At 37.9% G+C, this 63,437-nt stretch overlaps 5 protein-coding genes across 5 annotated transcripts; all 5 read right to left on the reverse strand.

Annotated features, from left to right (window-relative positions):
- Positions 1 to 534: 534 nt before the first annotated feature.
- On the reverse strand, positions 535 to 3,192 carry cyba (cytochrome b-245, alpha polypeptide). The gene is made up of 6 exons (XM_030131266.1): positions 3,038 to 3,192; positions 2,493 to 2,562; positions 1,950 to 2,024; positions 1,777 to 1,860; positions 1,589 to 1,670; positions 535 to 1,237 (listed from the first exon to the last, which is right to left on the reverse strand). The coding sequence occupies exons 1-6, from the start codon at positions 3,093 to 3,095 to the stop codon at positions 1,040 to 1,042; spliced, it is 567 nt and encodes a 188-aa protein (XP_029987126.1). The 5' UTR covers positions 3,096 to 3,192; the 3' UTR covers positions 535 to 1,039.
- A 1,088-nt stretch (positions 3,193 to 4,280) lies between these two features.
- Positions 4,281 to 9,045, reverse strand: mvda (mevalonate (diphospho) decarboxylase a). Its single transcript, XM_030131263.1, has 10 exons — positions 8,838 to 9,045; positions 8,560 to 8,630; positions 8,044 to 8,158; positions 7,798 to 7,944; positions 7,224 to 7,423; positions 7,032 to 7,106; positions 6,720 to 6,938; positions 5,578 to 5,693; positions 5,371 to 5,479; positions 4,281 to 4,638 (listed from the first exon to the last, which is right to left on the reverse strand). Exons 1-10 carry the CDS (start codon positions 8,911 to 8,913, stop codon positions 4,558 to 4,560), a joined length of 1,209 nt encoding a protein of 402 aa, XP_029987123.1. The 5' UTR covers positions 8,914 to 9,045; the 3' UTR covers positions 4,281 to 4,557.
- A 2,400-nt stretch (positions 9,046 to 11,445) lies between these two features.
- pdcd5 (programmed cell death 5) lies at positions 11,446 to 14,849 on the reverse strand. Its single transcript, XM_030131269.1, has 6 exons — positions 14,665 to 14,849; positions 12,972 to 13,012; positions 12,731 to 12,792; positions 12,529 to 12,620; positions 12,363 to 12,434; positions 11,446 to 12,281 (listed from the first exon to the last, which is right to left on the reverse strand). Exons 1-6 carry the CDS (start codon positions 14,728 to 14,730, stop codon positions 12,234 to 12,236), a joined length of 381 nt encoding a protein of 126 aa, XP_029987129.1. The 5' UTR covers positions 14,731 to 14,849; the 3' UTR covers positions 11,446 to 12,233.
- A 747-nt stretch (positions 14,850 to 15,596) lies between these two features.
- On the reverse strand, positions 15,597 to 18,811 carry uraha (urate (5-hydroxyiso-) hydrolase a). The gene is made up of 4 exons (XM_030131268.1): positions 17,744 to 18,811; positions 16,646 to 16,785; positions 16,370 to 16,505; positions 15,597 to 16,186 (listed from the first exon to the last, which is right to left on the reverse strand). The coding sequence occupies exons 1-4, from the start codon at positions 17,795 to 17,797 to the stop codon at positions 16,097 to 16,099; spliced, it is 420 nt and encodes a 139-aa protein (XP_029987128.1). The 5' UTR covers positions 17,798 to 18,811; the 3' UTR covers positions 15,597 to 16,096.
- Positions 18,812 to 19,986: 1,175 nt separating this feature from the next.
- Positions 19,987 to 60,599, reverse strand: LOC115417244 (RNA-binding Raly-like protein). The gene is made up of 7 exons (XM_030131265.1): positions 60,417 to 60,599; positions 54,788 to 54,863; positions 29,193 to 29,243; positions 24,022 to 24,191; positions 22,643 to 22,756; positions 21,327 to 21,478; positions 19,987 to 20,467 (listed from the first exon to the last, which is right to left on the reverse strand). Exons 1-7 carry the CDS (start codon positions 60,436 to 60,438, stop codon positions 20,429 to 20,431), a joined length of 624 nt encoding a protein of 207 aa, XP_029987125.1. The 5' UTR covers positions 60,439 to 60,599; the 3' UTR covers positions 19,987 to 20,428.
- Between the last annotated feature and the right edge of the window lie 2,838 nt (positions 60,600 to 63,437).

The following is a 63,437-nucleotide window of genomic DNA, read 5'->3' on the forward strand; positions in this document are numbered from 1 at the left end:
ACTTTGGATACAACTGCCTGAAAATGCACACTTTCAGGAAATTTTCTTCACAACTAAAAGATGAAAAACATATGAAGAAAACATTATCCTCTCATGTTAATTCCTGGGAACAAATTGAACTCTGTAGAAAACAAAATAAACAACAGCCAGAGGCTTAATGTATCCACTATATACAAATTATTTTAAGAGTTGCACATCTGTGTCTCACACTAAAATGAGGAAGTACTGGTGTACCCTGTAGTTTCCACACCTACTTCAGATGCCTTACAGGTCAGCTGTAGCCAACAAAAAGACAACTTGAGAGACTTAACGGACAAATTGACACCATTGTGTAGAACTTGTCTGACAACTATGAGGAGGTTCACATAAATAACTCTCATTGCCTCAACCACGGGCTAACAATGGATGTCTCTGTAACAAACAATGCAGAAGAAGACAGGAAATTTTGATGTAATGAAAGAGAGCTTATGAAAGAGGGAAGTTAAAAGTGAATTTCAACACAGCACTTATTCAAAAGTTCAGACTAAAGTCAAATAATGATTCAAGTAATATGGCATTTATTTACAAGACAACAAAAGTTCAGAAAAAAAGTCATGTGATATCTAATTTCTGATAAATGGTTAAAATCTGCATGAGGTTTAAGGACAAAATGTAAATACATACAGAATATAATAAATTTTAAGATATTTGGATTCAGTACAATACAGCTGATGAGACAGATAAAAAAAATAGTGGGTGTAATATAAAACAAGAGTTTGTTCACATGTTCATTAAAGTTAATAACATAATATTTGGTTGTTACTTAGCAGCTACAGCATGGACCTTACACCCCTGTATGTTTCCCACAAATTAAACATGACAATAATTTTACCAAATCTTCATTTTTACTGGTGTAAATACATAAAGTTGGATGGTGACAGTGTGTAGCAATCACTATCTTCAATTAATTTTGTCCAGAATAACAGAACCTGACATGATCTCACAGTGACTGGTCCTGGTGGGTTTGGTAACAGAGGGGAGGTTAGGGGTACCTAACCGGTTAATACTCGTTGGCAGTAACAGGAATGGGGTTGTCATAGGCTGCTCCCTCGAGGTCATCTACCCGTTTCCGACGCATCTCTGGGGGAGGTCTCGGTGGGGGATTCGATGGAGGATTCTTGATGCTCGGTGGTACTGGTTTTCTCTGGGTCTCAGTTCGTGGAAGAATGGGCTCCCAGTGTTCACCCCGGATTGCTGCCTAGAAAGTAACACAGAACACAAAGGATTTACAACTCACTGTGGTGTGTTATGTTGGCTAATCAGTTTACAGTAATTCCCTTTATTACTGACCTTTATCTTGTCTACAGTGGTAAATAATTGAGCTATAATTAGATAAGCAACACAGTATTGAAGTGTTGAGTCACACCCATGAGTGTTCACATTTCTTCACTTGTGGGGCCATGTCTCAACTGAGGTACCGGTAATGAAATAGTCTCTTCCTAGTTATCATTTCCTTGTTTTCATAACCAATCCACTTCCCGGCTTAAATAACAGCTTAATCTAGTTGACAAGGTTTAACGATTGATGGGGAAAAAAACCACAAACTTACTGCAAGATAGATGAGGCTGGCAATTCCAAGGCAGACACACCCAAGGACAGTAGCAAGCATAAAACCTCCAGGAACACAGATTCTGAAAGATAAAGTGAATATGATTTTGAGGTGAGTTTATGTTTCCTTAAGGAGTGTAAATGAGGGAAATGTCAGACAAAAGAAGGTGTGAGACATAATAAACTTACGCAGCATGTAAAAAGGCTCTGACATAGTAGTTCCTTGTCAACGGCCCAAAAGCTTTTACACACACAGTGAAGCAGTACTGGCCCCTGAAGGACAACGACAACAAAAATGAGTGACAATCTACTCCGTCTTCACTGAACATCACAGAACATGAACACAATGTAAAATCACTTACGTTCTTGCCACACTTGTGCCTTTAGACCTCTTGCCTCTTGGATATTCAAGTAGACACACAAAAACTCCAGCAGCACTAAGATATATGTCAAGGCTTTAAAGTCAATGCATTTACTCATTAAAGGATGTTAAAAACACATCAGTGAAGAGGTTTAGCAGTGACAGATGACAGATTGAAAAGATGGTGTGAGAAACATATTACAAGAAAAGGAAATGTACACTAAATGGAAAACCCACGTTTATGTAATTAGCCAAACAAAACCACATTGTTTTGATAATGTTACTAAATTCAACACACCTAGTAGTCCTGTCATTGTTATTTCATCTTTTGGAAATGATTCAAGTATGATACTAAGCCTGCAAAGCAACCTTTATGAAATGCTGCCAACGTGCATGTCAATTTACCCATCTCTTCATCATCTAAATCCCAGTGAATTTATTGTATAATAGCACTTTAATTAAATATCTTCCACACGAAACAGATTTCAGGAGAGCTTAAACATATTATTTATAACATTTTGCTTATTTCATGCGTAAAGGATACACTCCATAGGCTGCAAACTGCCAGCCTCTGAACTGTCCAGCCACCCCCACTATACCACCGGTGAGGAGAACTGAAAGGAGGAAGCAGGAAGGTTCATTTAAAACAAATTTAGCACACTACAAACCAGCCCTTGTTAGTATATGCATGATTTCACATTGATAACATATTTCATTTAACTATAACATGACTGAAAAGCAAATACAATGATCTGACAACATGACATGTTACAATTGAAGGTATTTTCCTATGAAGTTTTGATTAGATTCAAATTGCCTTGAATTCACTTAATCATTCTGCTGTATTTGTTTGTAGCTGTAGTCAGTGTAAATCAGGGGCGCCCAACCCTGGTCCTAGAGATCTACTATCCTGCATGTTTTAGATGTTTCCCTCTTCCAGCACACCTGAGGGTCGTTATCAGGCTTCTGTAGAACTTCATGATAGGCTTATCATTTGAATCAGGTGTGTTGGAAGAGGAATACACCTAAAACATGCAGGATAGTAGCTGTCGAGGACCAGGACTGAACACCCCTGGTGTAAATACTCACTGAGTCCCGAGGCCAGAGCCTGTTCATTGGCCCACATCGCCCACTCTATCTTCCCCATAGTAAACAGTCCCTCTGGAGGCAGCTGGAGGTCTCGACGACTGAAAAGTTTTGATTGAGACTACAAGGAAGAAAGCGTCTTTTACCAGACCGAAGGTGTGTTTACGTCCAAAAAGGGGCGGGACGTAGCTATCTTATCCAATCACAAGTTTTGTCGCCATTTCCTAAATGTGCGCAAGTGCACCGAGGAGGAGTCAAATAAACAGGTAGAGAACCGATCCAGGTGAAACTTATAAAGTTCCACGAAGTGACCAAATGTGAGTCATCAGTGAGGACGTTTTCCGTCAGTATATAATCTAATGTCAAGAAGCGGAACTGTTCCTTATTACCTTCAACAAAGAATGACCACTCCCACAGTGAGACGGAAAAATCTATCATGGGTTGGATTTTTTCCACATTATTTGACTCAAAATGAAGAGATTACACCAAAACAACAAAAACGGTTTAATAAAATGTATTATTATTATTATTATTACATTGGTCTGTAAGTAAAATGCCTCCAGAATAAAAGACATTAAAGTTTTAGTTCCCAAGTTACAATCTTGGGTCAAAATGTGGAATTGTGAGAATGAGAATGGGTTTTGTTCTAAAGGAATGTTTGTATACCAGATCTACTTAAAAACACTGTCTGCACATTGCAGTACAGTCAATTTACAGGTTCTTTTTAGTGGAACATTTTTAATTCTATTGAATAAATAAATGTGTAATAACTGTATCATATACACTGAAAACAACTGACCTGCACTTTTCTCATTTGTATTCCAATTACACATATTAAAATATGTAAGAGTTGGCACATTTAATCTCCGAGGCAGATCTAGCTTCCCAAACACTCATTTTCAGAGTCACCAACTTACCCGAAATACCATCCAAGCCATTTCCTTGATTAAAATTGAACTTTTTTTTTTTTGGTCTATGTTGTCTTGCAAACCTGGACCTGAAAACATGAGGAAATACCGGAATATTGCATAAGTTTATATGCAGGGAGGAGCTCAGCAACAACAGCTTAAAACTCTGTTACAATTGTTTCTCAGTATCAAAAGAATCTTTTATGAGGAAAGAGGAGGTCTGATTTGAAAAAGTACATCAGTGATGTGTTCATTTGTATATGTGTTTGAATTGTCTGCTTTGTGGGAAACATTTTAAATACCTAAACAAAAACAAAATGAAAAGATTTTGTCTATAATACTTAAAATATATTTTATTTTACTGAACAATATTGACATTTCCAAAATAAACTGAAGAAGGCAGAGAAGTCTGAAATCAAACCAATCATCAGAGTGTTAGAACTGCTCCTTAAACACCAAGAAACTCAACTGTTCACAGAGGATTTGAGCCACTGAATGTACACTGAAAAACACAATGTGACATACAGTTTAACCAATGAACAAATGACTTATGCAGATAACATGACTGACAAATGAGATTCATTGTTTGTTCGATGGACTTTTGTCTGCAGGTCATCATACAGTTTTCTTGGGTAGTCCATCAGATCCAAGCAGGTGCTGAGCAGGATCCTCCACAACACAGGGGCCTGGTCCAGCCTTACACAGAAATCAGGAGATTAGGCCCGTGACTTGTTTCAAACAATAGATAAATCCTCGATGAAGCATATCTTTAAGTTTACATCTATATTAAACAGCCATTTAACGAAATCTAAACAAAAATTAAAACTAGCGCTGGAATAATTTAACTCAAGTTACATGTTAAACGAAAGGCAGATGCCAGTCTAAGCAGTGTCACAACTACAGTATCACATCATTTCTATATGGAATCATATAAGAATAGGCACTAAATAAATACAATACACTTTATTTATCAATTCAAGGAAAATTCAATTGAATAATAGTTTGATGAAGTAAAATGAAATCTAAAAAAAGTCATTAATTATTTATGTAAAGTACTTGTATGAAGTAGTAATAACTTAAACATGTCTCACTAGTAGTACTAGTTCATAAAGCATTAAAGTCCAATTCAGTTGCTTTGTCTGTCTACTACAAACACATCTGTTGTACAGATTGATTGTATACAATTACACTATACACTACTATAAATGCATGCCCACAGGTACAACAGGTTACATCTGAAAACAACAAGAAGCATCACACTGCCTCACTTCTTTAACCTTAAACACAAGCTTTGCACATACCTGAAAAAAGTCAGACAGACCGAAATGTATTAAAGTTTCTACAAGTAAGATTGAGTGCCAGAGCTTTTTCTTGTTGTTCTCACAATACACTCATACAGTAGATAGATCTCAATATTGGTATGTTTACCTTTGTACTAATAATGTAGTTGATTCCTTTTGGCATGGGCTCTAAACCGACAGCCTGCTTCAGCTCCTCAGAAAGAGGTGCTTGGTCAACTGAAAGACCCTTAATAAACCTGTAAAAAAAGGACAGATATTCATTAAACCATTTCAAGTGAGTCTAGAGTAAAGGACATCTCAGCATACAATGAAGTCAAAGTGCTTATCAACTCACTGCCCTCCGTTGATCTCTGGAGGAAAGAAATATTGAACCATCTGGACAAACTCAGGAATGTGCTGCTGCAGAGTGAAGATCACAGCATTGGGACCAGCATCAAAAGTGTAGGCCACCTAAAGGAGAACAAATAGACAGTGACGGTCATTCTAAGAGGGAGGGACTCTTTTCCCCACAGAATTCAAATTTACACAAGTTTCACATCTTCATTACACCATCTCAGAAACTCAGCTGTGAGAACTGAGGCCCAGGTGGAAACAGAAACACTAGCCCTGATGCAAAATTAAGTGCAATACCTAAAAACGAAGTATATGCACATTGTAAAAAACGTAGAATACAACAAAAAAATTATAGGAAGTGCAAGTTTAATAAGATAAATCCACTATCCTTGCATCATAATCTGTTTATGTATTGCAATTACTTCAAGCTAAAAACATTTTTTGTGATGTCAGTGACATTTGGCCTTTTGTTACCAAAGTTTTGTCAGTTCATCCTTGAGTTTTAGTGATTGTTTGTGCCAAATATGAAGACATTCTGTCAGGCAATTCCATAAATTTTGTCATTTAAACAGAATGGAGGCCAACCATAGGGCAGACACAGATACATGGTCTAAAAAGATCTACAACAACATGTGGTTTTTGTACTTTAGCTCTATGACATATTTTATAATTAAGATTATAGGAAAGAATAATTTTTTTCATTGACAAGACAGCCATAAAAAAAGTTAAATATCCTAATCAGTCACAGTACTTATAATTGCCAGCATTATGTTCAAAAAAATCATGGGAAGGAATGCTTCTAGAACCCAAAAAAATTGTCTGTTAGAGGTGCTCTTTGGAAAAAGGATTCATAAAGTAGATAACAAACAGGAAGAAAACTCCAAGGCACTCTCTTTAAGCATTAAAATGCCTTTATTCTCACTGCATGGTCATGCGTAGACCTAAAAGACTATTCAACTCGTGTGCCAGCATTATGTTGTTACTGAAAAGCAGCAACTAAGTGGTGCCCTTGAAAAGGTTAATACTGTATACAGCTGTGCAAATGAATTAATCATACCCATTAAGATTTTAAATAGTTTGTACTAATATTTCTCATGATATTTTATTCTTTCAGTAGGAGAACTGCTCAGTAGACCGACTCACCCTCGTCTCCCCATAGTGCCTGTTATACCGATGAACCATACTGATGATTCGATGAGACACATTGTTGAGGTAGAATATGGGGGGGTACGTGTCAAGGCAGGTGGCATGGAACTGGTTACTGTCCTTCATTGTTAGTTCAGCGAATGCAGCAAAGTCTTTTCTGCGCACTGCTTCAGTCATCTCTACCATCCTGCCAGGGACTACAGACTCGGCTCGATGCTGCAGAAAATAATCAGGTGCGTTTAAAGATGTAAGACAATAAAAGGTATATTCAAAGTGCAAGTACAGCCTGTTGGAGTATGGATAATGTACCTTTAACAGACTGCTGGTTTGTACACTGGTTTGCATCCCAGAGGTGCTGCCTACAGGTTTTCTCTCAGCACTGGCCTGAAACAAAGTTTTGAAACCATCCAAATAAGGGCATTTATTGCCAAAGCTAATATGTTGCATGAGAAACTATGCAATATCTTTCACACATTTCTCTCTCAGTCACACTTGACTCACCACCAGTACAAGGATTCTGAGCTCAGGCCAATGAGACTCTGGCTCCACCTGCTGGGCAAGACTATCCTTGCCATCTTCTTGTTGTCCCATGATCCACTGCACAAATCCCCCATACATACTCCGACATGCACTGCCTGAGCCTTGTCGAGCAATTCCAGACAACTCTCCTTCTACACCAAACACCCGAGCCAGTGTGTAAACTGTACAAAACGGAGAGAATTAGACAAAAGAAGGCTGCACCCAAACATAGTTTCAAAACCTAATGTGATTCAGTTGGTACTGATATTACTGTACCCTCTCATATTCAAGAGTAGGTTATGACAACAATCATAAAATATCAACAGCTATACTGCCTTTAATAAATGTGGTCCCCTAAGGCAGTGGTTCCATACAATACTGTCTTATGTATGTGTATATGCATGATTTGTAAGTTTTGCCAGTGTCTCCAATTATTAAGTTTTATATGCTTGCAGAGTTAAAACTATCTTGTAGCACATCAGATTCATTATTTCAATGTATGTAACAATTTAACATTCTTAGTACATACACTGTACATGAAAAGAAGGACACTAACCCAAACAAGCAAAGCCAGCAGCTGAGGAGGCGAGTCCAGCAGCTGTGGGAAAATTGTTGATGGAGCAGATGTGAACTTTATGAGACAAAGCAGTGGCATCAAACCCAGGGCCTGCATTATTACGTCTCTTCCTTGCCAGTCGTCGAACTAAATTGCAGAAAACAAAAAGCATAGTGACTCTATTGACTTCCACAGCGTTTAATCTTTTCTTGCAAAAAAAAAAAAAAAAAGCCAGAAAGGACTTACTCTCTCTAAGACATGACTGCAGTCTTGGATGGCTAATATCCTCCTCTTTGCCATTTAGCCATATCCGATCCTCCTGAAATGATCTGCTGGTTGCAACTGTTGTGGTTGTTTTCAGCTTTAGAAGAGAGAGGCAAAGGCAAATATTATTATGTAGATGGGGTTTTTACAGGAACTGATCCTCTAAACTTAAGTACAATTGCCAACAATTCTGTATTTCAATGTTCTAAAACAAACCTTGAGAACCATTTAACAATGATCAGTACACTAATATTAATTATAATGTAGCAGGACTGACTTGGTGAACATACACTCCTTTAATCTGCAGTGAAAAACAGCCCAGCAAATGAAGTATAACTGAATGTTTGGATTCTACAGGTGATACTAAAGATGTGTCAGTCAATAGTACTTAGAAATATCAACAGTGCTATGAAACTAATTATCGAGTTTAACCGAACAAGTGCGAATCATATTCTAGTCTGATTTACGAATATGTAAATGTTTGTAAAAAATAAATACCTGGTCTTGATGTAGTGTGACACTCAAAGAGGAGTTGATGGGTAGGATTAAGTCTTCATTTCTTTTCCCCCCTGAATCGTTTCATGCACAGTGGAAAATTTGTTATTTTTTAGATCGACACAATAATACTGAATATGGTGGAATACTGACTCCACCATATTACTGCTTAATGTTTAACGAAACACGGTACACTATCCCTTACAAAGGTGAATGTTATTTTGTCTCATTCAACTTCGTAGTAACAGCTACAGTAAAAGGCTTAACACAACTATACTCACAGTATTTGATCACAGCTATATTCACAGGAGCTGTGCATGTTATCATGTTTTCCTTGTCGACACTGTCCCCAGGCATAGCTGAATATAAAAATATAATCCTCGTAGTATTTAAAACGAAGCAGAATATGTAAAAACTGTATTTCTCAGCTCGTCCTTCGCCTGTTAGCGTTGCAGTTTTGCTAACACTACTAACTGTAGCGCTTCCTAGAGGTCAATCCGTATTGGTTAGTCTCAAACATGTGGGTACATTCTCTACCAATCAGAGTAAGGAGTTTTCTACCAAACGTACAGAACAGCCAATGAGAAATTATCTGACCACGCTCGTGCGAAAATAAGGCAATGACACCAGACCCGCCCACGGCAGAGAGGGGAATTAGTGAGGAAGTTTACTCACGCTGTCCAATTGGAAAATCAATACTTGTTTCTTGTTAGGCATTTGACTTATCGTTTCTTTCATTAATGCTTTGAAAATGCAGGTTAGTGAATCACAATCGTGTTTATTGCCATGTAAGTAAATAGGGTTCACATTACTAGGAATTTGCTTCAGTGGTTTGGTGCACACATAGAACATGTACTAAGTAAGGAGCATGCAGTAAAAAAATAAAATAAAGTAACTGATGAAGTAAGAGAATAAACAAGTAAGATAAAGTTTAAAAAGTACAATATACAGTGTGGACAAAACCAATGGGCTGAGTGAGACCATAGGTCAGTGAAAAAGCAAATCAACCATAAATTGGAGTATGAACAGACATAATGAAACATTTTGCTAAACACCTTCAAATTTCCACCGCTTTATCATTTAAAGTAAAAGGAAACCAGAATGTGACCACAAATTTAACCTGAAATCCATCAGTGACAATTATTGAGCTTTTTCGTATAAAAATATTGTATAACAAAATTTAGAAATGGGATGACACTTAATACAGCTGGCATTCATTTATAGTATATACACTGTACTTCTATTGTAGGGGTGGACAACTCCGGTCCTCGAGGGCCGGTATCCTGCATGTTTTAGATATTTCCCTCTTCCAGCACAACTGGAAGCCATTCTGTTGTTATCAGGCTTCTGCAGAGCTTGATGATGAGCTGATCATTAATTGAACCAGGTGTGCTGGAAGAGCGCTGCAAAAATCTAAATCTGACCAAGTGTATTTTTCTCATTTCTTGTCAAAATATCTCATCACACTTAAAATAAGACAGAATCGCCTAAAAAATAACTTTTCAGTGAGATATAAGAACTGATTTTTAGACAATAGATCTGGAAAATCCAATTTCAAGAAATCTTACCAAGATAATATTCACTTGTTCCATTTGCAGATTTTTTTTCACTTAATTTAAGATTTTTTTTTTTTTTTGTGCTAAATTCATGCAAAAAAAAAAAAAAATCTGCCAATGGAACAAATGAAAATTATTTTGGTAAGATTTCTTGAAATAATATTTTCAAGATCTATTGTTGAAAAATAAGTTCTTATATGTCAAAGAAAAATTATTAAAGTTACAGTACAACTAAAGATATTTTGACTAGAAATGGGAAAAATACACTTGGTAAGATTTAGATTTTTTTTTTCCAGTGAGGGAAATATTTAAAACATGCAGGATACTGGCCCTCGAGGACCGGAGTTGCCCACCCCTGTTCTATTAGAAAATTCCTGCAATGATGAATATTTTTCAGCTGCAACAAGTTCTTCACCCTATGATGTATTTCAACAGGAAAAAGGTCATGTTGTCTGAAGATTCCAGATTGATTCTGTCCCAGAGTACGGACTCTTCAGAATGAGAAGAAGTGGGTGAGGTGATTACCAATGATGCCTAGTGCCACTCCCTACAGTACAAGCCTTTTGGGGCAATGTTATGATCTGGGGTTGGTCAGGTCTAGCATCAGCAACCTTATGTGTCCATGAAAGGAGGTCAGCTGACCAGGACTGAACATTGATGGGATTTTTACATCCCTAAAGATACAGACATGTTCATCAGGCTCAAATTGTTAAAGAATGGTTCTGGGAGCATGAGAAATCATTTTCACACCTGAACCCAACCAAGAATCATTGGGATGTGCTGGAAAGCACTTTTAGTAGTCCAGCTCTCTATCAACACAAAATCTTGGCCAAAAATGAACGGACCTCTGGGTGGAAATAAACTTTGTGACATTCATTGTGGTATTTCATAACGTACATGGTATAAATGATGAAATGGTAAATGCATCCCATTGTCAGAGCTGAAGGTGGTCTAGTGCAATATTGTATGTCATTTTTGTGGGACTGGCATTGCAGGAGTCAGCTCAGAAAGATGAAACAAATGTTACAGTGGTTGAGAACAGATACAAAATCCAGAAGCTCCTCTATTGTAAATGATTACCATTCTTTCCCCAAACCTTAATAAAACTTTAGTAACATTTTAATAAACCTCAGTAAAGGTTTAAAATTGAGTACTTTTCAATCTGGAAACCTAAAGAGTTAGCCTAATGTGTTAATGTACAAAAACTTTGTGTCAATCACAAACAAAATGTGTTTATTAGTAACGTACGTTGGGTGTATTGGAGGCACATTTTAGCACACATTCATAAACTACACAGTACATCTTTAACGTTAAAGAAAAAAAATGGAAGGTCACCTTTTTTAACGGCTTTTATTTTTTTTTTTTTTTTTACAATTGTGTACATTTGGCAACCTGTTAACTTGAACCTAAGAGATTAATTCTAAAATGTAATGATAAAAGAAATATTTGATCCAAATGTTAAATTCCCATATAATAAATGACTTCTCTGTAGTGAGCAGTGTTTGTGTATTCAGCAGTCACAAACCCAAACTACAAGTCTAGGGTCATTGTAGTACATTTTTTGTGAGAATCTAAAATGGAAATAGTTAGGTGGTTTGATAGAGAATCATACACTGGAATTTAAGGCTTTTTTATTTTTTTGTGTAAACTATTGATGATGCACATTAACAAAAACAAAATACCCAAATGCAACATGATAAAGAGGATAGTCACAAAAAACCTAGATAAAATACATCAGCAGCAGTATGTTTTGCATTTTTCTAGTTTCTTGTGTTTGAAAAAAACAGAACCATGGTGGAAAAAAGTAGAAGAGTAACCTCTTAGGAGGACTACAGAAGTCAAGTGCCAGGAGCTGTCAGGAGTACAACACTAACAGTGCAAATCTGTAGCAAACTGATTGAAAAGAGAAAAGAACACTTGACACTGTCTGTATTGTACCCCCTTATTATTTCTACCAACACCACTTTGATGTTCCTCTTGGTTTTGCCACTGGCACAGAGAAGCTACTGTGGCATCCCTGGATTCAGCTCACAGGACCAAGCCACTCAAAGATGCTATAAGAGTCCCAGTAAAGCAAGTCATTCCCTATTTCTTGGCTCATTCCAGGGTTCCTGTGGGGAGTTAGTAATCGTCTTCATCATCTGAGTCCATCACCCTCCGTCTGTTGAACTGAAATGTAGACGGCATTAAACACTGTAGGTTGGAACAGTGAAAAAAGAATCAAAATATCTGTGGCATTGAGGAACTTACTGTGACAGTTGTCTTTTTCTCTGTTTGCTGACTGACTTTTTCTAGGATCTCAATCAAACCAGACTCTGTAATCTGTAAGAATAGTGAAAACACATGTCTTACACTGTTACGATGCGAAAGAATAGCAGCATTCAGGGCCTTAGTGCATCACCGTACATTCTCTTACCTTTCCTCCTAACTTTCCAAAACGAGCCATTTGGATGAGATAGTTCTCAACTGCATTGGCCTTCTCCGGTTTCACCAAAGCAAGATTGCTCACTAAAAAATACCAAAACAAAAACAGCAAAACACCAGTGTCATGACCACATGTTCAGACCTGAGTGGTACTTGGTATACAAAAATGATGTTGTATATTAGAGTGCACTTACATCTGGCACGAGCAGACTGGTCTAGAACTTGGGCCAGTATAGAATTTCTCATCTCTGATTCTCTGAATGAGAATAATCACAACAATATCAAGTCTCTCAGTTACAATGAAACTCTGGCTTGTAATAAAGCAAAACAGAAAAGAATTTGGAAAATTTCAGCCATAAACAGTTTGTCTATAATAAGTTGAAAACCTTGAAAGCATCACATAAAAGTGATGTCTTTACAAATAACACATCTTACCTCTGTTTGGCCTCCTCTCCTTGCTGATTGTTAGAAGCATCCTGAAAGAACATGTGAGATATTAATGCATGTATGTATGTGTGCTTAAGTGGAAAACAATTTACCTAACAAATAAAAGGATTTTGTACTGACATTCATATCATAAATTATATTTGGAGAAAAAAAAAAGATAAATCAGCAAAGATTTTTCCAAACTATAAGCACTGACAGAAGTTGGCTCCAACTCTGGTTAATTTTAAGTTTCAAAACTGGATAAGAGGGAAAATAATAGATTTTTTTTACAGATTAATTTGATGTTAATTTCCACATTCACTGATGATGACGGTTATGATAGCCTTTACAAATCCACTCTGTAGACATCTAGGTAGATGATAGTCTTACAAATTCAACATCAAAATTTGATAATGAACAATATTAAAATAAACTGTGTTTGCACTAAAATGGTGTTGGGTTTTGGTTTTAAAATGCTAAAATCTAAAATACTGCTGAAGTACTTAAACACACTTTGATTAGACCGACTTCAATAAAAATAGATACATAGAGCATTTTAAAAACTGTTGGTATTAGTGCTGGAAGACCTCAACTGAAATTATTGGTTTTGAGGGAAAATAACAGCTTAAAAATAAAAAACATACACCTAGAATTAACTAGAGTTTTAACAGCATAAGGTTCAGTTCAACATCATTTTTTCAGTATTTATTTTTTTGACTTAAATATTCTGTTATGTAGATTGCAGTACAGTCAAAAGCAGTACATTCCTACAAATATTTATAGTTGGCTGTAGTATCTGTTACTGGCTCTCTCCTGCTATAAACCATTGTTATTATATCAGCCTTTAAAACCTATTAACAGTCTACATCTGGACTTTAGATACAGGTAGAAGCAATGTGAAACAAAGACACAAGAGCTCAAACAGTGACACTATATTTATTTTTCACTGATTTCATCTCATTGTGTTTCATGAGTTTCCCTTGCAATGTATTCGTCAATGCCTCACCATTTGGTCTGACAATTTTTGTATCTTTAAAAAGACACACAATACTGTGAGTATTTCTTTGTATCTTTAGAAAAGATTTGTCCATTAGAGAAAAAACATCAATTGTGGAACTATCAACAGGGTTTTCGTTTGGGGTCCTACAGCAATAAAACACAGTTATTAGTCAAGATTATTTCCATTTCTGTGTACAATGATTTGGAGACGCTAGAGCAAATCCACACTGATTTGCAATAATATGACTTTAGCCTTGTAGTGGTGGGGGAAACCTCGACCAAGATAATAGCAATGAATATCAAAACCACTTACATATGTATCTAAAGTTGATTACAGTGTATTCTAAGAACATCCCACATCTCTGTTTGTTTACAATGTACGTAAAAAAAATAAATAAATCTAAAAGATTTAAATGTATCCGATTCAGGTGATGATGACTCAAAGGAGTGTGTGCTTAACTAATGGTGACATATGAGTTATTATTTGACAAATCTAAGAGCAAAGACAGTTAAACTTAAGTAACACTAGGTATCAATGATGGAGCTGGTAGTTTCTCACCACACCAGTCATTTCTAACAGGGAGTATCTTGTTACAGTGACTGTTTTAGCTACATTAGCTAGCATCTAGCTACAGGCTACTGAGCTCAGCATCTCCTTATACGGCTCCACAAACACGTTCTCAGGCTCATGTTCTGTCCTCACCCCGTGCTTTGCTTGTAGCTCCGCCATTCTCTGCCGCCTAATCGCCTCTAGTTCGTCGTCGGCCATCGTTAAAAATAAATGGTTAACAGAATAAAGGGTGAAATGAGTGCTATCGTGGAATAATGTGCACAAAACTCCCGTCAGAGGCAAGGCCCTTCCAAGCTCAGGTAAGAGGAATCAACATCAGAGAACGTCAGACAGACCTGCAGACTAAAGCAGTCGAGTTCAGAGTGATGATCACGGAGACCGGAGACAGAGAAAACAGGGAAATATGGGCTTTATAAACAATCTTATCGCATTTGGTCTTTTTTTTTTTTGGGTTAATTTATTGATTTTTTTTTTTTTAGATTGTGTTGCAGATTGAGTTTCACAAAAACTGAAAGACTTTTCTTTCAACGGACAAATTAGGTTAAATGTAGAGAAAACTGCCCTATATTTACATTGTCCTAAATGATTTTAATTAGCATTATCTTATACAACTGACTTAAATAACTACTAAAATACAAAATAATGGATTTGGAAAAACCTGAATAGTCAGGTACTTAACTGGGGGTCAGCAGCTCTTCCAAATTAGGAGCCATTTTTGACCCAGATAAATATTTAATCCCCTCTTTGTTATGTACCATCACTGTGCAGTAGTAAGTTTATGCTTTTTTGGCAATCTTGCATTTCCATTTCAATAACTTTATAACAGAATCTTTGTTGCATTGTGAAATTGGACGACTGAAAAGAAAAGAAACACTTTACATTTTTCAACAACACTACTGATTCATTGTGTAGGCTAATGGAGAAAATCCTTTGGCATGTTTGGAGTTATTTAGAAACAGGATAACTATGAGCAAATGCAAACTGAGTTTATGCAGTTGAGTTGTTGACTTTGGTAAAGAAGACGTTCCATGCCTTAATGTAGCGTGTAACACAGATTTGGGTTGATGAAACATTAAAAAAAGGTTTTTATTGTGTTTATTCTCAGTGCATTTTTACAGATGGGCAATGTACAAATGGTTTTAGGGCTATAACAATGACAGCAAAATGTTAAAACAATATATGTTCTTCATTTCATATGTTTGTCAGGGTTTATTGGTTCAGGAGCCTGAATTATGAGCCACATCTTACTCAGGAGCTGCAGATCCCTGCACTAAACAGTGAACAGATGATATGGTAATCCTATATAATACTGTAAATGTTCATAACTGCTGAAAATCATTTTGGAACCCTAATATTGTATCAGCAGGGTAACACTGCAATTCATTACAAAGACAGTTCTTTTGATGATCATTCTAGAATATGCAGACTACCTCATCAAATGCAGCTTATATTTCTTCTACAGGTGTGAAAGTGTACAAGACCGCTGATGTTGATTTACATCTGCTGTGATTTGTTAGTAGTTGATGAATAAAAGATGTGTCATGAAGTTCATTACTCTTGATTTCTAACTCCCCCTATAAGTACTGTAGGAGAAGCGACTCAGGAGCAGAGGGACATGATATCTTTGTCCGGGGTCTTTTATAATGAAGACAATCTGCAACAAAATAACATGGAAAAGATCAGCTATTTTAGCTACACCCACTGACCTTTAAGGTGATTATAGCATAATATAGATTGACAGTGGAATTCATTTATCAGAGAAATGTGGGAAAGAAATTATGATTGTTATTTTAAAATATAAAACATGATAGTTGAAGATCACAAAATATTTTTTCACCTCCACATATGGGTAAAAGCTGGACTCGCCGATAGTTTCCCAGTACTGTCCAGTCTCAAATCGCATTTTGTAAACACCAGGTACAAACATTTGTTTTGAGATCAGTCCTGGGCAGCGTCCATCTTCATTAGTTGTCCTGTTAAGAAAAAACACTGCATGATTTTATGTAAATCTATTATTGAAAGTGTTCCATTTTGAGTAATGGTGTTTGTTGTATTATGATGTTTTATTTTGCTGGTGGTTGGTATTTGGCAGGTGGTTGTCATCTTTTTTTACCCTGTTGTAATCAAACTCCAGGCTTCAGTAGATGGGTCCTGTCGATGAAGGCTGAGGGACATGTTTGACCCAGGGACACCCATCGCAGTGTTCAGTACATGGGTGGACAGTGGACTAACAGGGCCTGCCATCGCTGACATCTATAGAACAAGGAGTTAGGACCTCGGATGAATGAGGTGACAAAATCAACTGTAACATGAGTCAACAGTATAAAATATTTCTTTTTAAGTTAACCATTTCACTGCAAAAACATATATATTCTTACATTATTTAAAAGGCTGCACATAATATATGTTGTCACTGGTTTTTGTTTCGAATACTGAAAAAGCTATACCTATTGAGACTCTGACAATTGAGCGTTTGCACCAGATTTTTCAGATATGAAATCTTTTTTGAAACACCAAAACACTTAACAGTGTTTCCTCCTATCTGACCACTTCATTTGGGAAGCAACAATAAAAAAAGGCTAATCCTGCTGGAATATCACCACGTTTTCTAATAAACCTGCAACCAAGTCAAAATATGACACATTTTTCTGAGTAGTTGTACATATATGTGATGTTTAAGAACTTTGCTAGTTTGTTGACAAAGACACATTTAGAGAGAACATCATTTCATAGTTTTCTCTCATCTATTGAAGTATGTATTTTGCTTAGCTTGATCCTGTGACAAATAATTAAATCGACAAAACAGGACTGAATAGGAAAATAAACAATACTTTCTCAAGACATAAATATATATCCATATCTGTAGCATTAGAGAATGTCTGGTTAGGAAAATGTATAAAATTAAAAGGTCCAAGCTTTTATAAACCCTTGCCACAATAGAAAAACCTGTAAAACACTTCATGGTATTATTTTGATCAAATCTGTCTATGTGATTTTATATTGAATGTTTTGTTAATGTCCCACATAGATTTAAAATCATAACCTCAAATTTTATTAGATTACAATTAATGCATTTCAGAAACTGCAACGTTACCATAATAGCTCTACCTGTAATATCTAAAAGCTTTATCCTCATATACAGCTGCTACAAAGTGTATCCATTACACTACATTCCATCAGAAATATCCTGTTTTGGAAAATTTGTCCTTACCTTATTATCATGCAAAAGATGACCCTTGAGCTGCTGCAGCCTTTGAGCACTCATGTGTGCCAATGTACAAAATCCAAACTGGGCCAAAGATTCTAACTGGAAAAAAGTATTTTTAGGGCTTATTTAACTGCATCAGATTTTTATCACATTACCCTCATGATATCTTGCACTCATACAGCATGCGACGTACATGTGCTTATCTCTTTGTCAACAGAAGATCAGTTGTGCAAGAGCCCCTTTTTGTCACAGTTCATTTTTAGCACTTTGAACCTAAAAGAGATGTATGATCAAAGTAGTCTGCTGTTCGGGCAAAAACTAATGCAAATGAACAGATTAAATTGAACCAGAAAGAACAAAGTCTTTCTTTCCTTCTGAAACTGTTTGACTACAGAGTTAATGAACTAACAATCTCCAGCCTACAGCTGCACAAACTGACACTGCTGGTTTGGAATTCCACCCAAAAATATAAACAATGGTTGATTGATTGAAAAGTCACAGTGTTCAGTATAGCATCTTATCACTGGGCAGGTTGGTTTTTGTTTTTAGAATAAACAATAACTCTATTCAGCTGTTTTATGGTGATATGTGCAGACAGTCACACAGGATTTCACATGTGAATGCACAATGAACTTTTCAAACAATAATCCAGATGTGAGCGTTAATTTTTCTGCCTGCATTTATAGTGACAGCAGATCAAATTATACTTATGCTTTCATTATTACTGTAAAAATGGAGAAACTAAAGAAACTCTTAACATCACCATTTTGTTTGGCCTGATTATTACTTTAACAACCAGCTTTTGTTCTTTGTCTGTGTTTCTTGGCAAGAGGTGGTGGTTGAGGTGCTACAGATGACAGCTTTTCTGCCTTATGGAAAACATGGCTGAAGTAAATGCATCCCTTAACCCTTTTTCTGACACGTTTTAACAAACTATAATGTGGCCAGTACTGTGTCACATCCCATGGAAAACACTAACATCAGTGGTCCACAGAGCTCATACTAATATCTTCGGTTGTTTCATGGTAGTGTAGGTCACTAATTAACGATAGCTCCTGCACCTTCACATTGTTCAGTTTTTTTTTAGTGAAGGCATAAAAGACTGACATCATTTGGGTCCCTTTGACTAATACTTTCTTCAACTTATTTAGTTTTTTCCCCTAATAAAAAAACACACTTCAGTGCACTGCATTTATAGTCATTATGAAAATACTTTTACTACTGTTACAATGAGTATTTCCACTTTGCTTATATTAAGAATGCAAACAAAAACATGTAACACCATAGGAATTATAATAACATCATTGATTTTTTTTTAAAAAACATATGAGAAGTCCTAAAGTAAGATTAAAAGACAGCTAAACGATTACAGTAAAGTTTACATTAATACACAATATTACACTGACCTGGGCCTTTACATGATAAAGTGCCAAATACAAAGTGGAAGAGAGTTCACATTCCTGCAACAGGCTCGAAGTAGTGAAGTACTTGTAGTTCTTCCAAGGGTGACATAACAGGATCATTTGTTTACATTTCTTACACTCAAGTAGCTAACAGAACAATACTTACATAAAACAATGTGTTTCTCCAGTGAATAATCACAGTGTGACTGAACAATCTCTCAAGGATTCATTTACCTTTCATAGTAATTTTCTAACACATTACAATTGCATTTTGCTATAGATGTTTGTTCTCTCCATGACAGTAAATTTACAGTATGACAGGTACAGACAGGCACTGCATGGGTGTGGACGTGTATGTGAAAAGGTGTGTGTTGGGTTTAGATCTTCTGCAGGTGATTGGCTGCTTTGGGTTTCAGAGTATTACATACTTGTTGTTTTCATCATTCTGCAGTTGGTAGGTATTGGCTGCTAGTGTTGCAAGATTAGTGTGGATTTCCAAGAGGTTATGTTTTGGCACCACAATCCACCCTCATGGCCAAAATGCCTAATTTGGCCTGTCCAATGGTAATTCATCTTAACAATTTTCAGTATATGAATGCATTTTCAATAACAGCAATAGTAAAGCATTTAGATAATTTATGGTAGCCTATGCTTCATTGTTACTCACATATTGTTTGTTTAAACTATGTTAAAACAGAGTGCTTATTTACTATCTTTTTATTGGCACTCGTTTTCCCACAAGAATCTAGTGAAGCAACAGTAACATAGCCACAATTTGCAAACAAACCTCATGAGAAAACATGATTATTTACAGATGGATACTGATATTTTATCTCTTTTTTAAGACAATGACTTCACTGTAATTAAGATTAATTATAAAATGTTAATGGGATTTTTACTTTGAGACCTGTTCTGTCTTATTTTCTGATATTTAGGGTGATTCTAGAATACTGGTGTTAATGTACCCACACACATACATTACAACAGGAATGCCTCCACCTTGATTCAAGCAGTCTTTCACAACTGTTTTTCTGGAAAAGGGTTTGCTGATGGAGAAGCCAACCTAATTCTTCTGTTCTCAGCTACATTTGCTATGTACGTGTCAGGCAGGTCAGGATTTCATTTTATTTCTGAGAACAGTCACAGAAACAGACATGACTGAACATCTTGTGTTTTTTGATATGTAATACAGCCTGTGATACGGGTGTTAGTTTGATGGTTGTAGTTCTCTTCCTCAGTGTTTGGCACTTGATTCATGTCCTCCACGTCTTCTCATTTTCCTCCCTCATATTTCCTCTTCAGCATCAGAGCTGTGGTTGTTCATCTGAGACAAACACAAGAGTAAAAACAAAGAGACATTTCAGCAAAGCACATGCTCAGAATGACTAGGTAAAATTTCATCATACCAACAAAAACTAAATAAATTCAACAGATGTCCCATGTCACAATTCAGATATCATGCCTAGGCACTTAATTATTTAATTTGGCCTCTTAATACAAACATTTTACTCTGAAAAAAGATATTTTTTTGAAGCAGTTGTGATCACTTTCATGCTGTTCTCCATACCTGCCTGAGGGAGGTGCTGTTGACCCCGTGCTATGTTTTCCAGTATGTTGTTTTGCAGGATTGAATGGAGACCGATAGAGACCCATCAGACCATGTGCATTTGTTTTAACCAGAATGCCATCATTGTGTAAGTGGCATTAGATACACTGTGAATGTATATGAATACTTCAAATCCTTTTTTTTTTTAGCTTTGTTACTTTTTATGGGAAGCAGACAGGGTTTTAGTTTGTTTTTCCTCTACGTTAGGTAGTTGTCAGGCCTTGTTAAAATGATAATGTTTCGACTCTAAATCTATGGAAAGTAAAGAGGAGATTTTTATGTTATGCAGAGGTTTTGTTACAGGCCAGGCTAAATAAAAATGATGCAGCCTCTGACCTTTCCAAAGAAAATGACATAAAAATGTCATCATCTTAAGACAGACAGACAGACAGACAGACAGACAGACAGACAGACAGACAGACAGACAGACAGACAGAAAGAAAGAAAGAAAGAAAGAAAGAAGAAAGAAAGAAAGAAAGAAAGAAAGAAAGAAAGAAAGAAAGACTATGGGACAGAGGACTGTCCTGGTGCACTTTCAGGTCAATCTTGAAAAAGTGAAGCCTTGAGGTGCATTTACCGTGTGATCATCAGGCTCCTGAAGTTCAGGGCTCTCCCTGTGGATTCGATGGCGGGAACTGGGTGGGGAGAGGGATGAGAGGGAATGCTCAGGGCTGCTGCCTGACAGAGCGTATGGTGAGCCAGCTGGACTGTCCTCTCTCAGGGGAGACCCTACGACAGAGCAGTAAACAGATGTGCACATACAGTTAAGGAAAAGCAGCCTGGCATGAATTCTAAACATTTGAGGTAAACACATGTTTACTGGGAGTAAAGAACTAAAAATGTCTGAGCACATCTTGCTGATTCTGCAACAGATGACTGATGAGGCAGAAAGAGAGAGGGAGTGACAGAATGAATGAAGGACAGATGAGGAGATAGCAAAAGGGAGGCGAGAGACAGCAGACTTATATGGTGAGGGACAAGGGAATCAAGCAGAGCCTGAGATAAATTAATATGAAGATGAGAGCTATCAATCGCCCAAGGTCATTCAAAATAGATTGAGGAACACGCACATGCACATGCACACTTCTCTGAAAGAAAACCATAAGGGACGTGGACGCCTTTTCCCAAGTACACTGTCTATTTGCATATTCAATGTGATGTTATGTACACTAAATTGCTTCCAGTTTTGAGGTTAAATGACTGTTTAGTTGTATTTTACAAGAACATTCTAGTGTAACAGAGATGGAACATCCTGCTCAGAGACCGTAATGGGTACACTGTATTGTTCACTGCATTTCAGTTTATGAACTGTCCTCAAAAAGGACAATACAGCTTTGTCTTGTTCATCCCTTGTACTATTGCTGTGACTTGCAGGTGCAGTACACGTACTGTGCTCAGACTTCCACATGAGGGCAGCAACAATAAGTTAATTTACAGCTCTGAGCTTTTCTTTCTTCATCTGCTATTGTTCTCGATCCCCAAAAGTTGTCCTTTCACAGAAGCTTTATCAGTCCCCAACTTGAACTACATGGTTTATTCAGCACAATCCATAATTTGCTCACAACCATAAATCTGTACACCCACACTCCTGCAGATTTTGTCTTGATTCAATTTTTTTTTTTTTTAAAACCTGACTAGGAGGAAATAATTCATTTGTCAGGTAACACAGGAGTGGCTCCAGCAGTGCAATGCATTCCCTCCTCTAGTTTCCCTGCAGCACAAAACCTGAATCAATTTGATTGGGGTTGTGAGTGCTAGAGCTAATCAAGCAGAAATCTCAAAGTGGCATTTCACTGGAGTCTATCTTAAAATGTTTTTGATGTGGAGATAGATTATCTATCATCTGATCTCACAGCTACCAGTCTCCACTGTCTCTGTGAATGAGTGTCTCACCTTTGTGGTCATTCCTCTGTGTGTCCATCCTGTCAAGACTGTCAAGCAGCCCATCGATTTGTGTCTTTATCAGAGTCAGCTCCTTTTTAATCACCTGCAACTCCTCCATGCCCACTGTAGGGACAGAAACGGTGAGAATGTAGTGGACAACAGAAAAAAAAAAAACCTTTGCATTTATCCATATTTTCCATCCATTGCAAAACATATGTGCAAGTAGTGAAACAAAATTAATGCCCGCTGTTGTTTCTGTACTAATGCTGTTAGAGGAATTCATATTAACTGTAATAGCTGTATACAAAGGCACATTTAGAGCACATAATTATATAACTGTAATCATAACACATCAAGTACCCAAAACATCAGAAGGACTACTCTAGGATGAACATTATTTAAACTACAAAACTTAGAAATTCTGTGATTTCAGTTAACTACCCACTGCTGATGAGCAACATTAGACAAATCATTTAACATCTGACAAAGATTAGATTGACTGATCCACACAAAGTCTGTAATACACACAACTTGGCCAATGACATGAAGCTCCAGCTTACGAAAGAGGATTATGGACACACTAAAGAATGTAAAAATATGATATTCTAAGAACTGAGTCATAATATTACGAGAATGAAGTTGTGGTATTTCGAGAAGAGAGGTAATAATGTAAGACTTAGAAAAGCCATGATATACAAGAATAAACTCATATGACTCAGTATGAGTGTGCTTTTCTGTTGACTGGCAGGTGAACCACACACCTCTGATTAGGGAGTGTGAACGTTCTTTTTTTTTTATCGTTTTTTGTTGGTGTAGTGTACTCCACATCAGCATTTCAAAGTTCCGAATGATTTCTGAAACGGGATGGTGTGCTGAGACACTTTCACCATGAAAAGCAGTTTTTTCTAAAGATGCTGATTTTTGGAAATATTAACCCTAGTGCTGATGTGCTTTATCATAGTAGAATCAATTAAATTCATTGGTGTAATCTGGTGGTAATTTTAAGTTTAATTTGTTTATCACAAATTCATAATGTATATTATGTTTTTTTTTATATTTTGCAAGCCTACTATTGCACTGTTCATATTATTTTACAGCGATAATGAATGGAAAAAAGATCTACTGACCCTTCTGTGAATGGCACAGTACATGTCCTTTTTCCATCCGCTGTATTTATTATAAGTATTTAATTATTCATGCTGAGGCTCATTGTTTTGTTTCCCAGCATTTAGGCAAACCATGCATTTCTACAGCCTCCAACACACAGCATCTTTTCTTGAGGCTCTTTGGATGAAAATTAAGACAGATATGTGTGCAGATATGTGTTGAACATCTGGAATATCTTCAGTGAAGTCAAATCTGAATTACTGCCAATTTATAATACTCACACTTGGCTGTGGTTGAACTGGTGGAGTGGGCTCTGGAGCTTTTGGAGTGGGTTCTGTCTCGACTGCGTCTGTGCCCAGAGGAATAGGAGGAGGAACGGGGCCGCTTGGCCAGACTGGGTCCCAGTGGAAGAGGAGATAAGGATGCCGGCACACGCTGGTAATCATAGACCCTAGAAATTCAGTAGATACAGTCTTAAATACCATGTCTGGAACTGTGTTCAAGCAGCAAGTTGTGGTTTTAATAGTTATCTGGGAAGCTGCTCAGAGACTTTATACAAGCAAGAGTAAGAGGGCTGTGCATGTGAATGGAGTTGAATGCAACATAATTAGCTAATGTATAACTACACATGGAGATAGCCGTAGAGAAGGTGATAATTCTGTGGGTAGTTTGAGCAGACTAATCATCTTTCCTACTATAATCATCTACCTCTCTACTCTATTTCTTCATGACAGAAGACAGCACAAAGCTCTTAAAACCATAAGCTGTGCACACATGAGATGAATGTTTAATACTGAGATCACTTTAACCATCATCCAGGTAGCACACTGTTGAAAAATATAGTAACATTCTCAATATATTGGAAAGACACAAGAAGAAAAAAGGCAGCTGTCCAAGTAACACATACATAGATATGGATATTTATAGTATTCTTTTGTCTTCTGTATTTCTTCTATCCCTATTTCATTTTCTCTCTGTTTGGCATTGCCTCCTCCCTGTGGACAGCTCCATGTCTCTATCTGTCACTGAATGTAATTGGTTCTGTCAGGGCCAATCAATAGCTCCCCACCAGGCTAGTAGTGGTGGTGACAGGGGGTGTATCACAGTCAAACTCTATAGTGGTTACAGAAATGACACCAGGTCTTTGTGCATGAGTGTCTATGTGCATGTTTCAAAGAGTAAGAGTTGATGTTGTGATTGAAACAGAAAGTCATTTGACTTCACTGACCCCTTGACCCAACGAAGCTACTGTCACAGTATCAAACCCAGCCTTTGATGTTTTTATTTTCTAACTTGTGTCTTTCCTGTGCCGCACAACAGGAACCTGCTGTAAACATGGTTTAAGTGAATCAAGCCAGTTTAAATGAACATATTTTAAGGTTATGTCAAATGTTTTGTGGTATAAATTAAATTAAACTATTCATCACTATTCAAAGCTGGTGCAAAACCTGGAATTGGGGATTGGTACTGGCAAAAAAATTTGACAAAAAAAGTGATACTATCATATTGTTTCGACAGATATTGTAATTGTGAGTCATGATGTTCTGGACCACACCCATGTCTGGTGCTTATGATTAGTTTGCCAAACCATCACTGTGACAACATAAGGCTTTGTTTTATCAGATGTTTTACCTTGGGAATACTTCAGTTGCAGTTTGGATAGTGTTTCATTTCTTTTTCATACCAAATGGCATTAAAAGAAGCACATTCTGATCACAAGTGGTCAAAATAATTTATAACGCATTACAATGCACTGCAGGAATGGCAAACCTTCTTAGCTGAATATAAACACAATCTGGATATATCTGGATGGAAGACAGTTTGAGCAAAGCCTAAATGGTTTCTGCAAAGCCAGTAGAGCTTCGCTGCTGTATATCACCAGCCAACAACAGGGATGCAAGCTGTCAGCTGCAAGGACTTGGAGTCAGGCAGTAATGTAGATTTACTGATCGAACCGTTAGCCAGTCGGCCTGGCATCCTGACGTTTTCTCTGTTGTTTTCCATTTTGCTATGTTTGCCGAGGCCTTCCTGCACTACACCAACTGTGTGCATAACATATTCACCGTCCACACTCAAACACACAGGCATCACAATGTCACGAAGGATGAAGTGTATTAGGCCACCATAAGTGTGTGAGATTAGAGGCTTTGAGCATTGTCCATGTGTTGAGACACAGAGACCAAAGACTTATGGGAGTTTAAACTCCTTTAGAGCAGTTTGCAGGGGCAGATAGACAATGTGTTGTTACACCGGCTTTGAAGTGTCATCTCAGAAAATAGAAGCTCAGACAATGAGAGACTGTAGACGAGTGAGGATTACAGGGAAAGTGTGTGAGTGTGTGTGAGGGAGAGTGTTTGTCTCTATGGATTAGACCCCACACAGAAAGCAGCTTTGTCAGCTCGAGCTGTTATCGGTGTGTTGAGAGACACTTTTCTTTCACGTTCACGAAAGAGGACAGCAGACAAAAACAGTCGCTTTTCTCTTCCCCACATGTTGACACACAAACATCCAACACAGAAACGAAAATGCTCACACATATAGTCCACACATCTACAGACACAAACAGAAACACAAAGTACCCATATAAATATACACTGATACGCACACACAAAGCTGTCAGTAGCGCTAGCCAACAGCATGCTGAATAATCATGCACTGTGCTAAAAACAAATTGAAAAGCAGTGGTGAGTGTTCCCCCCCTGAGCAAAGACAGAAAAATTCCTAGCAAGGCAACCAAAAAACAAAAAATGAAAGGAAAGATGACAGTTAATACTCTAAGCAACAGAGCATCGATATGTGTGAAGGAGAAAATAGAGTGAGATGTATATTCTATTTGTGAGTGCAGAGTGGACACATTTCAGACTGTCCTCACAATTTAAGTGGCTTTTTGAGGATTAACACTTAATTTTAGGGTTAGGGTTAGAGCAAAGGGTTTAAGAATGATTATGTATGTGTCCAGTATGTGTATGTGTCCAGTGGATATAAAAAGTCTACACACCCCTGTTTAGTGATGGAAGCCAAGGTGGATGCCAAGGTTTAGTGATGGAAATTAATGAGACCAAGATAAATCATTTCAAAACTTTTTCCACCATTAATGAGACCTAAAACCTGTACAAGTCATTTGAAAAACACACTGAAATCTTTTAAGAGAAAAACAAAAAAACACTTACATTAACCTGGTTGCATAAATATGCACACCCTTTAACTAATACTTTATTGCAGCACCTTTGGCTTTTTATTACTGCACTGGGTAGGAGTCTATCAGTGTGGCACATCTTCAAGTGGCCATATTTGCCCACTCTTCTTTATAAAAATGCTCCAAATCTGTCAGACTGCGAGGGCATCTCCTGTGCACAGCCCTCTTCAGATCACCCCACAGATGTTCGATCGGACTCAGGTCTGGACTGTGGCAGGGCCATTCAAAAACCTTCATCTTCTTCCAGTGAAGCCATTCTTTTGTTGATTTGGATGTGGGCTTTGGGTCACTGTCGTGCTAAAAGATGAAGTTCCTCTTCATGTTCATCTTTCTAGCAGAGGCCTGAAGGTTTTGCACCGACACTGACTAGTATTTGGAACTGTTCAGAATTCCCTCCCTCCACCCTCCCCAGTTCCAGCTGAAGAAAAACAGCCCCAAAGCATGATGCTGCCACCACAGTGCTTCACTGTAGGCATGGCGTTCTTTTGGTGATGAGCAGTGTTGTGTTTGAGCCAAATATACCTTTTGGAATTATGGCCAAAAAATTCAACCTTGGTTTCATCTGACCATAACACATATTCACACGTGTTTGGGAGATTTAAATGTGTTTTTAAAAAATGTATCCAGGCTTGGGTACTTTTCTCCGAAGGATAAGGCTTTGGTATTGCTCCCCTACCCCATACCCCAGACATGTGAGATTATTGTCTTATGTACTGTACAGTACTACATCGCAAGTATTTGCTAGAAATTGTTGCATCTCTTTCAATGTTTCTGTCGGCCTCTTGACAGCCTCCCTGACCAGTTTTCTTCTCATCTTTTCATCAGTTTTGGAAGGATGTCCAGTTCTTGTAATGTCACTGTTGGGCCATATTTTCTCCACTTTGGTGGAGGTGATGATGACTGTCTTCACTGTGTTCCATGGTATATTTAATGTCTTGGAAATTCTTTTGTAGCCTTCTCCTGACTGATTCCTTTGAACAATGAGATCCCTCTGATGCTTTGGAAGCTCTCTGCGGACCATGGCTTGTACTGTATGATGTGATTACAAAAATGTCAGGAAAAGCCTATTAAAACAGTTCAACTTAATTTGGGCTTAATGAGAGGCACTTAAAATGGTGGCAGGTGTGTGCTGACTACCATTTAACATGAGTTTAAATGTGATTGGTTTATTCTGAACACAGCAGCATCCCCAGTTATAAGAGGGTGTGCATATTTGTGCAACCACATTATCTCAGTTGTTTATTTTTTACTTCACCTCCCTAAAAGACTTCAGTTTGTTTTTCAATTGAGTTGTAGAGGCTATAGGTTACAATAATGGTGGAAAAAGTTTTGAAATGATTTATCTTGGTCTAATTTTTTTTTTACATCACAAACACCTGGCATTTTAACAAGGGTGTGTAGGCTTTTTATATCAACTGTATGTGTGTGTGTGTGTGTGTGTGTGTATATGTGTGTGTGTGTGTGTGTATGTACTGATGGTATTAGGTCCAACAATTTTGTGGCGACTAAAATGTTGGATCCCATAACATAAATCTTTCAATTTCATGGTGAAGACTTTCCTTAAAGCAAAGGTTAGGATGAGAGAAAATCTCATGGAAAAGAATGTAAGTCCCCACAAATAATGGGGACAACAGTGAGTGTGTTTGTGTTTGGAATGTGACAACCTTTTTTATTCAGATATGCTGAGCTCAGTGTTTGTAAGTGAAGCCTGGGAGTGGAAGGTCCCTGAACAATTTCAATAGAGGACCACTTTGAAGGGAGGTCTATACAACTACATCAGTTACACAACTGCAACACTTACCCTTAAAATGCACAGCAATCTACTGTGCATCACTTTTAGTTAGTCATAATGAATGACATTTAGTTAAAATACAGTTAACTACTAGAGAAGAGCTCTAGCTTTGATTGCAGTCCTGTATTCATTATAAAAATGACAAGAGTGGCTTTGAAGATAGATTCTTGACTCTTTACTTCAACGGGTAACAATGAATGTAAAGTGTACAATATTATGGCTGAAACAATGTGAAATGAACTGAATATTTTGTCAAGCGATCACTGGATATTTTTCACAGCTGAACATCTACTGCATGTATTTTTGTGTGCCTTGCTGTCGAGCCTGAGAGAAGACAGGATGACTGGCAGGTGTGTGGGAGAATGCAAGGATAAAAACTGCTTGTGCCTCTTCTTTTTGCCTCATGTGACACACAGACAAGCAATAAGGTGTGTGAGCTGCCAAGTGTAGCTTTCTGATGATACCTGTCATAGTAATCGTCGTGATAGCTGTCGTAGTCCAGGTCATACTCAGATCTGTGGGCGAGAAAGGGAAAAAGACAGAGGCACTGGTTAGTAAAGTATTTGTCAAACCCCTATGTACTTTTACTGAGATGTTATCACAAAATTTCACTCTGCTGACAGAAATCGGTGTGTCAATGTGTAAGTGTGTGTAGAGTCTCAACAGAGTTATACGGTAGAATCTTTTCATCTGGAAAGAATACGGTGTTCATGATCTCCAGCCAGCTGGAAAAATACATTGGATTTGTTCTGCTGCAGCATCCAAGGTGGAAAATCCAAACGAATTGCACTCTGTACCAACCAGTGAACACCCCCATGGTTAAGCTTGGTGAGGCAAGCTGTGAGTTATGTGTGTATGAGAGAGTCAGAGGTAGGTGAGTGATGTGACGGTGAGTGAACTTATATGGGCTGCTCACCGGTGTGCACCTGCAGAACAGACTAGAGGAAGTGGAGGAGAGAAAAGTGACACTAAGCTGGAGCGAGATCACATTCTGGTGTGTCAGACCTCAGCATTCCTCCCTAATCCCTGCACAAAGTCGCTAATAATCCCTCCATGTTGTTCACCCTCCCTCTGTCTCCATTTGTCTCTCTCGCTGACTCACTCTCTCTGTCAGCCTTTGTCATTCTTTCATTTATGTGTCATGGTTTCCTTTTTTTAAAGAACTGACCTCACTCTCTTTATTTTTCTCTCATGGTCTCTCTGTTTAATTGGAATCTCTTTAAATCAATTTGAGGGCTTTACTAATCATATTTATTGGATGATATGCATGAGGATTGGAAGTGTATGTTTTCTATCATACGTAGTTATTTATTCAAATGCATGCACACGCACACACACACACACACACACACACCTACACACACACACACACACACACACACACACACACACATCAGTGTAAGTCCTGCTTGAATATCTATTTTCTCACATATTTCTTCAATATTCATACTGGCTGTGATATATAATAGATAAAGCAAACAAAAGCAAAACAAATGTTAAATAGAAAACAGTATTCCCAAGTAACATTGACATTTATTACTCTGCATCAACTTACAGTCTACTTTTCTTACACGTGTACTTTTAAATTACTATATTATAGCCCTAAAAACACCTTTACATTAGACGAACACGCATAAAACGCAACAAAATATGTGCCATTAACAAGTCTTTGTGCATATTCATGTTCATGTATCAGCACATGTTTAGACTACATTTTAGTAACTCAGTTTCCCAGATTCTGGAGGTATAAAAAGTGACAAGCCATCTGTTTGTCACTGATGATGATTCTCCATGTTTTAGTCATCCAGTTCATCACAATCCAAAATACTTCTTAGTACTGTATGTTTAGATAAACAGCAGGCATCCTTCCCACTGATGGAATTGTGTGCAGTTTTATCTTTTTTAAGCCTACAAGTGCTTATGAGTGGGTTCTGTGGAAGTGAAGTGTGGATTTGTTTTGGAGTGGACCTTAATCATGTCTCCTCCAGTTTTACTCTCACTCACTTCTGTCTCAAACCATTTGGATTTTAGAGCTCAGGAGACTGTAAACAACAAAATAATTTATAATTGTTGTATCTGAGCTGCACACCACTATTTCCCAAGTATGATTTAAAGACAACATTCTATTATCCCATTAAAAATAGACTGGGTCTAGAAGTTGTTACATCTGATTTTGTCAAACCAATTGAAACATCTCATTTTTATTCACCTAAAACACACTGGTAAAGTGGAAAGTCCTCTTTTCATTCTTTAGTGGTTTGTGTCACAGAGATGCAGAAAGACAGGGGAAATAGCTACAGTTATTCACACAAATCCTCTTTTTATTACAGTTTGAGTTTCAGGAACAGGAAAACAACCTAAATGCAGACTAAGAAGCTTGCAGGCAGACAGGGTGTAGTGATTTTATTAATGTGTGCACAAAGCAAAGGCTTACAGGCAGGCAGGTTGGCAGAAAGTCATAGACTTCAAGGGATCAGAAGGCCAGAAAACAAGAAAAATCCAAAATCCATATTTAACACAAGGAAGACACGAGGAAGCAGGATTGTGATTAGACCCAGGAATATGCACATTACAATGTGGCATAAGACAAAGAGAAGGTGAATAATGGAACAGGTTGGTATGAGAGGACGGTGGGACATGGACAAGAACCACAGGGGAATCAATGTGAGGCCAGGAAGAGGGTAAAGAAAGGGAACGCTACAGGTATGATTACTAGAACAGGAAGGGGTTCCTGGGGCTGTTGCTGTTCAGTCATTGCTCATTATAATGTATTAAATGAGCCTGTTCTCAGTGCCAAGTCACCACATACTGCTGCTTGGCCATGACCCTTTGGTGTCTGTTTTCAAAGCCCAGGGTGTCTCTATAATGTCCATTTTCAACACACAGAATACCAGAGAGAAATTAATAACATGAGGAGGGTAATGCTGTTCAGTAGCAAAAGTTACCATAAATGGAGATGGTTAGGGTTGTTATGAAAACATGCAAGAGTTTGTGGACTTTTACTTAGAAAGCTTAATGTCTCATTTAATGCTATTGGTGTGTTTACTCTTTGTCTTTTTTATTTGAGCCCTTTCCTTAATCTTTTTCAGTATACATAACCAAACCATGGCATTGTGTATTTGTAAGATTACCTTAATGGTAAAAAAAAAAAGGTACCTTGTGCACATTAATAATGACTCTCTAATGGTACGTGTGTGTACAATGTAAGTGTGACGCTCTGACCAAGGGTACCAAGTATTAGCATGGGACGACTTGGGGTTGAGAATGTGTAGATTAAATCATCTGCCTTTGTAAAAAACTGTGGACTGTTGAAGTAAGTGAACACGCCACACTTCACCCCCCATGATGCTGGTCACAAAAACACAAAAGTTCATCTTTAGAATCAGTATTTGTTTTGTATGTTCTAGGAGTTTTAGTTAAGGGTAAAAATAACTGTGGTCCACATTCAGACATAGTAGCTGACCGTATTGCACATTAGGACAGAAATAAGTATAAGTGTATTCTGAGCCACTGTGAAAATATGATAGTAAAACATACTCGGAGGTCCTGCCCCTTCAAGTGCACCCCATGGGACCTAACATCGGAAAAATATGAACAATGGTCAATGGCGACAGACAAATATATGTATTCTTTTTGAAATATGACACCATTGACACATATGATATTTATCAAGATAAATTATACATTTCCAGGCCAAAAAAGGCATAATTTCTTCAAAAAATAGTAAAGAACCATTTAATTTTGTGTTCAAATGTGACATGGTCATTGTCTTAGCACATTTTACTGTAATTTCTAAAAGTGCGATGAAAAAGTATTAAAAGAGACAAAAGTCACTATAGCGTCTTCATGTTGAAGCTGCAGTGCTATCTTCAGTGATTCTAAACAGACTGAAGAACAAAAAGTTGCAACTTCACCTCCATGACTTTCAGGTGCATATTCTTTCTATTTGTGTATTTTCACAGTCTGATACTTCAACAGTTTTACCACAGACTGTGACTTTCTTCACTTGTAAAATTATCTTTTAAAGGAGTGATATTTTGCTTTTTTTTTTTAAATGGAATTATGCATTTTAAAACATTTCCCTGTGGTCTACATAAACTGTAAATGCTATGCTTGGGTCTGAATTCTTAATTAATTCAACTCCACAGGTCCATCTTCAACCCTATTTCTGAGTCATGACACGAGACAGGTTGTTTTGAGCGCTGGCCCTTTAAATGCAAATGAGCCACTTCACACCCATGCTGCTCTGTCCAGTTCAGCCACTTGTGTTCGTTAATACAACCAACAACTGAACATTTTAGGTAATCGGCTCGAAGTTTGGACATATTTTCAGTATGGACTACAACCGCTGCTGCTGACAAACAATTACGGCGTACTGGGAGAAATGTTCATCGGAAGTCTTGACCTTATATGTGCAAATGTCGTGACGTAACTAGTTATAGACGTAACAAATTAAGCAGGAATTAAAACAGGTTGTAGAAATCCACTCGATTTTTTCCAAAATGAATATAAAGATACCTTTGCAGCACCTGGAGCGTTCAAATTCAAACTTTTTGAACTATTAGGGTCCAAATACACAAATAAATGTACCAAAGACTAATAAAAGTGGGTTTAACAAAATATGACCCTTTTAAATTGACAAACATCATATGCAAATACCATCATTACATAAAGGGGATAAAAACTTAACTTGCCTTTCAACACTCATGGTAATATTACTTTTTGTCTTACATCAGGTTACATGGGGCAGGACTGGTTTTCTAGAGATAATTCATTCTTTAGTAATTAAAACCCAGCAGTTATTGTTTTCAGGTAATTCTACACTGATACAAATGTAATTTTGAATATTCAAGTCAATTTATGACATTAGATCCCCATGAATTTTACGCACTGAATCTTTAAAATCTTTTGTATGTGCTTGTAAATTTCAATTCTAATTGTTTTCTTGTTCTACTTCTTTGTCACATTAATCTATTTCTTTTGATTTTTATTGATTTAAATTACCCTCAAAGCAGTTTTTTCTCCTAGTTAGCCTCTTACTAATTATGAAGAAGTGCTTCACCATTTTACTGTTTTACAGTTAAATGCTCCTAATATCCACTCAATATTGAACAATACATATTTAGTAGTTCATTTTGTTACAATGGCCAGGTCACCGCAAAGTGTCAACATGGTTAAGTGTTAATTTGACATAAACAGGTATTTTAAAAAGACAAATTAATGACAGGCAAGCACAGCCTATTTAGACTGTAATTACATCAAAAGCGAGCAGGAAACGGGCTGACTGTTTGTGTGTGTGAGAGAGAGATAGAGAGAAAGAGATGGACAGCAGGGTCGCTAAAGGCTAATTAATTTCTTTTCATAATTTCTCAAGTGCCAAAGCAATCCATTAGACACGGCTGGCTATAAATCATTTCAGTCCCTGTGAGTGTGTGCCTGCCTATGTGAGTGTTTTAGGCAAAGATGGCTTTTTGTGGACATCCCAGAGAGTCAGGTTGGAAAATCATGCGTTGAACAGCGGCATAGCCCGTGTGCAAATCTTGAAGCCTCACATGAGATGAATCATATAGACATAGTTCAATTGACTTAAAACAGTGACAGGTGCAATTTAAATCCGACTGACGATGAATCAAAGTGACATTTAATGTGAGTTTCTTGTTTTGTTGACGGCGGTGAAATATTTAGCCTAGAGATAAACGATCGCTGCTTTGGTCTTTTGTCCTGCACTTCTTAATTACTTTCACAACACTGTCACCAGTTCTTTGTGTTTCTTTACAGCAGTCAAAGAGGTATTCTGCTTCTGGGGTCTGTTGGCTCAACAATGAATTCCTTTACCCATTCAGATGATTGACACTTTTTGGAGGACTGTAATGAAGGAATCCAAGAAAACCAGATGCAGTCTTCAACATCCCATCCCTTTTAACGGTTGTTTGAATTCAGTATGAAGTAATGACAAAATGTGGATAACAAATAGTCTTTCTTCTGATGCAGTCTTTTGTGTCTTCATGCCTAGACACTGTAGCTCATCTTCTAACAAAAACAAAGCACAAAATCCACATTACTACTATTGAATTCTCTCCATTATACAGTCGTGGAAAAAATTATTAGACCACCCCCTGTTTTCTTCAGTTTCTTGTTCATTTTAATGCCTGGTACAACTAAAGGTACATTTGTTTGGACAAATATAACGATAACAACAAAAATAGCTCATAAGAGTTTAATTTCAGACCTGATATCTATCTATTTTCCATGTTTTCTTGATAATAACCAAAATCACTTAAATTCTTACATCAATAGCTATGGCATTGTACTGCCAAAAACAGTGCTTTTAGGCATTCCATGTTTTCTTTTCTGTCTGTTTTAGTCACATGATACACACAGGAGTTAGTACTTGTTTGCATAACCATTGTTTTTGATGACTTTTGATGGTCTAATGATTTTTTCTGTGACTGTGTAATAGTGAACCTGATGATGTATTTAATAAAACAGCTTCTATAAACCAAAGTGGTTGTATTTAGTGTGACCTCCCTTTGCATTTAACATGTCTTTATCCCTTTTGTTCAGATAATGTGACATTTATTGTATTAATTTTCTGATGTTTTATACCAGGCTTCATTCAACACATGTCAGATGTTTCTGTTTCTTTTCTCTTATCATGGGGTCAGGGGTCACACTAAATAATGACTTTAACCTTTTCCAGCTTTTCACATATTTCCTGTACTTTCTTGTTGTATCTGAGGAAAAGAGAATGAGAAAATAATATGAATGCTCATTTCAATCCTCCAAAAACAACAAAGCTAAAGGGGGCCTAAGACCTTTGCACAGTGTCGTACATAAACATAAAGTATGGAAAGAAATATTTAAAGATTGTTATTGCTGAAGAACAATATTTCTCTTTCTCTGAATCAAGGGTTGCCTGATGGTTCTTATTGGGACACATTGGTTGCTTTGAAAAGTTAAACCAAAGTTGCTATTTAGTGAAACTCCACTTTCTGATCCAGAAGACAAAAAGTGCTTAAATTTCAGACTTTGCTAAAACATTACTCATGTTAAAGCTGATCTGATGGAAAAGTTAAGTAGATAAATAATAGAAATCTCCTATTTCTTTATGCAAAAGGCACTTTGATAGTAAGTAAAAGTCAGAGGATGTTGTTACATTAGGTGTTCTGCATCCTGGAGATCTTAATTATATTGACTTAGTTTTGTAAACTGGAATTACAGCCCTTTGGGTGAATGCTACTAGTCATTTTACATACAGTGTACATACTATGACTGTCAGCATTCATCTAATAAACTGTATAGTGTGAAGTCTTAGACAGAATTTAATAAAAGTGAATATTATGAAATGTTACTTTATTAACATGTGAAATGCATTGTCATCACTTTCATACTCTTTCTACAGATGAGTTCAGTGATAGATAAATAATTAAACAAACAGTGCAATACCATGTTATAACATTATGATATTAAAGAGAAATCGACCTTTGACCTGATGGATAACAAATGCCATGAGTGTCATTATATAATACTGTTGAGTTAAAATTTGCAGCAAATTTGGAAATGTTACCCTTTGGATAGAAAATGTCATCACTATTTTGATGATACTTTCACATTTTGTGTGATAGTTTTTCATAAGTGGCCTATGAGTTACATGTGTTTTTTCTGGATCAATCACCATCTGTGGCCACCCAGTTCTAAGCAATTCATCCTTGAGTTAATGTGAACATTTGTGTCAAATTTGAAGAAATCAAATTAACCCTGAGATATTACAGTAATAAGAATCACATGATGAATAACAGAATATCATGAAAAACAGATGCATGCAATGCATGCTCCTAAAGGAGTTTAACTCTCTTTGTATTTGCAATTAGACTGATACAACATAAGCATAGATGGGATTATGGACAAAATAAGAACATCATCCATATCCTATGTGCTTACTTCATTCTTTCATCCCAACAATAACCTGTAAACCTGAGTTGTGCAGATCACTTGAATGGGATATTTATTAATGATTCTTTTTAAATATGTTCTTATACTCAAAGTGATGACAGTGGTGAGAAATAATCGGTCAGAGCCCATTAAGGAGGAATATTGCTTCTCTAAAAATATTTAATATATTTGCTGGAGCAGTAGTAAACCCTGTAACTAAAACATATCTGAGTGAATTATAGAGTGTGAAAATATAACAAATATACAAGATACTGGAAGAAATCCCACACCTGCACAATGAGACTGACAATTTTATGCGTTAAAGAAGAAAATAGATTACTGTATGTAAAACTGTGCCGAGGGATTTCTTCATGGTCTGCCAAAAAAATGAAAAACTACATTAGTGTTCATGGATTGAAGTGTATACAGTAGAAAGAGAAGAAAGAGCAGCCACATTATGTTAAGGGTGAGTGTGATCAAAATGAGAGACGAGGAGCTTTGATTGGGGGAGGGGGGGGGGTGGCACCAGCAGCTCGCTCTTCCCCTCAGACACTCTCTGAGGAGAGACACTGTACTAATCTACTTTCTCTTCCCCTTTCATTTAATAACCGTCGCTGTTCTTCTCTCCATTTCACTCATATTTCTCCTCTGTCTTGTTTTCTCTCTCCTTTTTTAAACACTCTTGAGTGACACTTCATATACACACATATTCAGTACACAGCGGCAGCAGATATAGTATGTCAAACATAAAGACAATTACAGGGAACAAAACTGTTTTATAGTCCCAAATTGATTCAGAACTACTATGCTAAAAGTACACCATTGAAGCCCAAAATGTGTCTGTACAAACATAGGGCACAACTGCAGACACACATCCTGAGGGGGACCTAACACTTGACAAAAAGCATCTTCATTATTTTCAAAGAACCGTTCAGCAATCACACACTCTGCTGATTTTATCAATAGCACACAAAGAACAGCCGCTGATCAATAACACACTGCTTTGTAATGTGCTCCCTGACATCCATCACTGCTTGGCCCACTGGTCTGTGTGATTTGGATACTGTATGTATACTGGCTGGCACTGATATACAGCTACAGGCCAAAGCATGAGGGCTGCTAGAGTAATGACAACTGTAAGAGCTCATAAATTCATATCCTACATGAATCAAGGTTAAATTATGGTCTGAGGGCAATTTATTCAGTCTGAGAAATAGAGTCTCATAGATAAGGGTTATGTGTCAGATTGCACTTACCCTCCCTCTCCTGAGCTTAAGTAGCCCTGAATGGCTGACAGCCCTTTAGGTTTGATTGCAGCTACGATGTCAGAAAGAGCAACAGAAGTGCCCTGTATTGATAGAGAGGAGCTGGGGACCGCTGGTGCATCAATAAGATATTGAACAGAAGCCAAGACTACGGCTGGAGCATAACACACAGTACACATCAAACTACAAGCATGTATCAGGGAGCAATGAACAGTGTCCCATGAGACTCTATTTACCATTTATCCTTGAGCTTGCATCATTTTGTCCCACTAAGACTCATGTCCCATTCAGCAGTAACCTCACTCTCAAATGACAGGAAGGGACAGATCCACCTTAGTAACACCGTCATATAAAATGCTGATAAAATAGTAGGGGGACAGACATGGATGGGCGGAGCTTTTGCAAAGACAAGGAGGTTAGAAACACAGAGAGTAATGAGTCAGATTCTCCTACAGCTGTCAGGGTGTGGACATTCCTGGCTGATACATCAGGCTTGTAGGATCAGCCTGGCAGGGACGAGCCACGGCATTGCACACTATGGTTTGGGTTCGATTAACTAACCAGCCAAAGAATGTTGGAGTTGGAAATAATGAGTGACTGGCATGAATCAGTCTGCCTTTTTAGCAGCATTAGCACAGAGTGGTGGCAAGTCATGGAAAACTGACAACTTCACTGACACAACAGACTAATGAGAATGTTTTACCTCAAGTGACTCTGACTATATTTGCATGCACAGAATATGAATGGATGTTTGTCTGTATTCTGAAACAAATTTCTAATAAGCTGTTTACATGGCTAATTAAAATGAAAATTCAGCTAATATTTGTCTTTGCATACAGCACTGTATATCCCAATATTTTTTTTATTTTCACTTGTTTCTCTTCCACTGTGGGAACTACGGATCCCTCTGTCCTTCGCTCAAACACCGTCTTGAAGGTCAGCTTTTCAATATTTGCTCATATCCAAAAATCTGTTGATATCATCTTCCATAAAGTACAAAAGATGGTGTGTTTCTCCCTCTGACAAGAAATGTGAATTTGAAGAACAGCATGTTTACCAGAGAGCATCTTTGTCTCTATGCCAGCTGAGCATAAACCAGTCTCTCCAGGATTTCGCAGGATTTTTTTTTTTTTTTTTTATTGTTGCGGCCTAAAATGCCTGATTTTGCAGCAGCTTTTCCAAAAAATTGCGGTGACAGTTGCAATGATTTGAGGCTGCTTTTATTAAAGTCACAGGAACATGGGCATTTGCAAATTACCTAGAACAGTCTTTTTTGAGTTTTTAGCCTTAAAAAGCACCAGGAAGCAATGATTTTAAACAAAACAGGCTTAGTTCATTCATTCATTTCCTTGTTTTGAGCAGCCAATGAGAGCGGAGCGTCATGGAACGCCAGCCAATGAGAACGCAGTGTCACAGAATGCCAGCCAATGAGAGCGCAGCGTCACGGAACGTCAGCCAATGAGAGTGCAGCGTCACAGAATGTCAGCCAATGAGAGTGCAGCATCACAGAACATCAACCAATCAGAGTGTAGTGTCACAGAATGTCAGCCAATGAGAGTGCAGCGTCAGAGAACGTCAACCAATCAGTGTGCAGCGTTACAGAACGGCAGCAAATGAGAGCAGTGTCACAGAACATCAGCCAATGAGAACGTAGCGTCACAGAACGTCAACCAATTAGAGCGCAGCATCACAGAACGCCAGCCAATGAGAGCACAGAATCACAGAACATCAGCTAATGCAAGCACAGCATCACAAAACACCAGCCAGTCAGAGCACAGCATCACAGAATGCCAGCCAGTGAGCCATGTGTACAAGGAACTAATATCAGAGCAAATACATTAATAAAGATGATCAAGACAGAAAAACAGTTGCCATGTACACTAGTAATAACAAAATAAATTCAATATGTACTGCTCAAAAAGGAGTGGGAAGAAGAAAACTTATTAAATCCCACCCCCATCTCACATTTATACAACACATGACTTTTGCTTCCTTAGTGATACAGTAGTACATTTAGGGTTAGGGTTAGATGGGTTACATGTACACACATACACACACACACACACACATACACACATACACACACACATAGACAGGCACACAGGTCAGCCAAACTTGGGTTGCTTTCTATCTAACACATAAGAGTAAACATTAATATTAACACCAAGTTTAACGACTATTTTCATTGTGAGCTCGTTTTTTAACTCCACACACAGACTTGCGCTCGCACTCCCTCACGCACACACACACGCACGCGCGCGCACACATGCACAATACACAGAAAGGAAAGCATGCCTCCACAGGTTCTCTCTTCTTCTCTTCTATTGCCTTATAGAGTAGACCTGTGCTAACCTTGACCCTTTCAGCTCCTGCTATTGTTCTGGATCCAACAGCCTCTGTCATTGGGACTTGTCTCGTCTTTCCTCTTCCAGTTTCAGCCGTTCTCCTTGCGGGTTTGGCGGTTGAAAAGTGTCTGTGGAGCGGCCACTTTCGTTTGTGTTCCACCACAATATTGCAGGCAGTGCAGAACAGTATACTTCTGCTTTTGTGTAACACATCTGGAAACTGACTTGCAGGAACTTTGGCAGTGATATTTGTCGGTAAATATGAGTGTTTTGAATCGCACATGTCTTCATCTTCTCAACTGTTGACAAGGAAGTGAATGTGATGATGTACATGTCACATAGACAGGGGTGGGCAAAAGGGGGTTAAGGTGATTAGTCAAATTTGCGGAAAATTCGCAGTGACTGGACAAAATTGAAGCGCCGCACAGAATTTGCGGTGATTGGTTGAATTTGTGTTAATCGTTGACATTGCAACATCACAAATTCCTGGAGGCATATTCTGAATGCACTGTATACATGTGCAAAGAATTCTTGTAAAGCCAAAAAATATCAGCATATCCAACATGTCTTAGTTGGAAAATGTTTAAAAAAAAAAAAAAAAAAGCCCTATTTAGGGAACGTAATTTGAATATTACTGTGCCTGTAGTCACAGCCATTGTAGTCAATTTTTGTTTACTTAAGTGTGATTAAACAGCAGTAGAAGATTTTCAAAAGAAGCTCTAAAATGCAAAAAAAAATTAACATAAATAAGCTGAACATTTCACTGAAAACAAACACAGTGGAGGTGTACAAAGTGTACAATAGACAAGACCAACAAACTAACAATGGCATCGGTCTGTTTAAATAAAAGATTAACTTAATCTACTTTCCAAATCAGATAGAATTACAAGTGTTGTCTCAGATTAGGAACCAAAAAGCTTTTAAATTAATTGCTCATTTAGCACTCTCACAGGGCAGGACCTACATAAATGACTAATCCCATATATGTTTTGCTGCCTTAGTTAAAGCCTTTCCCAGTCCAGTGTATTCAGGTGCTACATACGGTGATTGAAGATGTTTTCAACTAGACGGCATAGCATTATATGTGTGTCTGTGTGTGTTTTAATGCATGTACAGTATGCACGGGTAGGTATGTCTGCACATGACTTGCCCTCATGATGCATGTATATGTAAATGTAAATGTGTTGCATCAACAGTGTAGTTGAATTCTCCTGGAGGCAGAGTGTTTGGAGTGGGATGAGTCTAATTCTTCCACATGGATTCAGACCATCTGCACACAGCTCAAATAACAACAATATAAGCAAATAATTATCAGTTAATAACTTTCTAAAGGTCTCTTGGAGTGAATTCTGCTTCCTCAGAGTTGTTTGTATCACAGAGTAGTGAGAGGGGGTGTTAACACGTTGTCTGCCTGTAACTGAAGCAGTGCATGCTCCTCTTCATATTTGTGTGGCTTCTCTCCAGGAGGCCCGGCTGCTTCAGTTCTGTGGCATTCATCAAAGGCTCAACCTCTCGCTGGGAGCAGTAATTGGAAAATTCAGAGATCAGGATATTTAGTGCTAATTAGTTGCATTACACAGCAGTAAGGTGACAACTGACATACAGGGCACTCAGAGGGCCCTCTCATCCACCATTTACCATAAAGAGCACGGGGGAAGCATAGATATCAAGACACTGCTTCTAACAAGGGTGACTCTCTGCATCAGAATAGATTTAGAGCGCAAAGTTAAAAAGGTTACTCTAGCTGCCTGGAGTAATTAATCCCTCCAGCCTTTTCAACTCTGTCAAGCCCCTGCATGGTTTTCATGTCTTGAACTATGCTGTTGTCCTGAAATTACTGAAGAATTAAAAGCTAAAAGTCATTTCAGCTCCAGTGCATGAAGGGCAAAGAAGCAGCATGCTTCCACAGAGCTAAAATTAACTTCTTTGCTCACTACCAAAAGAAGTTAAAAAAAAAAGGAAAAAAAAAAAAAAAGAAGACAATGTCATATAAATATCAAAGCTGTGTGAGTGTCTTACAGTACTTTGTTATCCAGCAGGGGACACAACAAACCCAGCTCACCCTTTGAACATTTAGGGAGACATGTAGGGCAAATAATAAGCTGTCATTTAGAAAGGCTCTCACAAGAGCCGTCTGTGGTTTTAACTGTGATCGACAGGACTGGCATTTGCTGAGTCAACCTCACACTGCACTAACTAATCCTCACTGGACCAAACTTTAACCTCAGCTAACATCTGCCCTGCTCAGTCAACAGCATCCCAGTACCTACTCACTATTTTCCAAATTTATACTGAACCTGAGAGGAGCACCGAAATGTACAGAACCAGAAGTCATTATGGGATACAGCATACAGCACAACTGAAGGTTCTAATTCTATAGTTGCAACAATAAATAAGGACAGTATAAACCTATACAGTGGGAAGAAAATGTATGTGAACCCTTTAAAATGTTCTAGTTTTCTGTATGAATTGCTGAGAAAATGTGATCTGAGCTACATCCAAGTCACAAGTACAGACTTACACAATACACATACACACTAACAATTTTAATATTTCATATATTTATTGAACACAGGTCTAAAAACACTGGATATTGGCCATCGTGTTTGCCAATTCCTGAGTCCATTTAGCTTTGTTTGGAGTCATTTGCCTGTGGGTTCACTTCTTTCCTCCAGAAGCACAGTTAGCCTTTAAAAGCTGTGTTCAGTAATAGACTTCAGTATTATAATAATTTGTTTTGTATGAGTTAAGGAACATTTTCACTGTGTGCACTAGTGACTCAGATGCAGATCAGATCACATTTTATGACCAATTCATGCAGAATACTATGGATTTTCACAGAGTTGACATACTTTTTCTTTCTGCTGAATATATACACAATAAAAAGATTAAATTTAAAAGAAGTTAAAATGTGAGTTCATTGTAAATTTAGAAGCAACTGCATTGATCAACAGTACTATTGTCTTGATCCCCAAAAAACAGGCTTAAATTCCCCCCCAGTTTTGAGAATTTCAGCTCCTTTTCCCCCTATTTCCTTTCCTTTTAATTAATTAATTTTTTTTTTTAAATCTATCTCTGTCATGAATCTGGGGACCAGCATTTGTAGAAAGTCCAACCCCTTTTGTTTGCCTTTTACAAACCAAGGAGAAATGTGTTTTTTATTTGTATTTATTTAGGTAGTATTGGTATTTTATGTAGTAATTCACTCATCATGGAGAGGGTTAAGATACATTAGTAAACTTTAAACCACTGTGCAGTTGTGTGAGTGTGTCTGAAGAGCATTCATCAGTAGTTGTCTGGGTGGAACTTGTGTGTCAACCTGCAGGAAGTCAGGTGTGTGTGTGTGGAAGGTCAAAGGTTGACAAATGTGCAGCCTGTTTTTGCTGACACATTAATTATCACGTCTTTGTCAGCAGAGAGCATATTTGGCAGAGGGCAGAGGTTATTATTCAGGCAGAAATGCCAAAATTTCACCCATGATGGGGCGGATGAAGGAGGTCGGTAGGTGAAAAACCTGTGAATAATGTAATACTTTAATGTGTAACATGAAATATACATAATGAGAGGCTGTGAGGATTTGGGGATGAGTGTGGAGGATGTGGGGAGTCTGGAAGGTATATAAATGCAGATATTATAGCAGGGGTGTCCAATCCTGGTCCTTGACGGCCGGTATCGTGCATGTTTTAGATGTATTCCTCTTCCAACAGACCTGATTCAAATGATAAACCTGTCATCAAGCTCTGTAGAAGCCTGATAACAACCATCAGGTGTGCTGGAAGAAATATAAGAAATAAGAAATATCTTAAACATGCAGGATACCGGCCCTCAAGGACCAGGATTGGACACTCCTGTATTATAGGTATGGAGGTAACAAATCCACAGGGACTCCTACTGTTATTAGTGTTATTCTTATTAATTTTTCATTAGTAAAAGTGTTTGTGCTGCAAAACTGTCTGCCCTGCAATTATAAAAAAAATGCCATATAAGTTCCAAACACCCCCCAATACTCAGGGACATTACCTCATCAGTTATATTAGGTATTATTCATCACATTTGTTAAAATCTTTTCAACCTTGATTATTTTTTGTGTGCGCATAAATCTTGAGAAATATGGCTTCCTGAACTGAATAGCTCAGCCTTCAAGTGTTTGACTCACTGTCTGTCTAAATTCACTTGATTTAAATGCATGTTCTTTAGCAATTATGTTTCTGCACTTCATCGTCTGTATTATTGTTACTATTATGGCTGTAAAAAAAACTTAGGTTTGCAGTTTAACAGCTTCACTTTCCAACTCATAATAAGTTATATTCTTTAGTTTTTAATATATAAATGACCTCTGTGTAAGTGCTTATGCTTTTTCTCATTTATTGATGTTTTTGCTGTCTTCTTTACTTGTCTTGTCCTCATTTTTAGATTATTTGTTTTGTGATGTTCTTTTGATTCATTCATGTTACCAGGAGGGTCTCTGTGGGGGTGGAGGGGTGAAGGTGGGTACATTCTGGATGGGATGCAAGTCTGTCCCAGGTCTGACATATAGCGATGACCAACCATTCACTGTTACATTCACAACTACAGGAAAGATCTGTTAACACACTGAAAAGAAACTAGAGCACCCAAAGAGGACAGGGACAATGTGAAAACTCCACAAAGAAAGGCCAAAGAAAGACTGGGGAACATCCTGCTGTGAGGTGACAGTGCCAACCACTGCACCATGTATGTGTGGTGCCATACATCTTCAACATGAAAGGTATTTTTATTTATTTTATTTTATTTTTTTTTACGTCAATCAATAAAAGAAAAATACCAAAAACACTAAAACTGTTCAGGCTAAATCTTTTGAAGTGTGAGGATTTGATACTTTTGATACTTTATTCTATTAAATAACAAACTGAATGTGTTTGGTTTTAAACATGTAGTTGAACAAAAAGGGATCATTTTGTCCAATAAACAATTTACTGTCAAAATAAACAGAAAATCATTTATCGAGGATACTATTTATTCATATTTTGATATAATACAGTTAGCTGGGGCCCTAGTCTTTATTTCACTATGCTGACATGTAAACTCATACAACACACACTACATGGACAAAAGTATTGGGACACGTTGAATTCAGGTGTTTCATTGATAACAGGGTGGTGGGCTACAATATACAGTAATAAAGACAAATGACATTAATTTATACTGTGATAAACACCGATTAAAAAATATTTTGTCATTAAGGTTAACTTTGTTTTATTTACTTGGACAATAAGAGTTTGTTTTTACTTATTTTAACTCAACTTTTTTCTTTTTATCATAATTGCTTCATAATTCTGTGTTCTACCTCTAAATTTCTTAAATATGTATCCTGTTCAAAGAATAAATAGTTATTTTAAACCAAAAGTAACCATCTGGTTTCTGTAGCTCTCACTTAAGAAGAAAAGCCAGCCTCAGAATTAGAAGACATTTATGGTGATAATTATTGACAACTGACGTGAACATTTTTATCATGACAATATATCACATCAACAAGAGTGGGAAATCCCACAAGCTCTAGGTGTGATGTGTCCCAATATCTTTGTCCATATATAGTGTCCCTTTACTACAGTTAATGCTTGCAGATCATTCAGGCCACCGCACTTACATATGGTGCATTGTGTAATGTTTGTAATGTCATGTCTGTAATGGCGGTGTGCTTATGCTACAGCTGATGCTCTTCATACCACATCAAAGCATCCACCTGTTGACTTGAACAGGGGAAAGTTCATGTCATCACACCTCACTGCCGCTGGGTCAATTTACGGTTGAGGTCAGCATCATAATCTGCTGTACATATTTACATAATCAGAATCAATTCGTTTCCATGACTTGGCGGACTAAACTACTTTTATTTGCTAGTGTGTTTGATGAATTCAGGTCTGCATTTGTTCTGCTCTCCTCAGGGTCACTGGGGTCGTTTATAGTGTTCCCCAGGACATAGAGCCACTTGTACCCAAACTCACATTTATTTCATACTCATATACTCATGTTCACTCCCTCTATTCCCCTTGCAAACCCCCATTACCCCTCTGTGCTGACAGAGAGCTTTTCCAGTCCAGGCCACAGAAAAGGGTCTCCTGCTGCCTCCTAAATGCTGACATCCTCAAACACATCCTTCTCCCCCGAATTCTGTACAACTGCACTTTCCCTCCTCGTATTTCTTCTTCCCATCAAATCTCTGTGTCCGTCTGCAGCACTCTCCGTTATCAAAATGAACTTGAAAACATTTTTCTGTTTGTTATTGCTCTCTTGGAGTGCCCCTTATAGAGTCGCTGTTAGTTTCAGTATAGTGACTTGAGTGGAGATGTAGGCAGGAGTTTCCGAAACACAAAGATCTTGTAGCCAGAGGTGGGATGTAACAAAGTACTGCACTTAAGTGGATTTGCCCTGCACTTGAGTATTTATATTTATGAAAATGTTTTACTTTTACTTCCTAAATTTTCACAGAACTATCTGTACTTTCTATTCTCTACCATTTTTTAACAGTTTAATTTTAATGTAAGATGGAAAAGGGTTTATTGATTATTTTTTATTTTACATTATAGCACAACATCCCAAATGCAACCTTCATTGATAGATTAATTCCTTTGGTGTGCATCACACACAGTAGACATAATAACATAAAATATGAAACAAGACAAAACAAACAAGAAAAGGCAACTTTATCGTGGAGAAAAGATGTAGTCTCTTTTATAATCAGTAATAATCTATAACAAAATGACATGCTTAATCTAAATAAACTACAACTGCACATAAACTAACAAATCCAATTTTCTTTCCTATTTTCAACATAAACAGAAAAACAGCGATGACTTAATGTATATGTTGAGGTTGTCATGTGTCATGTCTCTATTTAATATTGTGACAAGGCAATGCAATACCATAGCTATGTTAAGTGCAAGATCTGTCAAGACTGAGTACATCTGCAGCCTGGCGAGCACTCAGGCCCATTGTAACTAACTTATGGCACTGGAATGGGAATGAGAAAAATCACTGCCAAGTCAAAAATCCCTCAGGAAAATGAATGGGAACACTAGCCACTAAACAATAATCGCAGTGATTTATGTGGTTGATTTTTCATTAGACCATAAGTCTGCTTAGGAGCTGGTATCTATACTTTGTAGACTGAGATTTTTCCAGTGTTTTCAGAGATATTCTAAGGTGAAAGGCACTTTTAAATAACTGCTTTGATGTTTTTGTTTTTTACTGGGCCTGGAGAGGCAGATTGCTCCTCTAAGCTGGCTGACTGTCTAAATGCAAGCTGGTATTGATTGTCCTTCCTCAGGCCTTTCACACAGCCTTGCTGAGGACACATTAAATGTGTTATAAGTCATTAAGAGCTCCAGGCCTCAAATCTCACCTGTCTAACTCAAAATATATTGACATATTGTTCTCTGACAAACTTTTTATTTCTCCAGCTTGCCTTTAGGTGTGTACTGATGCCTAACTGCATGTGTGTGTTTGTTTATGTGTGTCTGTGCATGTGTACAGAGTATAGCCTCTGAACACTGGGGAGCATGTGTCGGTGTACGATTGTGTTGGGTACACGCAGAGACACTGAATCTGTGTGTGCTTGTGATTGTGAGTGTATGGTTTGTGTGTGTGTGTGTACAGGGAGCAGGCTCGTCCTCTTGCTGCCCCGGGGGCTCAGAGCCCATTTCCTGTTGTGCAGTGTGATAAGTTTCCCTGTCAGATCCTCCCAGCACCACTATATTTCTGATAAGCTCCACTGCTAGTTTTCCCGACCTATGGCACAGAGATCAATTTGAGATTGATTCAGAATGCCCTGCTGGGCCGAGCTGGAAGATCAATTTGAGATGGATTGTTCACGCCAGGGGGCCAATGACACGCAGTGCAGTGCTCACTTGCTTTCCCTCCTTTGCTTTCCTCACCCCTCACTCTCTTTGCCTGTTGTTATTTCTTCACCCCTCTACATTTTTCAAGTCTATCTACTTCTTCTCTGTTTCAGTTGTTCCACACTTGTCCTCTGTATTGTTTGCGGTCTGCACCCTTTTGCATCAATCCTTAAATAATTCCTTCATTTCTCTCTCTTGCACCTGCTTCCCTTACTTTACTCCTTCCAGCAAAGAGGCAGAGGGGACAGAGATGACTTCATTAGCTGTGGGACCAACCCTGTAGAGTGATAAGCCTGCAGGACAGGCTAGATAACTCAAATGGGTTGGCAATGCACATAGCCACAGAATTTATGGATATAAAGCACACACACAAAAATCAAACAGCTAGAAAAATTATGCAATCTTTTTTTTTTTTTTCATGCCCTGGGCTATTGGTGTCACCACCACTAGCTCATGACCTTATCTCCACTGAACATGGTGTCTACAAACACCATATCATGCTCTCATTCTTTTCTTCATCTCTTTCTGTATCCACCAGACTCCGATTTTCAGTTGTTTTCCTCTGCCACAAAGGCTTGGCAGTGGCCCTGAAACCAGCAGATGCATTCTCCTCCCTTCTCTGCACAGTGACCTTTTCCCCAGCAGTACATCCACCTCTGACTGCACTGACCTTTACCTACAGTACAGCCCACATCATCTCTTCGAGGAATAGACTGCGGACAGTACATTGTCTGTGCATCCATGCAAACATAAACCCGCACAAAGGACAGAAGGAGAATGAAATAATGGTTATACTGTAAAACTGATGCTCAGGGGAAAGATGAAGGAACAGTGACCTGTGATAAATAGTTAGCATGCTTTTACAACAAATACAAGCAAAAACTGATGATTGCTTGCCAATAGCAACCACTTGCTTGAACTTGTGTGACCATATTCACACTGACCTGAAGTTACAGTACTTGAGAGTGTCTACAAAGGAAAACTGGTTCCCTTTATTCAATGCAGCATACTGTTTTAATGATTTCTGAAAATATGGGACATTCTATTAGAGGAATAGAGGCCATTTTGGTGAAAATTGCTGTAAATTTTTGTTTCCCAGCATTAAAATCCACCAATTTTCTCCACTCAGGGATGGTGTCTGACAACTACTTGGAGCTTTCTTTTTTATAGCTTCATAAAGAGCCTGTGATCTCAGTTTTATAAAAGAAAAAAATGTTTGATAAAAAATAAGACAGATAAAATGAAACAGTTGTGTGTTTCTTGAATCTGATCAACAAAACTTTGGTAACATTTTTGCAGAAGTGAAATAAACCTGCAGTTTATGGATTTAACTTTGGTCGGCTGTGATTTACTGTAGTTCTTTCACTATTGGATGTCTTTTCTACCTTTTTCTTTTTAGCTTTCTTTCTTATTATCAATCTCTGTTATATTCGTTTGGCACTACAGACTCACTCATTGAGTAGTGAATGAAGCTAAAAAACACATAATATGTGATCGTGGATAGACTTTTTCTACAGTCATAGGAGGAGATATGGCCAAAAAAAACAACATTACTATTCATGATGAAAATACTGATATATTAGTCAAACAGCCAAGAACTCTCTGTGCTGCGTACACTTCATTTAACTTCATTTTACAAAGTTGCAGACATAAGCAGAATGGTGCTGCCATTTGTGAGGAAAAACTAAATGGTGAGGAATTCATCACAGTGAACTGCAATGTATGCTGAACTAGTTTTCGATGGACAAAAAAATGAACACAAACTGAAGGCATAGCTGGTGGTACTTTCAAGCTTTTCATATTTTTGTCTCAATTGCCTCGCCTCTGTGATGTACATATATCAAAAACATAAAACTTAACAGGCTCATATGACTTCTTGCCAAGTCGGCATATGCAGGACAGCTATGTACTGTAAGCGTGGTGGGCTGCAGCCCCTTTATCATGCCCATCACAGAGTCACACAGCCTGGCCACAAGCTGGAATGACTCCTGCATGAATCCACACTTGTCTTGGCTGTTTGTTTGATTCACACATAACTGGGAGCATCCGCGTTAATAAGACAGGTTGAGGAGATAGAAGCATCAATAAGCTCAGTTTATGGTTATTTCTGTTGCTTAAGCAGGAATTTCTATGTGATAGTTTGCCACCCTGTGAGGTATTGCCTACGTATCTATCAGTTCTAAATTAAAACCAAAATCAGCTCTGTAGTAAAAACAGGCAACTAAAATGAGTGTTTCTGGAGACTGAGCAAAAAGTTCTCAAAAAGAGCTCAAGTATAAGGCATAGTTGATTTTAGTTCTTCAAGTTCTTGGATGGAAATGGCTTCTGTCACATCTAAAAGCATAACAAGATTTAAAAACTGAAACTTCCTTCACAAAAAACATGGTCATTCAATATCACCTCTCAGAAGACCCACCAGTCCGCCTGCATCTGAGGGATAAGGGACACATTTTGAGGACAGCAATATACACGTTGTGGACTGGGCAGATGATTTAAGAGCGGAGCAAACAGTCATCTGTCAGAAGGGGAGGTGGTCTACGGTACCACCTACCAACCACACACAATGCAGTACAGGCAGTCCTGCCTATTCTTGACTCAGGCAGATAACCCACAGCAGTAGGTATCAGCAACAATTAAACTGAATCTGAATCAGGTTACTCACTTATAATGAACACACACCAGTGCTGGTGATCACGCACATAAAAAACTAAACATCTAACAATCTGTATTTTGTTGGTGAAAATAGCTCCTGCCTGTTCCTGATTGAAAATCTTTTTTGAAAATTCCCATCTCCATGCTTAGTAGAGTGGAACTGTATTTTTAGAATCATTTTCATACAACTCTGTCATTAAATTTGAATTTTAAAAAAAATTTTAAAAATTAAAATCAGCATTAATGCCTCTAATCAGACGTGTTCAGCCCACCTGTTTTCCAGTCAGATTCAGCCAAACCTCATTCATTTTAGAATTATTTTGCAGCTGCCTGAAGTGGTTAACTTTGTTGTTGGTTTGAATCTGTAATAATGTATGAAAAAAAAAAACACAGTAACACAATAACACAATAACACAGGATGCAGTACTGCTCTATATGGCAGGAAATCCAAACACAAAAAGATGCTAGCAGTACTCTTAGTCACAAAGAACCTACTCTCAGTGTCACCTCTTCCAATACCTTTAAGGTCCAGTTTGTAAGATTTAGATGTACTTCAGAAATAGATTCTATTATCCATAATTATTTCTTTATTAGTGTAGTATTATTTTGTGTACCTTAGACTTAGACTTTTTTTTTTTTGTGGCCAATGTATGTGATAGTGGAGGGCGGTATTCAGTTGGTTGTAATGTGCTTGTTATAACCAAATAGAGAGAAGCCACTTCCAGAAACTTTTGTGTCAGAAGCGTTCTGTTTGAGGAAATCTGACCAGCGATCAGAATTAGTTAATTATGTATTAAATTCACTACCTCTCTGGAAGCACCTACGATTATCTGAAATCTACATCACAGGATAAATTTACAACAGCCTGAAAACAGAATCCAGAGAAATGAGTAGAATTCAATATGCTAGGGGGTTATTGTGGATTTTTTTGCCCAACGGCGTCAAAAGACTATCATGCACTTCAGAAATAATTTCACCACAAAGTGTGATCAGGCAAGAAAAGAGCAGACAGTCGATCACCTTAAACACCTTAAACATATAACAAAAGCAGAATGTCTAAACTGAATAAAATGTGTTTGTATAAACTATAATGGATGTTTTACACCACAGACAGTTTGCATTATCATTGCCCTTTTTAAAACCTACACTATGATATGAGTTCCTGTCTTTCCTGGGCCACCAAGGCTCAGCTGAGGTGCTGAGAACAATGTTTTATGATGCATTGTTCAGCTCACCATGCGTCAGACAGGACAGACAGATAGGACACCATCAGCCACTGCTCCTGGCAGCTGCAGAGTTCATAGCCCGGTGGCTGAACCTCTCCTGCCCTTGTCACACTCTTTGAGCCTATATGACAGATGGGCCAGTTGCAACGTTTCCATCCTAACTCAAACTCCTCTATGACCAACCCTTCTGATAATTAAAACAGATGAGAGTATATTAAAAGAATGAAGCACATGGAAAAGACGACAAAAATACCAGAGACCAGATGCTCTGTACACTCTGTTCAGGCCAGTCCCCTCTCCCCCTCTCTCTCTCTGCTGAGGTGCAAAATGGAGCAGATAATAAAATGAGCAATGTAATGGCCAGCGCGTTGCCACTTTTTTTTTTTTTTTTTTTTTTTTTTTAACAAAAGCAACAACCACACAGATGGCATACTGTATGTAATGGAAATAAAAGGACACAGAACTAAACTAAAGAAGTCTTCTGTTGTGCTGTATCTGATACTGACTCATAGGCTAATTGTCAACAAACACACACAAGCACACACTCCTCTGAGACATCCTGGCAACTGAAGCCCGTTATACAGGTCACAGAGTACAGTGAGCTTTTTTAGTAGTGCAGTGGAGCACACGGAGGCCAAGGCTACAGCAGCAGCAGCATCTGTGCTGTGGAACAGCTGCCACTCTGTCCCATCTCTCCTTCCACAGCTGGGGCCCTCCAAGCTAGAGGGGACCTATGACAGTCAGAACGCATACACGACAAATGATGACAAAACCCTTATGTTGTCAGGGTCGCTCTGAAGCAAATGTCCCGGGGGGAGACATGTGAGAGGGCTTCAGAGCCACAGTGCTACTGTGAGAAAAGACATGACTCAGGTCAGGGAGAGACAAAAAATAATAATTCTGATTGAATACAACTGTAAATGGTACATAATCATTTTATTTTTTCAATGTGATAATGCAGTTCAGAACACTGGGAGTCCCCATGATGTTGCATTAGTAGATTAAATTGCTTTGTGTCTTAGACATGAGTTAGGAAGTTTGTCGGTAAAGTAATCTAGGCCACAGGCAGCCAAATTTGCTATCCAGCTCTGTGAGAACAGTGGAGGGAGGGAGGAAATGGGGGACACTGCTGCCAGCAACACAGAGCAGGATTACTGGAGTCTGGACAGAGATTTTTAGTGGCTGCCTTGATTTATGTTCATTTATGACTTTCAACGTCATGTAGTTTGTGTTTTGGGGAAATGTTGTTTACACTGGCTATATTCATACTAACATGTTCATTCATTTTTTGCAAGTAAAAAGTAAGTCTGATTAGAGGTTGTTTCATATAAACATGGAAACAAAATTACTTTAACGGATTATTGTTTCATTTATATGATCATAAACCTGAAATTGCTGCAATAAACCTTCCTGGTCTGCTTCAACTTCAAGTCATCTATGTGAAACATCACAACCAATACCTCAGGTATGTTCTATTTGTGGTTATTCAGTGTGTGTGTGTGTGTGTGTGTGTGTGTGTGTGTGTTGGATGAGTTCACAGGGGAGATGGGGGGATGTAACCTCATTAATGCATGGTCGCAGGCTACTGAATAACTACCTGGTGGAATGGGTGAGCAACATTTGAGGGTTGAAGGTTTAGACAGAAATGGTCAGAAATGGAGGAGCAAAGCAGGATTAACTATTCTGAGGAACAGTCAGGATATATATGTATATAATTTTCCATGCTGCAATATTTATACCTCTACATGCCACTGAATGATACGATGAAGCCAACAGAAGGACAGGAGGGAGCTGCCAGGAATATAAAAATATTAGTGTTTATTTGGTGGAAACATATGTGGAGTCCCAGTTATGCAGAAGCACAGAATAATAATGAGATTTGCTGATTAGACTCGGGACAAACAAGTTGGCAGTAATAATACTACATCTGTTAATATTCATTTCCTAATCCTATTTGTATTGCTAACCATTTGTGCATTATGGTGTCCTAGGGTGAAATAAGTCTTTTCAACATTATTTATCGCTGCATGCTCACTCCAGTCAACAATCTGTCAGTGCCCAATAAATATTGACATTTTTATTACAAGTACGTCCTTTCCCTTTTATGATTAAGTGATGTTTCTGAAGTGCTTTGTTTTTCAGTCTATCGCTGAATGACAGATTCAGGAGAACTTTCAGAAGAGACGTGGGAGACAATCCAATGTCAGAGTCGGGCTGGTAAGTGTTAAGAAATGAGATTTGACTTAAATCTCACACCGCGGTTGTTTATGCTCATTAGAAGAGCTAAGGCTTGCAGAGATGCAGTCAGAGTAATGCAGTTTAGAGTGCAGTTTAAAGAGTTGGTGGTAAGAGTAATGAAGGCATGAATGAATACAAACAAGCCCACACAATGTCAGCTCTCCCACTGCCCTCAATTTCATCCGCCAGCTATGTAAACACACTGTTAGTGTAGCTCACCATTGGACTACTGCCTGTAATAAACAGTAATCAGCTCCAATCATATGTGTGCACTACATCAACAGATAGATTAAAACACAGACTGATGGAGACAGCACCTCTGGCCAAAATCAATAGCAGCTTACATAAACTGCTAGTATGAAGTTAATGACTAATAATGCTACATTGATTAGAATGCTGAGGTGCAGCCATTGAGTTACAGATAAAGGGCTGCAGCAGATAATAGCGCATATGATTATCTCTGAGTATGGGGGGTGGGAGTGTCTGTATGTGTGCAAGTGTGTGTGTGGTGGAGTTTTACTCACCCGTAAGAGGTATTGCTGGCCCTCTTACTTGCTGCCCTGGAGCGGCTGGACTTCAGCTCTCCACTCATGCTCATGTCTGCATTGAAGAGCAACCAATTAACTTTTTACTGATACGGTGCTGAGCACTGTAACACATTGTAACACAACACAACATTAAAAATTACATTACAAAGCAGAGGGATAAATGTTGACAGGAAAAATTAAGAATATTGAATTGTCAAGTCACATTTGTAGAGTGCTAATTTTTACTCTTTGTTTATCTAAAAATCAGCATTATCTGTCTTGTTTTCACACTACAGTTACTGCAGTAGTTTTTGTCATTACCCCTTCATTCCATGTTGATTGCTCCTGCAAACCCAGCTCTTTAGTTTCCTCCAAATTTTGTATGTTTCTATGTCACTGTTGTAAACACCTCCATACATATTTACCAAAAGGCCAATTAGCCATGGGCCATTGGATGACAGTATATGAGGGGAGAGGAGAGGAGAGGAGAGGAGAGGAGAGGAGAGGAGAGGAGAGGAGAGGAGAGGAGAGGAGAGGAGAGGAGAGGAGAGGAGAGGAGAGGAGAGGAGAGGAGAGGAGAGGAGGCCAGTCTGACATGGACAGATGGGTGGTGAATGGAGCGTGACTGGGCCAGCTGCACATACACTCACACAGCGTGACTGTCAAATGGCTGGAAGCTACAATTAATTAAGTATGGGTGTGAATGTGTGAAAAAAATTAGACATGTGTATGTGCCTTTACCTCCCGCAGCAGAGATAATTTTTTGACAGTTTACAGTCAAACAGTAACCTGCTGAGTGCCTTTCCTTTGGCCAATAGTGTATCTGCTGGTGAGAAAATGGGAACAGCGAGGGGAATGTACAATAATGACGTGTTTTCATTAGGGATGCACGGTGAACATGGGCACATCGCTTTGTACACCGCCACTGGCCTTTCAGTAAATAATATATGTCATATTATTTACTGATGGCGGCAGTCAGTGTTTATCTGTTGTGTTTTATTAAAGACTGTTTAGGAAGTGGATGACTTTGCTCTGTCAAAGATAGTGTTGTGAAGGGCTGCGAGAGTTTGAACAGATTATTTATATATTTTATATATTTTATTTTATTTATATATAATATTTATTTATTTTTTATAATGAGGATTTATTTGTTTACAGCTTCTTATTAACAGCAAAGTTGTTATTTTAAATGTAGTTATCAGCCATGATTTTCACAGTCAGTGCATCCCTAGTTTTTTTAACACTCCTCTTTGAACTGTAGTGTAGTATTTTCACATGATTGCATTTTCTTCCACTAGGATGACAAAATAAATGATGTTGGATAAAAAATGTCAGACTTCTTCATCTAATGCAGCTAAAATTATTATGTAGAAAAGGTAGAGGAAATGTGCTTTATGGCATGAGTGCTGGGCAGCATGACAGCTGTGTATGATTGACTGCATGATGAAGTCATTATACAGGAAGAGAAGGGAGGATGCTGCTGAGCACAGTTGTCTCACTCAATAGGAGAAGAACCTCAGGAGGTAATCAGACTGCTATTTGGTAAACACAGTCCTATACCTAACAATTAGCTTCTCCAGTGCAGACTACTGTACACACCCACAAACACCTACACAAACACTGTTATAAACTGATATATTTTGTTGAAAGTAAGCATTTAAACTTTTTAGACTAAAAAGACTAAAGTACATTTTATATCTTTCTTTCACTGAAAACTAGGAGATAAAGCTTGCAGAATCAGTAACATCTTTTAAATCACTTCTTAAAACAAATTTTTATAGACTTGCCTTTATGTGATGTTGTCCCTTTTTAATGTTAAATATTTAATTTACCCTGTTTTGGTTTTTCATTTATATTGACATACATGATTTTTTATTTCATTCCTTCATTTTTTCATTGATTTGACAGCATCATGTGACATTATTTCTGCCCTCTCTACTTATGTACACTCCTTTATTTGGAGTGTCATATTTTCGCATTTGCTGTACATATTTCTTTTATTCTGTTGTTTTCTATGCTTTAGTGTCTTTGCTTGCATCTTGTATTCTGCTGTTGTGCCCTTCTGCTTTGTCTGTCAAAGCACTTTGTCAACTCAGTTTTTAAAGGCACTATATAAATAAAGTTATTATTGTTGTTGTTGTTGTTATTATTAAAACAGTGTAAATAAGCTGGTTTAAGGCTGAGGTTAGTAGTATGGATAGATCATACTGACAGAAATCAACAGAAAAATATAATAAACAGTGCGTTCATAATGTAAGTGCAGAGGGCATCAGAGGACATATCAAGGTTAGACACCATCAGCCATAACAAACTATAAATCCCCAGCTTCTGCCACAGTCTGCAATTTGTATTAACGGATGTCAGGCTCAGTGCCAGGCTGTCCCTTAATACTGAGCCAGAATGAATGTCGGCTTAATCGCCCTACCTGGAAACAAAATTACACCGTTACACTGTGTAAAATCTGAATTTTGAATATTCAGACGAGGTAGGAGCGAGGGTTAGAACTTCAAATGGGCAAAGTGAAAACCTCAGGCAGCATCCATCCTGCTGAAGTGTCCTTGAGCAGGACTCCAAATATGTGTAAAAGCTGAGTTGTAAGTTAACCTTGTGTTTTTATCTCCTTGCATATACCAAAAACGGAGGATAATTTTCCAACCATGGTCATCTTATCTTCGTCACAAAACTACCGGAAACTAAGCTTCAGGTTAATTATCATGTGCGTCAGTGAAGCAGAGTATTGTTTCTGCTCATGTCTGTGTGAGCTCAATCTTCACCCGTAAAAGACCCAAACATTCACCGTTGACCAAAAGCATCTACTGGTGTAAACTGTTGAACCACTAATCCTATCAATCCATGTAAGTAATTGGTGTAAAATGCAGTTTGCCATCTTTTCATGGTCATCAGATATGACCCGTTTGGATGTTTAGAGGCTCAGTAGTGAACGTGGAAACACCATCATCTTCAACAACATTAATTCACCAGTAAAACCCATGGAGCTGCATCAATCACAGTGGATGGAGACACTTGGTTTATGTTCAGTTAATGATACATTTTGCCAAAAAAGTCCCTTTTTCTTCAATTTTCTCTGTTTTTGATATGACACTCAACTTTAATCTGAGTTTTTATGAACATCTACTTGATTAGTAAATTAAATACAGGAAAATAGATTATTTTCACTGGAAAAATGCAGAATTCAGATGGTAATATTAAAATGAAAGGCGATAAATCACTTAGTAAATGTTAACTAGAGAGAAAAATTCATTTGGGAACTTACATAGAAGTCAAACTGGGTCCTTATGGGTTAATGAAATTTAGTAGGTATATTGATTGAGTTAATACTTATAAGTGATGACATATTTGATGCATCTTGCTTTAAAACAGAAAACATGGCATGAGAATGTTCCTCCTTCCCAGTTATATGAGATGTTAAGAGACACAAAAGAAATTCCCTGTGCATGGTTTGCATCCTTTCAGATGTGTTACATGTATGGATGCACCTCTACAATCATGAATGACACGTCAAGACAGCCACTCAAACCTCTGCAGAAACACACAAATTGGGAGAATTCATGCACAACATGCATTTAATGTTCACAGACTATGTGGTAGCAGCCTCATCCTCTGCACAACCTCATGTGCACATACACACACTGCTACTGCTTTCCATCGAATTTAATTCTTGCCATAGAGGAAAGGCCTTCATAACACGCTTTGAAACCCACTCACCTAGAACAGAAATGTGCATGACAAACTGAATTATTACTCTTTGAATTATTTTGAAATCACAGACACGTGGGAGATGAGGTATAAATATAAGCATCTAGAAAAACTGATATTTTTTGTTGTTTCTTCTGTATTAAAAGTCGCTTCCTTTCCCCTCTAAATGTTCAATTTTTTGTGCAGCAGTGAGCCACATCCTTTTCTTTAATCAATATTTTAACAGTTTCCAATAATGTGTGAATGAAACAACACCATTTAAAATCGAACACAAAAATGTTTGAGCTGACAACTCAATTTCCAGTGGTATTTTGATCTGACAAAAAAAACATGTTTTTTCTCCTCCTGATTTATATGCTGCATTCTACCCAAAAAGACTAAATGAAGCAATTATGACTGGAGAATTGTTTGATGAGGACAAAAGAGACTACAAAATGATTTCACTCTAACCGGCTTTAGCAGTTTTTATATTGTCTTTCATAACTTGGTAAATGATTTTTCTTTATTGTATACTTTTCTTAATTTTCACTTCTTTTGATTTTATTAACACTGATGAAGTCTACTGTTTGTTAGGCCTATATACTGATGTTCTTTAAACATAACAAGATTTTTACTCATCTTAGAGGTCAGAGTAGATAGATATTGTGTTCATTATACACTGTACACAATGTGTTTGTCATACTTTACTTCAGCAGCCTGCTGTGCATTCTGCGGATGTCTGGATTTTTTTCCTCACAAAAAAGAAGCTGCTGTTGCCTCGTTTTGACTCTAATTCCTACATTTTCCTCGCCTAACTCTTTATTTATTAATCAGGCAAAAGTTTGACATCCTACATACAGTATAGAGGACAGATAGTTTGTTTAGAGAAGCTCAGTGTGCATGTCTCTTCCTGTCATTGTGCACTCTGTCATGTTGCATCTACTCTATTTACAACATTGCAACTGACCATAAATCAAACCTGGAGCTACAGACTTCAATCATGTATGGTATCTAGTTTCCACTCTCATGGCTAAAATCAGTGAGATCACAGAGATCATACACTCAGGTGAATAGGAAAGGTTACAGTTACTGTCACTGTGTGTGCATATATGGCTGCTCTCTTCCAAGATTAAAGCTTTGGTTTAAGCGAAGGAGCTAAGGATGAGAAGTAAATAAACACCTTGTGATCATTCCACAGAAAACCTACACAGAGACAAGTGACCAGTTCACTTCCATTATAAAGTCTTCCAGCTTCAGTCTGACTCCACAGAAGCCTTTGCCTCCTGACAGTCATGTATCGTTGGAAGAGCTGCTTCTGAACTAAACTAAGTTGTGGGTTTTTGTTGCCACTTTGCCTTCACAGTGCCCACACTAGAGGCTGTACTCCAACAAGATGCATGACTATCCTTTATCCTTAAAAATAAGACGGTGTATGCTTTAATCCATCATCAGAGGATGTAACTTCAACATAATTAAGCCTTTGGCCATTTGTGTATTACAAACCTTTATGCAGAGACTGCTGGCCTTACCTTTGAGACAGTTGAGCTCGGATTATACCTCACAGTTATGATGTAGACATAAAGTTGACAGAGACACCTTTTATTCCATTTTTTTTTAACCATTTCCTCTATTTCCATTTCAGTTTGTAACCCTTTTCCAAACCTCCATCTAATTAGATCAAGCTGTGGGTATGAAGGAAGCCTGAGGATACAGCTACGAGGCAGAAATGAAGAGAAATCTGGTGTTCAGAGGAAAGCACAGAGCAAGTAAAGGTTGATTTTAGGACAGGTAAAGGGAAACTACAATTAATGGGAGGGGAGAGGAAAAAATGAGAGGCACAGTTAACATGTTGTCTGTACAGTGCTGCATGCAAACGTACCTTAAACACATGCAAGCAAACACACACAGGGATAAACACAGGGATACTCACATCTTGGGCTGAACAGGGTCATATCAAGGATGCAAAACAACCAGAAGACTGTGCAAAAAAAGAGCCTAGATGAGGATTTCTTTGCTTCTCAGTTGCAACTCTCTTGTTTTACGTCCTCACTCTTGCTCTGTGTGTGTGTTAGGGCTGGCGTTTGGCTGCCTGCTGAGATACTACTGAGTCAGTGTCAAACCAGCTACAGAAGCACCAGTGGGATGTACCAAATGGTTTCCTTTGGCAGGGGTGGACAGGAAAGCAGTGGGCTGTTCCACATGCAGGAGAACTGGCAGGAGGGTTGGATGAGTGTGCAGCTGGTTTCCCCTCAGCAACAGGAGCTTGGCTGGAGCTCAGGGCTTACAAAATCCAGCCAGGCGAAAAGGAAGCTGCCATCATGTATGTGCATGTTTGTACATACGTGCTTATGTGTGCGTGTGTTAATGCATATGTCAGACACCTGAAGACACAGCTGTGCCCTTCCCTCTTTTGTTGACTCTACGCAGACCAGTATAGAAATGAACTCAGTTGGGGAAATTAAGGCTGAATACCCTGTGGTAGTGGATTGTGGAGGAATACACTTCTAGGTCATAAATTGAAGAAAACTATTGATAATAACAAAAACTGTTTTCTTCTTCAGGGCTGACACAGTTTGCTCATGAAGTGCATATGAACACTCCCAGAAAGCTTTTATTACACCTCCCATAGTATCATCATAATCACATATTACAACATTTTTCCATCACGGGGATCTTGATTATAATTAATACTGCCTCTGAAAATACCCAGCAGACACTGTTTTTATATGTTGCAAACTGTGAGCTGTCTAATCTTTGTCCCATTTTTCTTGTGTGGTGGTTGAAGAAAGAATACACCTGAGGGTGTTTAATCTTTCTGGTTCCCAAGGAGAGGCTTTCATGTGGGTTTAATTAGCTCCTTTAACAACCAGCACAGCATAAGACTGGCTGTGAGCCAAACTTTAATCTTAGTCAACTCTAAAATGATTATTACCTCTTTTCACACCACACTTAACCCCTGCCACAATCACATTAAGAAACTGCTAACCCTTATATAACTGCGCTCTTTTGGTGAGAGAAGAAGTGAAATTACCTTAGGGCTACAGACAAGCGAAAAGGTGCACAGTAACATTTCTGTTTTGAGGAAAGAGAAAGAAAAAAGACAGTATTGTGGTTTTTAAAGTTCCGGTTTGTAAAATTTCGCAGATTTAACAGCAAAAATGGAATATGATAGTCATAATTATGTTTTCATTAGTGCATAATGAAAATAAGAACTAATCACTGGCATAATGATCTTTCACATTTTTTCCATTGGTTGCAGACAAGGGGTATGGAGCACAGCTCAAAATTCAAACACTTCAGAAACTTAAGAGTACCGTAATACCATTGATAGCCACTATATCCTTGTTCCAAAAAGACCTGGTTTCCACAAACTGACACTGAACTTCTTCTAAAAATCTGAAAAAAAAAAAAAAAAAGGTTGCCAGACATTTCGCACCCAGGCGTCTGTTTCACACCTGAAGTCTGGACAGTTCCCCCTCCCAGTCAAGACGTTTCGCCTCACAAGCCTGCTGGGCCTAATTAGCATGGTTTCTTATCACCTGGTGAGGGTGGCAAGGGGTTATCTCTGTAAGACCTCCCCCCAAACTCTGTCACTCAGCTATACAATTTTACAGTGATGCTTCATTCATGGCATAGCACATTTTAAACTTGTCCCTCAGAACACTCCTATTCACACTGATTAGTTTAGAGGAACATATTCTAAATATGTACAAGATAAATTATATTCATTTTAAGATCATGAAATCTACATCGCAAATGACTTGTACCAAGCTCTCTGAAACGCTACTTTCAAAGTTATTGGTGGACAATGTGGAAGTTCAATGTAGAAATTGATATTAAAATTGAAATTTTCAACAGCACAGAGAAGTCTGGTACCAGAACACTTACAACTACCAAAACCACCAATGAATCAATCCTATGTATCCACAGATTGTATCACTTATTGACTTAAGTGTAAAGCTCATTGTTTACACACATCTGTTTTATGGTATCATCAGGTTTTTTTCTTCATACTAAAACTCATAGATGCTTATTTTGACGGTCACTCAAAATAACACTGTGTCCTATAATCTTCATGTGCTGCATCAGCTGATAGTTTACATTATGGCTCTGTTAATTTATCTCTGTTTTTAGGCAGAAAATAGTCACTGTGAAACCATAAATCACCTCCGTCTTCTGTACAGATTGTATTGTCAATAGCTGCACTAAAGATCTGTTTGGAATTGTCCAAACAAGGTCAGAACTATCACAGATGAATCTGAATCATAGATCAACAAACAGTCAACTTAGCAAAGATAATAACATCACATAATAAGTTTATTTCTTCCTAAGCCTCACAATCACACCTACCTGTGTGGAAGAAACACTGCAATTTTACCATGAAACTTCATTATTTTCATTGGTGAAAACAACAGTCGTGCTTCTAGCTTTAATCACTTTGTCACTTTCTTTGACTCTAAAACATGTTTCTTAACTGTTCTAATCTATCTCGTCACTTTTTAACACTGGTCAAAGGTCGTATGATGTTCCTGACTCACTACTCCCTCTAGTGGTCACATAAATCAATTACATTGGTATCTTTGAAATAATGTCAGAACTTTTTTTTCTAAACATTCTAATCGTAATGTTAGGTCATATATCAATGTTTAACCCATAAAGACCCAAACATCCACTACTGAACAAAACTGTCTACTGATCTAAACTGTTTAATACTAGTTAATCTATTAATCCTATCAATCCATGTAAATAATTGATGTAAAATGCAGTTTGTCATCTTTTCATGGTCATCAGATATGACCCATTTGGACGTTCAGAGGCTCTGTAGTGAACATGGAAACACTGTCGTCTTCTACAACATTAATTCACCAGTAAAACCCATGGAGTTTGACCAATGACAGTGGATGGAGACACTTGGTTTATGTTCAGTTAATGAGATTTGACAGAAAAAGTC

This window comes from Sphaeramia orbicularis, chromosome 3, assembly GCF_902148855.1.
Source record: "Sphaeramia orbicularis chromosome 3, fSphaOr1.1, whole genome shotgun sequence".
NCBI lineage: Eukaryota > Metazoa > Chordata > Actinopteri > Kurtiformes > Apogonidae > Sphaeramia > Sphaeramia orbicularis.

Bases quoted from the DNA above. Each gene is read 5' to 3' on its own strand.
- LOC115417244 (XM_030131265.1), bottom strand. From the start codon at position 60,438: ATGACCCTGTTCAGCCCAAGAT. The intron at 29,244-54,787 runs GTGAGTAAAACT...TCTCGCCCACAG, and splicing joins GCCAGCAATACCTCTTACGG to ATCTGAGTATGACCTGGACT. The intron at 22,757-24,021 runs GTGAGTATTATA...CTGTCCCTACAG, and splicing joins CAGTTCAACCACAGCCAAGT to TGGGCATGGAGGAGTTGCAG.
- mvda (XM_030131263.1), bottom strand. From the start codon at position 8,913: ATGCCTGGGGACAGTGTCGACAAGGAAAACATGATAACATGCACAGCT. The intron at 7,424-7,797 runs GTTAGTGTCCTT...CGTTTTGTACAG, and splicing joins TGCTGGCTTTGCTTGTTTGG to TTTACACACTGGCTCGGGTG. The intron at 4,639-5,370 runs GTAAACATACCA...TTTCTGTGTAAG, and splicing joins ACTACATTATTAGTACAAAG to GCTGGACCAGGCCCCTGTGT.
- pdcd5 (XM_030131269.1), bottom strand. From the start codon at position 14,730: ATGGCCGACGACGAACTAGAGGCGATTAGGCGGCAGAGAATGGCGGAG. The intron at 12,621-12,730 runs GTAAGTGCACTC...GGTATTTTTTAG, and splicing joins CCAGTCTGCTCGTGCCAGAT to TGAGCAATCTTGCTTTGGTG. The intron at 12,282-12,362 runs GTAAGTTCCTCA...TCTACATTTCAG, and splicing joins AGAAAAAGACAACTGTCACA to TTCAACAGACGGAGGGTGAT.
- uraha (XM_030131268.1), bottom strand. From the start codon at position 17,797: ATGAGTGCTCAAAGGCTGCAGCAGCTCAAGGGTCATCTTTTGCATGAT. The intron at 16,786-17,743 runs GTAAGGACAAAT...CTTGTTCTATAG, and splicing joins ATCTTTTGCATGATAATAAG to ATGTCAGCGATGGCAGGCCC. The intron at 16,187-16,369 runs GTGAAAAAATAT...ATTTTGTTGCAG, and splicing joins GCTTTTACCCATATGTGGAG to ATTGTCTTCATTATAAAAGA.
- cyba (XM_030131266.1), bottom strand. From the start codon at position 3,095: ATGGGGAAGATAGAGTGGGCGATGTGGGCCAATGAACAGGCTCTGGCC. The intron at 1,671-1,776 runs GTAAGTTTATTA...TTTATCTTTCAG, and splicing joins AGAGCCTTTTTACATGCTGC to AATCTGTGTTCCTGGAGGTT. The intron at 1,238-1,588 runs GTAAGTTTGTGG...GTTACTTTCTAG, and splicing joins CCAGCCTCATCTATCTTGCA to GCAGCAATCCGGGGTGAACA.